This window comes from Glycine max, chromosome 18 (genome assembly GCF_000004515.6).
Source record: "Glycine max cultivar Williams 82 chromosome 18, Glycine_max_v4.0, whole genome shotgun sequence".
Classification (NCBI taxonomy): domain Eukaryota; kingdom Viridiplantae; phylum Streptophyta; class Magnoliopsida; order Fabales; family Fabaceae; genus Glycine; species Glycine max.
This window is the reverse complement of record NC_038254.2, coordinates 13,887,279-13,959,367: the sequence shown is the minus strand read 5'-3', so window position 1 is coordinate 13,959,367 and position 72,089 is coordinate 13,887,279. Positions and strand designations below refer to the sequence as shown.

The following is a 72,089-nucleotide window of genomic DNA, read 5'->3' as shown; positions in this document are numbered from 1 at the left end:
TCCGCTTCTCTTCGAATAGGGCCATGATGTCTTCATCCGGGAACTCAGGGTGCATCGGCCCATAATCTTGGAGGGGTTGTTGGGCCAAATAATCCGCCAAGGCGCTTCCCTTTATCGCCTTTTGGGTGACGTACACAATATCGAATTCAGATAGTAGTACCTACCACCTAGCGATTCGTCCCGTGAGGGCCAGTTTCTCAAAGATGTATTTCACGAGATCCATTTTGGAAATAAGCCAAGTGGTATGACTGAGCATGTATTGCCTAAGACGATGTGACGCCCATACCAAGGCGCAGCACGTCCTTTCCAACATTGAGTAATTCATCTCACAGGCGGTAAACTTCTTGCTTAAATAGTAAATGGCTTGTTCCTTCTTCCCAAAGTCATCGTGCTAACCTAACACACACCCCATAGACTCATCTAACACAGTCATGTACAGGAAAATAGGTCTTCCTGTTACAGGTGGCATGAGCACCGGGGGATTCGCGAGGCTCTGTTTGATTTTTTCAAAGCCTTTTGGCAGTCGCTATTCCATAGGACCGCCTAGTTTTTTCGCAATAGTTTGAAGATGGGCTCGCAGGTAGGGGTGAGTTGCGAGATAAATCTCGCGATGTAATTCAACCTGCCCAGGAAACCTCGAACCTGCTTCTCTGTGCGTGGCTCAGGCATTTCAAGAATGGCCTTCACTTTCTCGGGATCTATCTCTATCCCTTTTTGGTTCACGATAAAACTCAACAACTTTCCCGACTTTACCCCGAAGGTGCACTTGGCGGGGTTTAGTTTCAGTTGGTATTTCCGCAGCCTTCCAAACAGCTTACGCAGATTGATGAGGTGTTCGTCCTCGGTCCGAGATTTGGCAATCATGTCATCTACATAGACTTTTATCTCTTTATGCATCATGTCGTGGAATAAAGCTACCATGGCACGTTGATAGGTTGCCCCAACATTTTTTAGCCCGAAGGCCATCACTTTGTAGCATAATGTTCCCCATAGGGTGACGAAAGTGGTCTTCTTCACATCTTTGGGTGCCATTTTTATCTGGTTATACCCTGAGAAACCATCCATAAATGAGAAAATGGCGAACTTAGCTGTATTATCTACTAGTATATCAATGTGTGGTAAGGGAAAATTGTCTTTAGGACTGGCTCGGTTTAAATCCCGATAGTCTATGCACATTTGCACTTTGCCATCCTTTTTTGGGACAGGGACAATGTTGGCTACCCACTCTGGGTATCAAGCCACAGCCAAGAAACCTGCATCGAACTGCTTTCTCACTTCTTCTTTAATTTTCAAGGACATTTCGGGTCTCATCCTTCGTAATTTTTGCTTAACCGGGGAAGACCCAGGATTCAATGGCAACCTATGTTGCACAATGTCGAGGTCCAGACCTGGCATGTCTTGGTACGACCATGCAAAGATGTCTTGATATTCTTCAAGAAAGGTTACCAAACCTTGGCAGATTATGTTTATCAGTTCGGTTTCCTCTTGGTGAGGCTTTATTTTGCATTCTTCCTGAGCGATCAATCTCTCCAACTCTGGTGAAAGGACGTCCTCTTCCTCTTCTTCGTTTATTGTTTGACTTACTTCTCGATCAAAATCGATTATCAAACCCTCGTTGTTAGGATCCTCAAAGGATCGATCCTCACATCTATACCATTCAAGACAAAAAATAAAAACATGCAAAATGATATGAGAAAAGATGGAATCGCAAGAACAGATGAAACAAGATCTCTTTGTTATTTAATAAGGTAGGTTTTACAAAACAAAAGAGAAAGGAATCTATAGCCTCCAATTACATTGAATCAGCGGTATAGACTTCCGACTGGCTCGTCACGTGCCAGTTCACCAGTTGGAAATTGGGATGGCCCGGTCGCACGAAACCTGGCGGATCTTGTGGAGCCTCTTCTCCTATTGCTGCCACCTCTTCCTCGAACATCATCTCGACACTTGTGAAACACTGGCTAACATGACCGAGCCTCTTCTCTTATTCCCGTTTGCTCATGCTCTGAAGTTGGTTCCGATCGGGAGCCATATCTGTGTTGTATTGGTATTGCCTAATGAAAGCAGTTGCCAAGTCTTTCCACGACCGAACCTGAGAGGCTTCCAGATTTGTGTACCACACCACTGCTGCTCCGGCTAAGCTGTCTTGAAAGAAGTGCATTAACAACTTTTCATCCATGGAATATGCCATCATCCTTCGGCAATACATCCGAAGATGACTCTTTGGACACGTCGTCCCTTTATACTTGTCGAAGTCTGGTACCTTAAACTTGGGAGGAATGATGATGTCAAGTACCAGACACAGATCGGCTAAATCCGAGAAAGGATAGTTGTCAAGGCCTTCCACCGCTCTCAACCTCTCTTCAAGCAGATCGATCTTTCCCTTGTCTTTTGAAAAGGGAATGAGTTCCTTAACGGGTGCGGATTGAGACGGGGCATGGCGGATTATGTTTGGTTGGGGCAACTCATGGGGGGCTGGTTCCCTTGGGGGAAGTAGAGGGCCTAAATGGGCATCTTCTTCATCATCTTCCTACAGAGGATAGTCGACATGAGGAGGGAGTTGCCCCTCGAAGGTAGGGGCTTGACACAAATCATCTGGAGCGGTACGGGGAGTGAAGTCTGGAGGCAAACCATATGGGTAGGCTTGAGGACTATACCTCCGATTGAAACCCGTCGCGTTTTTGTCCCGGCCCAAGTTCATTGCGGGCTGTAGCACCGGTTCCGCTTCCCTAGTTGTATTGGAAGCGGCCGCCGTAGCATTGTCTTCTATTGATTTTTGAATTATTAGCATGGCTTCCGGGATAGAAGCCATCTGATCTTTTAAAGCCGACATGTCGGCCTTCATCTATTCTTGCACTCCCTCTTCGTTATCCATCTTGTTTTTTGGATCGGGTGTTATAGGGGTGTCTTTGCACTTTTTTAGTTATGGTGAGTTTCCTAAAGAAACAAACAGTGGTGAGCATGCCACCAAATCATGAATATGCTAATGAATGATCAGAGCACTTAGATCCACCTCAAGGCCTTTTTAGACAACGTGATGAGTTTTAGAACTTCTCTTTTTATAAAAAGGAACAAAAGCTTTCATCTAGCCAAGATTTTACAAAAGTGTTACAACAAAACCTAACGGTTGCTAATTATATGGGTCATTAAATCTATAATGTGTTGACAGTAATTGATTATCCCGTGAATTTCCTCTGGGGCTGAACACACTTCGGCCATGGCCCTTGCTTTGGCTAGTAGTTGCGGGAGGTCTTGACTTCCATTTAAGGTCAAGGCTAACTTATCCATCCACATGGTCGCTTCTTGATGCAATGCATCAATCACCCTCCCTCTTGCTTCCTTCTCGGCATATGCTTGTGCGAAGTCCTCTACTAGCTTTTGCTCATGGGTCAAAGACTGGTTTAACTCCTCTTTGTACTGCCCTATTATAGCTAGCATGCTTTGCTTCGTGGCTTCTAAGTGTTGGGCCAAACTCTTCTTGGATCTTGAGCAAGCAGCTAACTCCTCCTTTAAGACCATGCTATGTACTCGTGATTGGTCTCTCTCTTCCCTTCGAAGCTTGAGCTCATTGTTGCTACCCCACAAAGCTCCTCGGAATTTATCTCGGCCATACTCTTCCTTGCGAGCCCTCTTGGTTTCTGGTTCAAGGGTTCTTGCGGTAGCTATATTTATATCTCTTAGTTCGGCATTCTCCTTTCAGATTTTAAGAGCTGTTGATTTGAACCTTTCTTTGACTGTTTGGGCTTGCTCGAGTTCTGCCCTAAGGGCCTGCACCTCTTCATCTTCCTCCGGTGCCTCAACTTCCTTCCATTTAGCGGTCCTCAAACTCGGGAGCCAATCCAAACCTTGCACGTGGACTTTCAACCACCTTCGGTAGCCACCGATGGGCCCATTGTTACTGCCCCTGAGTTCTTTATCCTTCTTTTGCACCACCTCCCATGCCTTGCAGACCTTCTGAAGTGTCTCCATGTTGGTCTTATTGAAACCTCGTGATATGACAGGCGCGAGCTCTTCCTCTAGCGGTGCCCCTCTCATAGGGTAGCCAAGTTGCCTTATAGCAAGAACGGGATTGTAACTGATGCAACCCCTTGTCCCCATCAAGGGAACATTCGGAAATCCTCTGCACGAAATAAGAACCCCGGTTCTTCCTTCTTTCCATCGAGCGAACCACTTGACAGACGCTCCTTCTTTGTTTGCTAAGAGTAGGTCCCAATTTGCCCCTCTTTTCTCTGTGCATGAACGGTGGCTTTCTAGCGGGTAAGCATGCCTCACCTCTTGGCGAAAAAAATGTGAAACCAACCATACATAAAGAGCTGGAGTATAGCAAACAATCCTCGTACTGCTTTTCTCACATCTTCGGTCGAAGGTGTCATATAGGTCGGCTAGCATAGCGACAACCGGGCTTTCCTTGTGGTCATGATAGGCAAGAAAAGCGTCGATCGCTGCTAGATCCACCAACCCATCCACATTTGGAAAGAGGACTCCTCCGAAGATCAACAGGGCGAGAATGTCTATGAACGGGGCCCATTCGCCTCTACCTGCCAAGGTTCTTGCTTTTGCCTCCACACATTTTCTTGGTATTCCAACCACTCCATTTCTGACTTGTTTTCCATGGTCTACTTCCTGCGTCGAGATTTGGACTATCTTTGAAATTCTAGCTAATGAGGGATAGAACCCTGAGAAGAGGTATGGTCTCCTTCCCCCTAGAGGACATCCTAGGATCTCTTCAAATTCTTCCACCATGGGTGACAGCTGGAAGTCCCCAAAGGTAAAGCATCTCAACGGCTGATCATAATACTGGGCGAGGGAGGTAATGGCCTCTGTGGAGACTTCTACCATGGCTAGGTCCCAGATTTTACCGTAAGCTTTACGAAAAGCTTGCCGCTGGAGCTGACCCATCAACTGCCCTAACTCCTTAAGGCTGGTGACATCAAGGCCCTTAACCTTGACTTGATAGAATCTTTTTCCGATTTGATTTGTCCCCATCATTTACCTAAAAAGGGGTGAATCAAGGCTCTGATATGAATGATGCAATGCACATGCGTGAAACGAAAAGAAGAAAAACAAGTGGTAATTTACATATACGAGACCGAAAAAGATCCATCTTTTTAATACTACGCTCTAGGCATTGCGGCGCCCCAACGTATGCATTAAAAAGTGACGCGTTACTCTAAAGAGACAAGACATCACTAGATATACAACAAAACTATAATTTATGTGCTATTCGTAGAAGAATGCATGAGAACAAATGGTACAGAGCGTGCTTGCTCCATGCCCCTATTTGGGGACCTATAGGATAATATCTAGGGGTCTCTAATAACTACTCCCAACGATCCATATCTCACATGGCTGTTTTCTAGAGGTATCATCACTCAAGATAATAATATTGCGGCGGTATGGAATACCAGCGACAACACATTATAAAGAGAGAAAGCTCTAGACGAGGTTTCACTATTATCAAGCAAGTCGGAGACCTAGCATGACCATAGATCCACCTCCACTCCTTAGATTTCCATGAACCCGGGTATAGGGCCCCTTTTTACTCAAACCCGTGGGTGCTTAGAATGTGGTGTAAAAATGTGGAAAAGACAGCATTTATTATTTTTACACAATTCAAGAAAAAATGCACACACAAAGTTTCATAATTCCACACTTTCCTAAAATAGGCCTAACTCACAAAAACAATCCCCAGTGGAGTCGCCAACTGTCGCAACCTACCATTTTGGGGGGCAAGCAAGGCGAGGCTCACGGGTGCGTCTTCCATAGGAGGAAAACGTTAGAAAAACCAAAGGAAACCGGTCATGAAGAATATTCCAGATTCGGGAGTTATCTTTACGTTTGAGGAAGGTATTAGCACCTCTCACGTTTGTCCCAAAGAACAACAGCCTTAAATTAGAATTGTGTGAAATTATGTATCTAAACTTTTATTTCTTTTTTTTTTTATTTTTGAGGTCGACAAAAGCGGGGTTCTTGCTCCTATGTACCCTCCATCGAAGAAGAAATCAAACCTACGTAGTTCTTTCAAAAGGCATTGATGTGTTGATTTTACACTTTCGAACGGTCCATGTTAACCGATAAAAAAGCAAAGAGGACCGTTTAAGGCGTTGGACCTTAAAACGTTTTTTCAGTGATTTTTGTGACACCCTCTACCCCGACATATAAATAAATAAAATATATAAAAAAATATCGGTAACCAAATTCACACGGGTAAAAGGTTCGCATTCACTTCACTATTATCAATTAAAACTTATTAAAAATATATTCGGCTCGAAACAAGGCCGTCAAAATTTACAAAAATATTTTGTTAAATTAGTGAGATAAAATAAAATATACTAACATTATGCAATTAATATAAAACTTATGCCCCACTGTCACATCCTATCAGAGCATTGTGTCTCGATGTCCTTCAGCACAAGGTTCCTTTAAGCACTTCACCTAGCCATCTGCTCCCCCGAACACAAGGTTCAAGATCATCACAGGATCCAAACACAAATAGAAAACCAAGAGTGAGTTATCACATTCCTAACTACTAGAGAGAAACAAAACAACATATAGTAACCAAATACAATTTACTTAGCATATCTCACATTATTTCATCACTTTGTCATTCAAAATTCACTTTTCATCTATCAATCACACTTTTCAATCATCAATCACATTACACAAGAATCACACGTTCTGATCAAGACATAATAACACCTCAATTTCATAATAAACAATTAGCAAGCGCATGAGACAATTTATGTTAAGACTCAAGCCTATATGCAATGTGGTACCATGTCAGTGAAAAACCTCGTCGGGGGCCTAGGAGTACATGACAAGACAAACCACACAATAGTAAGTCAAGTCACTCTCACTAGGTAATATCATAGGGAGACCAGTCAGGGTCACAGTGTTTTGCGAGAATGCTCCAACCATATGGGATCAACATAGGCTTAAAGGAGCACTCAAACCGTGTGACCCCCAAGGCCTACACTCCGAAGAGTCCGTCAGGGCCTCTCCCTCCTTATTCAGGTCCAACCCAGAAAACATTTTAGCACACAAACTCTATCTATGAACTTTACAAAACACACGACTCCTCAATTGTTCTCAAAATAATTTTAACTCGTCGCCCTTTAAGGGTCTTATCATTAACTCGTTGCCCTTAAAGGGACTTAACATTAACTCGTCGCCCAAAAAGGGACTTAGCATTAACTCGTCGCCCTAAAAGGGACTTAACATCAACTCGTCGCCCTAAAAGGGACTTAGCATTAACTCGTCACCCTTGAAGGGACTTATGATCGTGTGATTGTACAATTCATAGTTCACAACTCAATGCACATATATATCTCAATCATATGCATACTCAATTTATCACATACACTTAATCCCAATCACAATGGTATAATCTTAATTTAACATGTTATCACACCTCATGAATCATATACACTTTACCTATGAACTATGCAATACACGCATCTACTCAATTGTTTTCAAAATCATTTTAACTCGTCGGGTTCCCACAGTGGATCCCATCACAATACTCGTCGCCCTTAAAGGATCTTACAAGTGTGTGATTGCATAGTTCATAGTTCACAACTCAATACACACATCTCATCTCAATACACATGTATTTCATCATCTGTCACATGTTCAATTTATCACATACTCACAGTTTGAATCATCATTTCATAACCTCAACATAACAATTTATACAAAAGATTTTATCACAACATGGAATGTAAAACCTCTGAAATAGTTCCTCACAATTGTATCAAAATCAATTAATCAAAATCATGGGTTAACACAAAAACATCAAGAGCACTCAAGTTTATCAATCAATTCTCATCAGGACATCAATTGGTACATAGAACACGATAATATTGTATTCATAATCATAAAGAAAAATTATAATTCAATAAACATCCTAAAATAAACCCAAATTTAGTTCTCTAAGGATCCCTACACATGTTCATTCTAACCCCCAATTGCGATAAACTCATCCCTTACCTCTGAGCGGACTCACGTGTCTTCAGCTAGCGATAGTAACATCTCTAGCGGTTCCTTGAGATTCCTTCAGTTATTCCTCCGACTGCTCCGATAGAATTCCCAAACGTCAGAGAGACGGAGAAGAGATTGAAACCTCCACTTGTACCGTCTTCATGCGATTCCTTTTTCTCCCTCCACGAATATTTTTTTAAAATTCCAAACGGTGGAAGTGTGCGAAATTGAATTTCAAACAACATATCCAAATTTCATGAAAATCCAACGGTGAACGAAAATGGGATCGTAGTTTTACCGAGACAATATTGGGTTTCTACGGGAAAATAAAAGGCTACAATGCGAAGGGTATTTCTCTTAGCTCAGAGATAATATCGAAATTCCAAACGGTGAGAATTCTCGGAATTGGATGGCGAACGTGGTGCTCAAATTTCACGAAGATCCAACAGTGAATGAGTCCGAGATCGTCATTTTTCTGAGACAAGTTAGGTGGCCTGCGGGAAAAAGAGAGGGTTTTGGCAGAAAAGAGAAAAAACGAAATTGTGAGGCAAAGGAAGCTAAGGAATCAGTATGAAAGCTGACCTATCATGTTGCTATTTATAGCTAGGGGCATTTTCGACCTATTACTTACTCTATTTATTTATTTATTATTTTATAAAAACAAACTTTATTTTATTCTCTATCAAATAAATAAATAAAATACCCTTTTTATTTTCTCTCAAATCATTATTTTAATTAATAATTATATCTCCTTATTTATTTATTTATAAAATCTCATCATTATTTTTAAAATTCTATTTATTTGTAAATAACAATTATTTTTAATCTAGTTTACAAAAATTGAGATGTTACAATTTTTGCGGACAAAGCTTGATTTTGTGAGTTGATTTTAGCCTTAGTTTCACTTTAGTTATTAGTCAATTAAATTAAAAAAGAAAAATTCCAAAGAGAAACGTTCGATTGATTTTTTTGTTTTATTTTATTAAAAGATATTTTTTTATTATTATATTATTATTTTACCTCTTTTTTGGTTTTCAACGTGGTTACGACATGACCGAACGATCGGATTTCATTTTAACAGAAATTAATGTTAGACCTTGTGGCCTCAATAATCTTAAGAGGGATAGGCTTAGAATACAGAAGAAGCAACAACAATCAATTTAACAATGTTCTTTAAACATGCAAGACACAATTGATTGCAACAAAATAAATAAGATAAGGGAAGAGAGAATGCAAACACAGTTTTATACTGGTTCGGCCACAACCCGTGCCTACGTCCAATACTCAAGCAACCCACTTGAGATTTCCACTATCTTTGTAAAATCCTTTACAAAGTCTGAACCACACAGGGACAACCCATCCCTTGTGTTCAGATGCTTTACAACAAGAGACTCACAGTCTCTTAACCAATCTCATTGAATAAGAAGAATGGAAGAAGAATTCTCTCTTCAAGAGAAGAATATTACAATGAAGATCATGTAAGAATCCTTATAGATTTTGTAAGTGTTTGGTCAAGGATTTCTTTTGAGAGAGCATTTGACAATGAAGTTCTTTTGGAATCTCTCTCATTGTCTTTTGAGAGGATAAGACATTTTGGACCAAAAATACTCTCTACATAAAATTCGTGCCCAAGTCACCTATTTATAGGCCTTTGATGGCCATTCACAAATCTAATGAAAAGATGTGACTGTTGGCGATATTCCTTGAAAATCCTCTCTGGTAATCGATTACAGAATTAGTGTAATTGATTACACAGTTGTTTTTCTTGAACAGTTGTGACCCTTCATTTAAAATTTGAATTCTCAACGTTCAGAGTCTCTGGTAATCGATTACATATGATGTGTAATCGATTACACACTTTCAAACCATTGGTAATCGATTACATGTATTGGTAATCGATTACATGTATTGGTAATCGATTACATGTGCCTTGAATGACTTGAAACCTTTCATTGTGAGGCAAGGCTTGATCTTGAAGAAATCTTGAATCAAGGCTTTGTTTGTATTAATCTTGAAATAAAATGAGCTTTGTTTGATTCTTCTTTGACATCATCAAAATCATGTATACATACATTCACAATTAACAGATGTTACAATTCAAATGATCGGTGGAAATTTATTTTATTTTTTTATTAGGCGAGAAAATGACTTAAATAAATGACTAAAGCATGTCAAAAGGGGGTACGGAAAGTAAATGAAATGAAAATAAAAGTACGCGAAACAAGTGGGGACCACCAAGGATACATAGAATGAATTGAAAAGTTCGATTTTGGGAACTTACCGGTTGAAGACCGAAGAACTACGAAGAACGAATGAAAGACGGCAGAAAATCTTCACGAAATCACCCACGGAAACGTTTCAGACGCGTTAGTAAAGCGCCTCGGCTTGGATTTTCTTCACGGAAAGGATTTTTTTCACTAATTTCAAGTGATCCTCAGATACCAAGAGGGTTGAACCTTTTTGTTCTTCCCTCCTCCTCCTATTTATAGGGAAAAGAGGGAGAAGCTTGCCACCCAGCTCGCCCAGGCGAGCTAGGTTGCTTCCTCCAAAAGGCACCTCCTAGAAGGCCCAAATGGGTCTGGTTTCTATTTGCACCCCCCTATGTACTAAATACACCCCCTGCCTTTTTTTGCTGATTCTTTTTCCGTAACGTTACAGAACTTTACGAATTCCGTAACAATACTTGTTTTCCTTTCGTAATGTCATGGAACCTTACGGATTACGTAATCATCCCTTTTTTGACTTTCGGAATGTTACAGAACCTCACGGATTGTGTAACAATGCTTCCTTTTGATTTCCAACATGTTACAGAACTTCACAGATCGTGCAACAATGCTCTTTTTTGACTTCTGGCACGTTATGGAACTTCACGTATTGTGCAACAATGGGTGCCAAGTACCTCGAAGCGGTCAAGCAAAGGTTGCATGCCATCAAACAATGGTCCCCGGACGAAATTAGGGTATGACAGACAACATAATGTATTTTTGCTTCATGCACAACCAAGGAGGAAGGTTGAAAATCATTAGAAAAACAGACCATGAATTGTAGCTAGTGCTCAAGTTACCAAATGGATTCATGTCGGCAGAAGCAAGACCAAGCCGTAGGTTTCTTGGTTCCTCTCCAAATTCTGGATACAAGTGATCAATTGTCTTCCATTGTGTAGAATCAGCGGGATGTTGGAGCAACCCATCATTTATTCTGCCATCTACATGCCATCAAAGGTTATTTGCATTGTCTGCACTATCAAACAATCGCTTAAACCTTGGTATAATTGGAAGATACCAACAAACCTTTGCTAGACGATTTTTGTTTGTTGCTACATCATCATTGCATTCGCCATCATTCACTTTGTAGCGTGATACCCCACATGTCGAGCACTTGCGCATTTCCACAAACTAATTTCTGTATAGAATACAATCATTAGGGCATGCATGAATGTTTTTGGTACTCCACACCTACAAGAGATAATATCTTTTTTGCCTCGTAGTGACTCTTGGGCAACATGTTATCGTTAGGAAGCATATTCTTCACTAACATAAGCAACTCAGTGAAACTTTTGTCACTCCTCCCAAATCTGGCATTCAAGTTCACCAAAGCTAGTACTGCGGATAACCGAGTGAAGGTTGTGCACCCCAAGTACAATGGCTGCTTGGAATCTATTTGTAATGTTTCATAATAAGGTGCATGAGCTTGCAAAAAAACCCTCTTGCCCAAGATCGCGTATCATGTCTTCCATACGATCTCCGGTTTGTACATGTACCACCTCAGTGTGAGCGACTGTTGACATGTGTGGCAATTCACCATGCCATATCCAATTTGTATAAGTCGGACTGAACTCATCACATATAAGATGTGATCTGATGTTATTCAATGACTGACGTCTTCCATTCACACAGTTAACACATGGACAAAAATAATTTCCACTTAACACCGGTGCATGTTGTTGCACAAATTGCAAGAAATCTTCAACCCCTTTCTGATAGTCATCACTTATGCGTGGTGCTTGAATCCAACTACGATTCATGTTTTCTGTTCTATGAAATCGGCTATGTTATCTTGTATGCATGAAAATCTCACTTTTTCCATATAAAGGTGAGGTCTTATCCCATTCAGGAACACCCTTTTTTACTTCATTCATAAGTACAAGTTAAGTATGTTAGCATAAATTTGATGAAATTTCGGCAGCATTTCGCATTGGTCTCCAAGTACACGAAATGAAAGTGGTCACATAAATTGACCACGATCAAGTATGCACCTGGAGAACAAAACAATATGCACTAAACTAAAATTTCATAAAATATAACACAACATACTTAACCTATAACCATGAATGAAGTAAAAAAAGAGTTCCCAAACTGTCCAAACGAACAATTCAAGATTTCATACCACGATTAATCCAAACTATCCGTATTAATCAGGGTATGGAATCTCAAACCGGAAACTAAGGTTCACTCAAAAATGCACATAATTTTAATAGTAAATAATAGTCATATATGAACAACAAACCAAATATCCAATTAAGTGTTAGTTTGAGTTACATACCTAGAAAGATGCTTGTAACAATAAGTACGAGTGTGGTAATGGCAGCTTCAAATTGTATGACTTTATCTTCGGTCAAGCAACAACAACATATAAGCAGCTTAACTTCCTATGCTAGTGAAATTGTAGTACCTACAACCAATAAGTATAGGTAATTGAAATTAAGTTGCACATTTTGAATAGAGTTTCAATGTAGATGTTCAACTTATAATGTGTATTGTAATCCTTCTTTGCATTATCCACCTTCTTTAATCAATTCATAGAATTTAATGCATATGTATTCTGCAATACAAATATACATAACAACTGATGCAAGGTATGAATCAAAAACCACACACAAAGTTATCTGAGTAGCCAATGTCCCTAACTCTTGTGTCAACTGCTAAAATATTGTTTCGGCCTATATTACATTGTTTCCAAACTGAGGAAGTTGAAAGTTGTATAAGTTGAATCAACCATACTATTAACCTTTTCATGGTTCGTTGAATTTTTAAAGCGTTGGTTGATCAAATCTGGTTTTACTGTTTCCATTTCATAATCTCTAGTTTTGAGAAAACCAAACACAATCTTAATCAATTCAATAATTGGTGTCGCATGCCGTCTACCCTGCTAAAGTGTAAAAACAACAGAATTGACAGTAACTAAATTTACCACATGGTGTACAACTATGATTATAATACTATCACTAACACTAACAAGTTGTGGTGGTCGTTGTGGTTGTTGTTGTCTGATCGCTAGTCATTATACTTAAAGGGTGTGGTTGACATTAGTTGTCTTGAATTCATTGGGCAAGGTTTTAAATTACAATTGTGGTTGCAATTTTGTCACAATTGTTGATATTGTGCAAAATTGCATACAACTACGGATAAAGGGTCACAAGTGTCATTGTGAAGACTATAAAAAGCTACGAATTTTGCATGAAATTATGGTTATGGAGTTTTATTTCAAACCTTGTTATTGGCTTTGTAATTTGGCTGATAAATAATTTTAGTAAACCTAGACTATGATGTTTGTTGGCTGATGTTCATTGGGCTTTAGATTGATGGCACTGTCCTTTAGTTACTCTTTTGGCTTATGAAAAGGTTTAGAGGTTTGGTTCTATGATTATGGATACCCTAGTAATAAAGTAGTTGTAATTTTGAGGTTAATGGTGAAGTTTAATTCTAGAGACAGGCATCCATCAGGTTGTAGAGTAACCATGGAATAAACTGTTTAGTACTTAGAGCCCTTTATTTTAAGAGAATCATTGTGCATAATGATATGGTAAAGTATAAAGATGGAATGAGAGAAGAGGATTAATGTCTACTTTATTCTTAGAATTTGACATATTTTATATACTATATATTATATATTTTCTTTGGACTACAATTCTGTTTGTCAGAGACAATCCATTTATCTGTAGGGTGATATGTACTTCACTTTTTTTATTGAATCAATGACCATTTTGCTTCATCTCTTTTAACTTTTTCCATATTCTTCTATTCTTGGTTGCTTAAAGTTAAGTTGTTGATGTTGGTGTGATTACTTTAATTTGACTGTACTACTTTGGCTTTTAACTTCTTATTTTTGAATTCCCCCTTTCCTTAATGGTAACTTAATTTCTATTATTATATATCTATTCCAATTTCTTGCAAGAGACTCATGTACACATAATAGATTGCAGGTGGCACTAGTGCTCTGGCTTATAGATAAAGACAATAATTTATCCATTCAGCATTGCTTCTTGTGATTCAAGTAGTATGGATTGAAGGAAGACCTAGTTCAAACCATAAGTTGAATATTGTGGAAAAGAAATTTGGTTGCTATCAGTTAGCTTTGAATGGTTTGCGAGATGGAGAGTGACTGTATTGAGGACATGGACATTGAAGTCCTTTCTTCAATGTGGCCTGAAGATGTTGGCACTGATGTTGGAAAACCATTCAATATAGAAAAGTCTGGAACAGACCATGATATTTTGGAGGAAGTCACAATGATAGAGGAGCCAACTAACACCAATTTGCAGCGTCTCATGGAGCTTACAAATTACACAGATAAAGGGTCTTCTCAGCTGACATACAAGCATGATATGCTTTCATGGTAAAGTTTAAATTCTGAGGATAATTAGTTCATGATATGGTATTACACACATTTCACACAAATGTAACAAAAATGACTAAGTTGTTTTTACCTACACAAGTTAGGGTGTGAATCAACTCAGATCGGATTCATTGAACATGAATGCTTTGTGCAGGTAGGATTTCTATGGAAACGCCATAAAACAAACACACTAATAAGCTTTAGGAGTAATTGATTCAAGAAATGGTATTAAAGACTTGTTCTATTCGAAGTATTGATAACGGTGGTCCAAACTCTGTAGGACTAATAGGCCTAGACTGAGAAATGAATTTGCCTTCAAGTGTGAGGGTTAGATACATAGCCTGAACTCCTTGAACCTAGTCTTCATGAGTGGAGGTTAGTGTATATGCAAAGGCACACTGCGATGCCAAGTTAGTCAAAAAGTTTACCCAAAGACTAATTATAATAAATGCGCGTAATGTGAGACACAGGTGACAATAGTACTATTTAACGGAGTAAGGATGGACTGCATTTCTACGCTAGAGGTTCATGATTCAAAGAGAGAAATTATTATACGTTGTTCGTATTAGTTTGCACTCTAAACATTTTAGAGGAGTGGGACTTGGATTCGGGTGGGTCCTAGGCTTCATCCATAACAAAACTCATTAAAGATGAACTACAAGCAAAATTATTGTATTTTATATATTTCCTTATTTGGAATTTATCCGGTTTATCATCTCAGTCGATGTGAATATTTTAAATTTTGAATTCCTTATTTTAGTGACTTTCTAAATTCTGATTGTATGGGATTTGACAGGTCAATCCTCGGTGTGGCCAGCACCTTTTTATGGTACTGTTCTTCCTCAATAATATGATATATCAGAGTCACCATTATACTGGAATACTTTACAAGTTAGAATGTTTCACGCAACTCATTTTGCTTCAAGCAGCAATTGATCCGTGGGTTGCCACTGTTGTTCATATTAATATCTAGGCTTCTCATGGGCCAAGCTTTGCTAATTCCCTGCTCTTTAGGACACTTGGCTGGAGCATCTCCATTGAAGTAAAAGCATTTTTTAAGATATAAAATGAGCATAACTCACAGGAGAGGCAGAACAAAAACATGTAAGAGGCACTTCTACTATCCATCATCATTCATCCCATTTTGACATTTAAGGCACACTTTTTAACTCCTTTAACTACACTCACCTAAATATAAAGCCTACTAGTTGAGAGTTTCAATTTTTAAAAAGATAATCATACAAATAACTTGATGAAAAAGCATATGTACAAATGAAGCATGGGTACTCTATTGTGGCGAATAGGCACGTAGATATCAATTCAAACTTCTTAACATGTTTCCAAGATACAACTCTTTATCTGGTTAGATACAGCTCTGTTAGCATACTTCCACCAAGACCCGGAAGCAACTTTTACTGGCACCAGTGAACGTTGATTAAATGCAGCAAAGTTGTCTGCTAATATGATGATATCCTCATATCCATCCTACAAAAACATGCAAAATTTTTCCCTAAAATTAACGACAAAGTCTGGAAAAAAAAACAAAAATAAACAAGCATGAAATGAAACCTTAGATATGATAATTGTAACATCATCCAAATTCACTATAGCCTTCTGTAAAGGTTGTTTGCTATCAGCAACTTCAATTGGCAGCAGCTTGGAGTACTTTGCCTTCCTAGTCACTAGAGTACTTTAGTGCCAAATTTAAATATCTGAATTTTTTAGAAGAAAATTACTAACAAAAACTAAAAGAAAAAGAGGTAAAGTAATAAAATCACGATGAAAACAAAAGAAAATTGCATGCCACCTCCAAAGGAGCTAAGTGAATAATTGTCAGAGAGGCAAAATATCTATAGTGGGAAAAGGCTACTGTTGTTGTAGTAATTTTATCAGACAAAGAAAGAAATGAATCACCATTCAATACCTCCCACCCCCCATTTTTTAAAGGATTGGGATAAAAAAGAACACTGTGACACCTAGCCAATAAGTACAATCCGCAAGCAAAAGCAAAGTTCCACCGAACAGCCTAGACAGGCCATGCACACAACCCCACCATTTCCCCTACCATTCAAGAGAACCAATTAGAAACAACCCCTCTCCTCCAGCACAACAAGACTAGCTATCATCTTTTTTTACCACAAACATAGTATCATGATAACCAAACTAACTAGGATACCCAAACATGGGTACTTTATTATGGAAAATTTGAGGAACATGCTCGCAGATATTAATTCTAACTTATTAACATTGTGATTTGCTTCCTAAACAAGCCCTGCATTTTTTGTCAAAGCCTAGGCATACCCATTGCCTCATCGAACTTCTACAAATTACCACAACATATGGACCCACCATTGTAACAAAGAGCAAAAATCAATTGCTCAAATAACAAATTAGTTGTCCAACACAATAGCATTGCACGATTTGGAGCATGGCTGCTTACCTGGTTGACGATGGCCACACGCAATGCCGGCACGATACACAGGACACAGGTACGACGACCAGTGAGTGGATGAATGGACTGAGGACACAAAGCGAGCGGCGAAGGCAAAATCGATGATGACTCTGGGTGAGGTTTAGCGAGGTGCGCGCTAAATAGCTATAGGGTTAATATTTAGAAGTTTTTGGTAGAAAATCGACGACGGTCCTTTAGATAAAACCGTTGTCGTCTACGTTCCACGTAATTACACAAATGCCACCATCCTACATTCTAAGTCGATTCAACAAACTCGTCTTAGAATGTAAGTGGTGAAAAGAAAAAAAATTCTCCCTAATTACAAAATGGCTAACACGTCACATTCTAAGACAATTTCGCATAATCGTTTTAGAATGTGCGTCGTAAAAAGACATATTTTTAGTAATGATTTATTTACATTTGGTGTAAGACTTACATCAAATCTCATTTGATAGTTTTATCATATCTAATAATTTAGATTATTTTACTCCAAATTTTTTAAAAAAGATAACTAAGTATATCACTTGATCTCTCTTCTCAATCGATATGTTTTTCAAGTAAGATTAGTTGCAATTGAAAACCCTTCTCCCATGCACACTTTCATATCCTCGTTCAATAATGATAAAAAAATATTCTCGTTCAATTTCCTGTTAACCTTTTTCAGTTTTTTGTTCTTTGTTATATTTTTCCTGTAAAACCTATTGCCCATCTGGAAAAACAATTCCAATTGAAAAAAAAAACCATGGCATTGCTATTTGTTAAATAAAATCAATTCTAATTGTGCTATTCGTTGAACAAAAGAAAACTATGCGAGAAATCCAATTGAATAAAACCAATCAAGAGTAAAATTGATACAATTCAACAATAAGTAATGGAAGAAAAAAAATGTGGGATATCAAACTTACAAAATTTTAATTGGCTGAATCGAAAAATATTAATAAATCAATCTTGAATTGCACCGAGAATTTCAATTGGCTGGAAAGAAAAGTATGGAACAAAAACTCGTTCAATCAATGGGTGTGAACATCATCATGGAGAAAGGTTTCTATAACCGGCTAGAAGGACGTACTTAAACGCATAGGAAAAAAAAAAGATTGTTGGTGAGTCAGTGGTGTGTGCATGGTAGAAGGATTTTCAATTGCAATTGATCTTACGTGGAAAACAAAAATATTATTTTAGAGTAAACTAATATAAAAAATTTCATAAAGATAAAATTAATATTTTTTAAATTTTACATAAATCTTCAACATATTTGACCGATATTATGTTTTTCTTATCTTTCTTCCCATTTGTTAATCTTAATCCTTCGATTAATTAATTACATATAATGTCAAGTAAAGTCTGCCACATTTTAGGCTCATTTGAAATTGTTCTGGGCGTATCACATTGTTAATGAATCATCAAGTTATTTATCCATTCATGAGAGAGTAATATATAATTTATTAATTAATTCATTTTTTTTTCTAAAAGCAAGACATCGTAGTAAAAAATTATGAAAGTAACTCTCGAGACGCAGAGATCACGTGAGTTTTATCTCTCCTAATAAAATATTTTCCGTACTACAATCATAAAATTAAACTTTTGTTAGTATGCTTAAAAATTCAATTATCTAACCACTATATTAGACCTTATTGATATAATTTATTAATTTATGAACCATGGTAGTTAAAAATTGTTAATAAAAATATCCATAGAAAATCAACGTAAAGATTCGATGATAGTGATGAATTAGGTGATGATATTGTTTGACTTTATGCCATCCCCAGGAAACAAGTATGGCATCCTATGGCTTAATTCTCCCATGTAAGGTCTTTGACATATCATTTTTTATTATATTTGGGCAGCTAGTTGTATCCTTTGGGATTTTGACTTATATGCTATGAAAACATTAAATGATGAATTTGGAAGTGAGAAGAAAGAAAGAAATAAGCCCAGTGGATCCTAACCTAGTTCCGTCTCTGAATATAGACGATAATAGAGATTTCAGGATATTTGGTTTAAAATAAATAATAAGAAAAGAAAATAATATAAAAAATACAAGACAATTGGTTTTTTTTATAACAACACTATTTACCATACTTTTTCAACACACATTTTACTATTAATTAAAAAATATTCAAAACTATAAAATCATGTATTAGATTCATCAATAAAAAGTGAAAGTCACAAAAAAATTATAATATTCACAAAAATTCAACTGATAGTAAATAATATATTTAAAAAATATGTAAGAAATATATGTTATGAATAATCCTTGGATGTTCATGTCTTTTTATCTTTTATTATTTATTTTTATTTGTATTTATCCTTTTGTAATTACATATTTTCTTGAAATTAATACATACAATTATCACTCTCCTCAATCTCTCTAAACTCTCTTCTTCTCTAATTAATTTCTCTTTATTATTCTTCTTCGAGTCATATTATATTTAACATGTTGTCAGCATAATCATTTGTCCTCCATTGAACATATTTTCTATTGGCATGTCAACTCGCAAGAAAAACCTTCTAGAGAATTTTATCAAATAAAATCATACTTTTTGAATTCACATTTCTTCAATTTAATTTGGTATTGCTATATTCTTTATGTATATGTGAAAAATTATCCTGAAAACACTATCAAATAAATAAATTCTAAAAAAAATGTAAATGTCTCAAAGATTTTATTAAAGAAAGAAATTTGAAGAATTTATATATTTTACTAGAAGTAAAAAAATAATACAAAACGTAAAAATAAAATATTTTTTCTTTTTCTCACTAGAAGTGAAAAAATAATATAAAATTAAAAATAGAAGAATAATATTTTTCACGGGAAGTGAAAAAATAATACAAAAGTGAAAAAGAATTTTCTTCTTAAGTTTCTTGATTATTTGTTCTCCATGTTACACCTCCTTAAATTAAGGTGTACTGCATGACATTTGATAAAAATATTCTATCTATTTGTTATCATTGTTGATATTCGGTGTCTCTTTGGAAATTCGTATGCACAGTGCATTTTTAACCTTCGATCAAATAAAATTATAACTTATATAGTAAATGGTTGGTTGATTCCTTTTAGGCTTTTGGATGCATATATTATATATGATCATTATTATAATTTGATTTCACATATATATGTCCTTGACCTTGAGATTTACGTACGTTGAATTCTTTTACCACCAGAAGTAATAAGTAATATTGTCTTTCATATTATTTTAAGAAGCAAACTGATATTTGGATTTGAATATCGCGCTGATTCAATATATATAAATTTTACGTTGAATATTCATGAATGCTAGATTATAATTGTTGAATAGTTGAGTTACTCCGTTAAATATTATATTTGGTAGCAATATTTTTTGTTTGAAATTTCTTGAGTGGTGTTCGCAATCCCGTGCGCACGAAATAATTACACTGGAGGTGACCTAAATGGATTTCAGATTCCTTTGAAATTGGCAAACAGATTTACAATTGTAGCATGTATTGAAGTTTGGTATTTTAATCATGATGAGGTATAAATATAGGTAGATTGATACGTGGTTGATGTGCACGTTCAGGTATTCGAGTTTCCTAAATTGCATGGTTATACCTTACATAATTATATTATATATTTATTTTTATATTAACCATATGTGTGTGTATATAGAAGCTTATTTTCTAGTGTTAATTGATGTTCCAATGTTACGGTGTTGTTATGGTATGAAAAAATTATTATTGTGCCAGAGTTTTAGAATTAAAAGGAAGATAACTGGAATATTAATATTATTATTGTTGATGTTGTTAATCAGTCATTATTTTTTATATGTAATAATATATATTTTATTTTGAAAATACGATGAGAGATATTATCATTTCTGATGTAAAATCAAATTGCTGAAAGTATTTACATATAAAATAGGATATTAGATACCTTCATCTATGAAGGAAAAGGTAGTAAAACATGTAACAACCCGCCTTGTCGTTATTGCTATTTTAAGATGCATAATTTTAATTTTAAATGAAATCTTTATGAATTTGATTATGAAAATGGGGATAAATTTTTTGCGATATACACTCACCAAAAATGCAAAAATACATGTGTGTGTGTGTGTGTATATATATATATATATATATATATATATATATATTAAATCATTATACATCATTCACATGGTAGAACAAAATTTAGTTTTTAGATATGTCTAAACCTGGGATTTACATGCCCAATAAAAAAATAATCAAGGAACCAACTAAGGGAAAATTGATAAAAAAAAATACAACTCTCGCTCAAAATAAATTTCAACGTTATCATGTCGATTTGGCGGCTCCAACATTGCCTATTGTTGCTCATCTGCTCCCACAAACGAAGGTTTGTGGTCATCATAGGTACCAATCACACGATACAAAATTGCAAGGATGATCGAGTTTATTATAAAAGATTAACAAGCATCACATGACAATGATTAGCAAGAAAACAATAACAACAACCAAAGTCATTCTCAAAAATCCATCAGTTCAACATACCCTTGACAAACTAGTCACCAACTTTTTCCACAATTCAAATCAATTATGCTCAAAATGATACATGCACCTAACTCAACTCTCAAATGCAATGTGGTACCATTCGTCTGAAAATAGCCTAATCGTATCCACATGACACTCTCACTTAGGAAAGCTAGGCATCAGGTCACCCTTTCCTGCACAAGCCACTCCCCTCATGGTGATCAGCATGAGTCTCAAGGAAGTTTTAAACTGAGTGATATGCCCCCAAGTACTTGCATTTTTCCTCGTGAAAAACCACATGTACTTAGTGAAAAATTTACATTATTTCCATGCAATTATGTAATATGAAACATGGGCACTATCAATGCACTAACCTTGGATAGTTAAAAATTATAAGCAATCCCCTTCCCTCTTCAGGGATGCTTATAATTCTTAAACCCTCCTTCCCTCTCCAGAGATATCCAATATGGTCATTGCACCCCCCATGTATATACACAACATACATCCATCACAATGACATTATCAACATCAACATCATTTCATCTCAATATCATCATCAACATCAATATCATTTCATTTCAATGTCATCATTAACAACAATATCATCTCATCTCAATGTCATCATCAACATCGACAATCAATTGCATTCCACATATATGCATATAGATTCATTTTGATACTCACATTCCCCAAGTCTTTAGACAACACAAATCTCATACAGTAGTAATCCATAATACTACGAGACTAATATTTTAGGGAAAATTTTAAATTAAAGAGGAGAACTATGGTATACAAAACAAACTCTTATGTATGTTTAAAATTTAATAAAGTAAATAGAAGAACATATATAAAATTTTGGGCAGAGTCACCTCTATAATTAAGATTTTTCCCGAAAATTCCAGTCATTACAACAACAACATCATTCTCAATTTCATTCATCAAACACAAATATATTGTGTTCCATTAGTCAAAAACACAGTTTTTCTTGAAAACCAACATGCATAGGGACAAACATGCAACCCCATAATTGGGTTCCTTGATCCCAACTATGGTATCAAAACCATAAACAAACAATAAACTCCCCTCATCTATCTATATCAAGGTTATCAAACTCGAGAGTTTACGCAGACTCGTGAGAGTTCTATAAACTCGACTCGTAAACTCAACTCGTAGACTCGTAAGAGCCTACTTCATATAAAAATAATAACAAAATATCTATAAATAATATACTAATTAAATATTTCAACAATATAATAAAGCAAAACAATAAATCATAAAGTTCAAAATATTTAAATAACCAAGTCTAGTAATAATACATTACTACTAGACCATAACTTGTAGGGGTTATAGTAGTGGTAGATCATTTTCATCAAGGGTTTGATGTTACTAGAGAACAGGGGTTTGATATTATTAAAGGTGAGAACTTTGTATTTGAGAATAACACACTAAATGAAGGTATGTTGAATGCTAAATAGAAAACAATAAAAAATGACTTACATTTTGGTCTAATTTTTTTAACTTACTAACTCGTTGACTCGGTAGTAAACTCGAGAGTTTACCGAGTTTACTTAGAGTTTATAGAGTTTACCTAGAGTCTACTAAAAAAGAGTTTACTCAAGAGTTAACTCGCAGAGGACAACTGGACTCGTAAGAGTTAACGAGTTAACTAGAGAGTTTGATAACCATGATCTATATTCTCCCATTAACTCCTCGCGACATTGTTTTGAGATATCTTAGGTTCACGTCCGTTAGTCCGAACACAGAGCTCTATATACCAAATCGAAGAAAATTTAGTGTAGATTTCAAAGACAAGGTCAATATTAACATTCGAGGTCAAATACCCACTCAAATTTAAAAGGGAATAAAATGGTGTGTCTTTTGGAATCCACATAAAAAGACGTCATTTTGAAATTCCGATCACGCCAATGTGATCAGGGTTCAACAATGGTCACAAAAACAAAGTCTATTGTATAAAAAGGCAACTTTTACAATGTCTCATTTTAAAAGGGTTTTTCAAAGGAAGTGTAAAAAATCCAATAATAGTACCCAAATCACAAAAGATACTAAGAGAGGTTCAAACTAACTAGGAGAAGACATAGAAAACACGATTACCTCAAAGAAATAGCAAAGGGAGGGTCGAAGGATTCATTTTCTATCAAATCCTCGAGTTGAGTTTTGGAGATTTCACTTCAATTAAAGTGTTCCTCTCTGTGTGGTGGTTCGGTGGTAAGCAGCAGCGGCTTATGGCGGTTACCCCTGGTCGTGGGTGGTGGAGAAAGAGGTTCTAGGGTTTAGGTGAGAGTTTTAGAGAGAGAGAGAGAGTGAGTGAGTGAAAAATGCGTTCTTTCTCATTGTTGGTCGTATTTGTAACCTACAAGCCTCGCCAGAGTGAAATTTTGCTCACCTAGGTGAGCTAGCCCTACTCAAACACGCCTAGGCGAGTTCTGGGTGAATCCCTGCTCTAACATATTTCACCGCTTCTGTGCAAAGGTCATATCTAACTCTCTAGATGTTATTTCACAAATCCCAACGGTCAAAACGTGAAGATGTGGGCTGCAAGCTGACAAACAAAATTTGAAGGTGATCCAACGATTGAAAAATCCGAGATCACTATTTTACCAAAATAGGTTTTGGGTCAAACTTTAAGTCACACATTTCCAACATAAACTCCACATAACCTAACATCCACACCAAGCAGTTACACAAGGATAATTCACACAACACTTTAACTAATCCAAATTAATCAAGTAATTAAATAATAAAAGAAATGCATCAAACATTTATTTTCAGTTATTAAAATTTCATAGCGTTACAAAACAAATTGCATGAATTTGAATTATAGGTGAATATGAGATCCATAGTGGATTTGGGATCGATCTATACTATTTTTGGAAACCAAAGAGTCGAGTCAAGTGGTTAAGAAATTCATCGTTAATGACTAAAATCATAAGGCTTATCTAGTTGGTTCTACTCCATTCTTAGAAGTGAGTGCAATAATATCTAATTATTATGCTTATAGATAATCATGTGGTCATGATCATGGTTGTGGCCGTGATCATAAAATAATATTTAAGAATACTTTTTTCCATCCAAAGTGGAAAAGTAATGTGAAACATGGATCATCACATTAGTGAAAAGAATTTCAAGAAATAAATTATCTCATACTATCTTCTTGAATTTATAATTTGCAGAATGTTGTTACTTAATGTTTTGATGGTACTGGATCTTATGTAAGTTTTTCTAAGACAATAAATATTTTAATTGTAAGATTGGTACATTTCAAATATATTTTTCAAAAAACAATTCACATTGAATAATAAAATTTTGTCAAATATATTTATAGTCCATGTTACTTAGAAGAATAATAAAAAAATTCCTTTTTAGTAATGCGAGTAGTCAATGCTAGTATTGTTTTTGGTACTAGAAGTATAATTGAAGGTTCCAAGCAAGCTAATGTATTGTGCCTAGAGGAACAAAGTTGGACATCAAAAATACAAATGTGTATTTAAAAAATTATGAACTTTTTCTTATGGTTTGCACTATGTTGGACAAGTGGCCTTAATAACTTAAGAGGGGGGTGAATTAAGTCTTACAAAATTTTCCACTAACTAATTTTGACCCCCTTTTAAATGATATATGATAGGCTCAGAATGCAGAAAAAAAAAGAAGCAATCAATTTAACACTGTTGTACAAGACAAAGTAAATTGTAGTAAAATAATTGAGATAAGGGAAGAGAGAAAAGCAAACTCACTTTATACTGGTTCAGTTACTTCCCGTGCCTACGTCCAGTCATCAAGCAACCCACTTGAGATTTTCTACTATCTCTGTAAATCCTTTACAGACTTTGAACACACCTTGGGATCCCTCACCCTTGTGTTCAAGATTCTCACAATCCAAGAGACACACCGTCTCTTGATTACAACTGAGTTCAAGAGATGAACAGAAAGATTTCTCTCCTTTAGAGTAGATGATACAAATTGAAGATCCTAGAAGAATTCTCAATAGATTTGCAAGTGTTTGGCCAATAGTTATTGAGAGAGCATTTGACAATTAAGTTCTCTTAGAATATCTCTCTCTTACTTTTTGAAGTCAGACACACATATATATAGGCCCATCGTGTCTTTTCAAAAATGGTTTGAAGAGATGTGTCTTTTCAAGAAGTTTTTCTTAAGTTTTCTCACTGGTAATCGATTACACAGTTAATCTTGTTTGCTTGACCTTGAATTAATCTTGAAGAAATCTCTGTTTGCTTAACCTTGAATGGTTCTTGAAAAAATCTTGTTTGATTATACTTTTTGCATCATCAAAAACTTGTATTTATACATTTACATTCTCCCTTTTTTTTGATGATGACAATCATTATCAAGTGAATTCTTTTCGGCATCATCAAAACCTGCATGATTTACATTCTCCCCCTTTTTGATGATGACAACCATTATCAAGTAAATTCTTTTGGCATCATCAAAACCTGCATGATTCACACACTACACATATATTAGTACAATGGAAATGCATATTGTCATAAACCAGAAGTTTACGAATCAAAATAAATATGTTGTTTGACATGATTGGTTAGGTCATCCTTAGTCTATTATGATGCGAAAAATATTTAAAAATTCTTGTGGATACACATTGAAGAGACAGAATATTCTTCAATCCAATGATTTTTCATGTACTATTGTACTATTTGTTCCCAAGGAAAGTTGATAGTTAGGCTATCACTAGAAAAAATTGGGAATTAGTCCATTTTATTTTTAAAATGAATACAGGGTGATATTTGCGGACAAATAAACTTACCTTGTGGATCATTTATATATTTCATGATTTTAAATTATGCATCAACTAAATGGTCACATGTTTATTGTTAGCTCAATTAATTTGACTAGGAACACATTTCCCAAATTACACATGCAAGTTTACTTCTTATGTTTATAACAAGTATTGATTTGCATCACAACAACAAATTATAATTAGCTCTCCCCTTTGAAATTGTTTTTTGGTGAGCTGTCTAATATTTCCCATTTGAGAATTTGTAGATGTGTTGTATCACACAAAGATGAGTCCTAAAAGAATGTTGGGAATGAATATCCATTTATAAAGATTTATACATGACTTAGTTTGTCAGTTGTTATTTTGAATCAGTTGTCCCAACATTATGGGGAGAGAATAAGCAATTGGAAAAGAGATATTAGTTGAAAAGAATTATCATCCTGATCCTCAGATGAAACAATGTGAACCAAAAATTCAAAAGATAATTCATCTAAAAGATTTACCAAAAAAATGGTTAAATCATATGTACCAACCGCTAAAGCTCCAATGAAATTTGATGTCCATGTTGGACACTATAATATTGCAAAACGAGTCTCTAACATGCCTAAAGCGTAGTAAACCCCTTGGTTCCAAAGATAAAAAAACCTCAATTAAGAAAATGAGCTAAAAAGTTAGATGGTCAAATTATGGTTACGAGAATGTTGAAAGATTCCTTTAACATAATTATAAATTTTAGTTCCAAAAGAACTCAAGTACCTGAAATTAGTGAAAATAAAGATATTTCAAATTTTTTCATGAATAGAATATGATGGAACCAAGGTTGGCCCTGGCTCTGTGCAGAGGTGCAACGACACAAGGCCCATGGCTAAAAAGGACTTAATTTTTTTTTAAAAAAATATAGTTTTGTAATAATTTATTTTATATTATTTAGGTTATTTTAATAACTAAATTAAAATTATTTTTATTTTCGTCAAATTAAGATGTGATGTGTGATTAAAAAGTATTATTATATCGGTTGTTAGTTTATTTTTTATGCATTACCTTCATAAGTCCATACTGAATGCATTTTTAGCTCACTATGATATATCAACATGTAATTGATCTATGATAATAGACTTAAAATATTTCTGTTTTTAACAAAATAAGAAACTAACGATAACTCAAATTATAAATGAAAAAACTAAGTATTAGTGTATTAATGAAAAACAAAAATATGAAACGATATTTTGTTGATGATAAACAATAACGATCAAACTGAAATGTTTTCTTTGAGCGACAAAATATAAAATTAAATTAATTATAAATATATATTTAAATTAAAGTTATAAAGAATGTGATGGGTTCCTCACAGTTTTACCCAAATTTGTAAAACTCAACCGGGATGAAGATGGATTTAAAAATTAAATCATCTTTTTAAATGTGAACCTATCCTCTCTATTACAAGGATTGGAGAGTCAAACTTATCACCGACTTATCCCATTGTCATGCTTATCTTATCTATAGATATTTATGTTATGTAATTATTTTATGAATAAATTGAATGATATAGATGATAACATAAGAATAATTTGAATAAAAAAATGTGATATATCATTTTGAGATTTATTAATGTTATGTTATTTTTTTAATGTAAGAAAGCATATAATTTTTAATGAAATAATGTGCCTACTTTTTTATATAATGTATATTTATATTTTCTAATACTTAAAAGTAAAAGGGCCCAAATTGTTTTTCACCATGAGCCAATTAAATCTCAAGATCGACCTGGGATGGAACCGAAAAAAAGCCAATGTTGACAATGTATTTGCATATAATGTAGCGCTTAATGAAATAAATGATAATGATAATGAGGTTCAAGAGTAAGTCTATAAAGGATGGGAGACAAAGAAATTATTGACAAGAATAAAAAGATTCAATTAAGTCAAAATAAGACACGCTTCCAAAACCGAATGATTTGTAGACTTTTAGTCTATACACTTGAAGATGTAACACATAGTTACATTTTTGGATATGTAGTTCATACACCTGAAAATGAAAATTTGGTTAGATTATTGGGCATGTAGCCCATATACTTGAAGACATAAAACTAGTTAGGTTTTTGAACCTACAGTCCATATACTTGAATATGTAAAATCAATTACGTTTTTGGACTCATAAGTTATACACTTGAAGATGTAAAACTAGTTAGATACAAATGGGTTTTTGAGCAAAAGAAAAAATGAAAATGGTGAAATTGTTAGATACAAAGTATGACTACTTGCTCATGGATTTCAAAAGGACCCAATATTGATTTTAAAGAGGCATACTTACCTATAGTGGATGCAAGTACTTTTTGATACTTAATTAGTCTAAATGTAGATGAAAGACTAAGTTTACATTTAATGGATGTTGTCACAACTTACTTATATGGGTCTCTTGATAATGACATTTATATGAAACTCCATGAAGGATTTAGTTTGCCCAATAAAGCATGTTCTAGAGAAGAATACTCTATCAAATTGAATAAGTCTCTCTATGGACTAAAGCAATTAGGACAAATGGGGTACAAACATCTTAGTGAGTATTTGCTAAAGGAAGGATATAAGAATGATCTCATTTGTCCATGTATTTTCAAGAAGAAGAAAAAATCTAAAAATGGATTTGCCATAATTGTTCTTTATGTAGATGACATAAATATCATTAGAACTGTAGAAGAACTTCCAAAAGCCATAAATTGCTTGAAGAAAGTGTTTGAGATGAAGAACCTAAGAAGGACAAAATTCTACTTGGGATTACAAATAGAATATTTAAAAGGCAGAATTTTTGTGCATCAAGAAGCTTATATAACGAAAGTGCTTAAAAGGTTCTATATGGACAAATCACATCCATTGTGTACTCCAATTGTTGTAAGGTCTTTAGATGTGAACAATATTCCTTTCAAACCTAAATAAAAAGATGAAGAACTATTTGGTCATGACGTACCATATCTTAGTGCTATAGGAGAATTAATATAGCCTGTATACATGACTTGATATATCAGTTGCAGTTAGTTTATTAGTAAGATATAGTTTTTGACCTACACGCACTACTACAAAAGTGCCTTTCCACATCGCGGTATCTACGCCAGTTATCAAAAAACCGATGTAGTATATGATGCGGTGACAATTTTGCAATTAATGCCAACTATATTACATTGTTAATGATGGTTTTTATAAAGCCGCCTTTGATGTTAACGTTACTAAACCAGTTTTATAAAAATCGTCTTTGATCCAAGTCATTTTTAATTATTTTATTCACTGAAAAATGATTTTTGGATGTGAAATCACACTTGTGTTGTTGTTCCCATCTTCTCATTTTGTAAACCCTAAACCCCGTTTTCAATGACATCGAGATCGATCGAACATGGATGAGGAGTACGATGTGATTGTGTTGGGCATGGGTCTCAAGGAGTGCATTCTTAGCAGTCTTCTCTCCGTCGATGGCCTCAAGGTACTCATCACTTTCCTATTTCTTTCATTTTCTTTTCAATAGATTCGATTCTCGCATGTTAATTCCTATTTCTTGTTCGATTCAGGTTCTGGACATGGACATGAATGACTATTACGGAGGAGAATCCACTTCGCTCAATCTTATTCAGGTCTTTTTTTCATAATTTCTTTCTTATCTTTCATTTCTGCAGAAGAAATAAAATAAAATAAATATTTGTTATTATTGAAGTTTGAACTGCGAAATGATGATTTCTTTGTCCTCTTTTTCAGCTTTGGAAGAGATTCAAGGGAGATGACAAGCCTCCTCCACATTTGGGTGCTAGCAGGGACTATAACATCGATATGAACCCTAAGGTCTTATAATTTATTTCACTATTTTTATTTTAGTATGCTAAATCGTGATGGATATTAGGTATATATACTTACTTGATGTAGCGTATGATATGATTCTTCTCAATTAGTGTGACATTATTTGTTCATTTGTTTTCTTCTAGTTTATTATGGCTAATGGCAATTTGGTGCAGGTTCTCATACATACCGATGTTACTAAGTATCTCTCTTTCAAAGTTATGGATGGGAGCTTTGTGTTTAATAAAGGAAAGGTATGTTTATGTGTTGGTGTTACTCATTTATCTTAACAAGAGGTTTCTTTTGGTTTAGATGTTAGATGTCTTAATTAATTGTTTTGCTTGTGGGTTGGTGCAGGTTCATAAGGTATATATAATATGCCCTAACCGCTCTGCAGAGATACTATTTGAACAAATACTATTTGAAGAAAATTTATAATATGCCCCAATTGCACAGTGTACACTTCTACTATGATCATAATAATGTATTATGGTATATTATGCCTTTGCAGAGATAAGTTCAAGTTTGAGAAAAACGAAGTCCCAGAGTTTTACAAACAACTCTGTAAGTTAGAAGTTAGTATGTTTGATGTACACAGCTGCAGATAACTTTAAATTGCACTTATATTACCTTTATGGTACTTTACTATTATATTCATTTAAATTTTGTTGCCAATCTTCATTATTAACTAAAATTTTCTATTTCCCACCTGATTGTTTGTGTTGTGTCATTATTTCAAGGCTTCTAAATTGAAATTAAGGGATGTTAAAGGAGCATTACTGGATACAGAATTTGCAATGTGTGAGGGAGATGACAATGCTAAAGCTTTGTTCCACCAAGGACAGGTTGGTATTGGAATTGAAGACCTTTATGTCAAATGTTTGGAGCTTTTGTTATCCTTTATTGTGTTTGTCTATATGTTATTATGGTATTTAATGCTTCCTGCTTTCAACTCTAGTAAGTAAGTTATTTCTAATTTACTAGGCATACATGGCACTCCATGACATTCATGTTGCAGTTGAAAGCTTTAAGAAGGCACTGACCATGGAGCCAAATGATGGTTAGTTACGAACATACAATTTTGGGTCAAGCCTTTGTCATGTACAATTTTCCTTTAACTTATAGCTTAAACCTATAATCTTTTTACACATGTGTCAAAATATAGAAGCCAAAACAGTTTATGAAACAATTTATCCTTTTTCAAAATTAACCTCTGAAAGTTTAAAGCGAATAACTTTTAGAACGTCAATAAAAAATTAAAGAGCTACCAACTTTGTACCATTTACCCAGACTTTTTATATTAGTCTAATTTTGAGAAGACTTTCACCCCAAATGTAATGCTTTTGTAGGTTTTCAAACTCTTGCATGTTTGATTCCTTGAAGGATGAAATATTTACTAGCATCATTTCCATCTTCTACTTGTTAGTATTTCAAATCCAAGTTTTGATGCTCCATGCATATATTGTCCAAAATTTCTATTCTATATCTAAATGTTGGTTAGCAGTTACCTGTTTTTTAGATGGATAGTTTTTTTTTCTTTTTTAAAACAAATTGGAAGACCACATTTAGTTTTTATGTTTGAGTTCAGTAATTATTATTTGCTTTGTTTTTTCAAGTGATTGATGCATTAGTGAGTCAGTTGCTTCCTTACGATTAGACAGAATTCAACCGCCATCACCTTGAGAACATACGAGGCTTTTCTAGCAACACCCTTCAGAACTTGATACATTCTCTTATGATTATGTAGGGTGTGTTTGGTAAAGATGATGAAAATAGAGAGGATTAAAATAAATGAAAAATATTTGAATCAAAGCAGAATGTAAGAAGTAAGCAAGGCTCACATTATTTTTCTCTATTTTTCTCATACCAAACATAACACAGTGTTTACAAAAATATCAAAGTGCACATATTTGAAATGATTTTGTTAATGGCAACTAGAGAATGCAATTCTCCTACTAGAGCCGAAGGCTCCTCTAAGATGTTATTATAGTCCTCAAAATTCCCATGACAGAAAATTTCATTATTGTACCTTTGTGGTGTGTGACTCAAAATCACATTTGGCACAAGTGAGAAGGCTTCAAAGTGGTGTTGTCATAACTGTTTTCAGTTATTATAACTAAATTGGTTTTGGCACCAATGTATAGCCCTTGTTCCTAGGACTAGCTTTTAGAAGTGTATATATACTCTTGATCATGTAATGTAGAGAGAGTTTTTTTGAGGCTGCAAAATAGAGGAGTTGCAAAAAATTCAGAGAGTTCAAAAAGGAGGTAGTGAGCTAGGTGACTGAGAGAGGTTTTGAAAAGAGAAACCAAGAGAGATCAAAGCTAGTTGTTGCTTGTATTGAACTTGTAATTTCATGATCAATGTGATGATGATGAGTTGCACTTTCCCGTGGATGTAGGCACATTGTTGAACCACATAAATCTTTGGATCTTGCTCTGTTGTGCTTGCTTTGATGTGTTTTCTTGTTTGTTTTTTTTATCTTGTGCATGTTTAAGAGTAGCAGAAACTATACATAGAACCAACAAGTGGCGCCGTCTGTGGGGAGTCAAGATCAAGAAAGATGGGAACATCAAAGTACGATATTGAGAAGTTTTCAGGAAAAAATGACTTCGGGTTATGAAGAATCAAGATGGAAGCAATCTTGATTCAACATGGTTGTGCAGAAGCTCTTAAAGGAGAAGAAAGGATGTCTGAATCTCTAAGCTCAAAGGAGAGATCAGAGATGATTGATAGAGCAAGAAGTGCAATCATTTTATGCCTTGAAGATAAAGCTTTAAGATAAGTTGCAAGAGAAAAGACAGCAGCCTCAATGTGGTTGAAACTGGAGTCATTGTACATGACAAAGTCCCTTGCAAATCGGTTATGCTTGAAGCAACAGCTGTACACTTTCAAGATGACAGAGTCAAGAACAACCACTGAATAATTGGCTGATTTCAACAAGATTCTTGATGATTTGGAAAATATTGAAGTAAAGCTTGAAGAGGAGGATAAAGCTCTCTTGCTTTTGAATTCCTTACCAAAATCCTTTGAACATTTCAAGGATGCAATTCTTTATGGCAAAGATCAAGACATTACCCTAGAAGAAGTCCAGACCTCAATAAGGACCAAGGAGATGCAAAAACAGCAAGACTCTAAATCTGAGGATAATGGTGAAAGCCTGAATATTTCAAGGGGAAGGAATGAAAAGAAAGGAACAAAAGGAAAGAAGTCCAGATCAAGGTCAAGGGATTCAAAGAATGGCTAGAAAGCAAAGTTCAAATGCTTTAATTGTCACAAAACTGGTCATTTCAAGAAAGACTGCCCAGACAAGAACAAGAAAGGATCTTTGGACTCTGTTGACATAGTTGAAGCCTCTGAAGGTTATGAGAGTGCAGGTGTTTTAGTAGCTTCTAATACCAAAACACAAACAAAATGGATTATGGATTCTAGATGCTCATATCACTGTAGCCCGAGAAAGGACTATTTTGAGACCCTGGAATTGAAACCAACCGGAGTTGTACTGCTAGGAGACAACTACCCCTGCAAGGTACAAGGCATTGGAACTGTGAGATTGAAGATGTTTGATAATAGAGAGTATCTACTGAAAAATGTAAGGTACATTCCTGAACTCAAAAGAAATCTTATCTCCATAAACATGTTTGATGATCTAGGATATGCAACTAGAATTTCAAATGGTGTTCTTAAGATTTCAAATGGATCTTTAATCATAGCTAAGGGTAACAAGAATAAAAGTAATGGCTTGTTTATTCTTGAAGGTTTCACTATTATTGGACATGCATTAGTAGCTAGTAATACATTGATTGATAAAACAAAACTTTGGCATTTGAGATTAAGTCATGTTAGTGAAAGAGGATTACATGAACTTGAGAAACAAAATCTGTTAGGTGGTGATAAACTAGATAAACTTGAATTTTGTGATCATTGTGTGCTTGGTAAATCACATAGAATAAGCTTTGGCACGGGTATTCATGTTTCATCTAGGCCTTTTGAGTATGTGCATTCAGATTTATGGGGACCATCTAGAGTGAAAACTCATGGTGGAAGCTCATACTTTCTCACCATCATAGATGATTTCTCAAGAAGAGTATGGTTGTATGTTTTGAAAAATAAGTCAAAAGCTTTTCAAAAATTCAGAGAATGGCATACTCTTGTTGGAAATCAACTTGGTACAAAATTAAAAGTTTTAAGAACTAATAATGGCCCGGAGTTTGTTTCAGAGCAGTTTAATGAGTTTTGCAGGGAAATAGGCATCAAAAGGCATAAAACAGTCCCTCACACTCCACAGCAGAATGGTTTGGCAGAAAGAATGAATAGGACCATTTTGGAAAGAGTAAGGTGCATGCTTCTAAGTGCAGGACTGCCAAAGACCTTTTGGGGAGAAGCTGCAAACACAACAACATATTTGATTAATAAATGTCCTTCATCAGCCTTAGATTTCAAGACACCAATGGAAGCTTGGAGTGGTGAACCACCTAATTACTCAGGATTAAAGGTGTTTGGATCACTGGCCTTTGCTCATGTTAAACAAGGAAAGCTGGATGTAAGGGCTGTAAAGTGTGTGTTCATTGGCTATCCTGAAGGAGTTAAAGGGTACAAGCTGTGGAAATTGGAACCGGGTGAGACAAGATGCATCATCAGCAAGGATGTAACCTTTGATGAGAGCAGAATGACAATGCTAAGTAAGGAGTAGAAGGATAACAACTCAAGTAGTGAGAATACCAATTTTGAGGTGGAGCATTCTGAGATTTTTGATCATGACAGTGGAAATGTTATTGATCACTCTGATCAAGCAGAAGCTGGAGAAAATGAAGAGTTGGTTACTCAGCATGACTTGTCCAATTATCAATTGACTAGAGATAGAGAAAAAATGGTGATAAAGCCTCCAAAGAGATATGGTCATGCTGATATTATCTGCTATGCCTTGAGTGTTGTTAAGGAGATTCAAAATTCAGAACCAAAGACCTGGAGGGAAGCAATTGAAAGTGAAGACAACTAGTTGTGGCTTCAGGCAATGAGTGAAGAAATGGAATCTTTGAGAAAGAACAAGACCTGGATACTTGTGGACCAACCCAAGAAGCAGAAGGTTGTTGGATGTAAGTGGATTTTCAAGAAGAAAGAAGGCATTCCAGGAGTAGAAAGGCCTAGATTCAAGGCAAGATTGGTAGCAAAAGGCTTTACACAGGTTGAAGGAATTGATTACAATGAGATTTTTTCACCAGTTGTGAAGCATTGCTTAATTAGAATCATACTTGGTCTGGTAAATCAGTATGATTTGGAACTTGAACAGCTGGATGTTAAAACAGCTTTTCTCCATGGAAATCTGAAGGAAACCATTTACATGAACCAGCCTGAAGGTTTTGAAGAAGGGGAGAACAAGGTGTGTTTGCAAGAAAAATATTTGTATGGACTGAAGTAAAGCCCTCGAATATGGTATCTGAAATTTGATGAGTTCTTGATCAGATATGGCTTCATTAGAAACAGATATGATAGCTGTGTATATATCCTGAAAAAGGGGAAAGTGTGTGTTCTTTACCTTCTCTTGTATGTGGATGACATCCTCATAGTGAGTGCTAATAAGGAAGAGATTAGGAAACTCAAAGAAAGCTTGAACACAGAATTTGAGATGAAAGATCTAGGGTCAGCTAGAAGGATACTCGGGATTGATATTCATAGGGACAAGGCAAAGGGTGAACTATTCTTGTCCCAAAGCAACTACCTCAAGAAAGTGGTGGAAAGGTTTAGGATGCATCAAAGCAAACCTGTTAGCACACCACTTGGCCATCATACAAAGCTATCTATCATTCAAGCACCAGAAACAACTGAAGAAAGGTCTAAAATGAATCAAACACCCTATGCCAGTGGTGTTGGAAGCATAATGTATGGAATGGTTTGCAGTAGACCTGACTTGGCTCATGTTGTAAGTATTATAAGCAGATTCATGGGAGATCCTGGCAGTGCACATTAGGAAGCTGTGAAGTGGACACTAAGGTATCTAAATGGATCTTTGAAAGCTAGATTAAGGTACAAGAAGACAACACATGAGACAACAATCACAGGCTATGTAGATGCAGATTTTGCAGGAAATGTAGACACAAGGAAGTCCTTAATAGGATATGTGTTTACTTTGTTTGGTACAGCAGTCAGTTGGAAAGCAAATCAACAATCAGTTGTTGCTCTTTCAACAACTAAAGCAGAATATATGGCCCTAGCTGAAGGAGTGAAGGAAGCAATCTGGCTTAAAGGTATGATTAATGAACCTGGAATAGCACAAGCTTGTGTCACGATTCACTGTGACAGTCAAAGTGCCATTCACTTAGCAAATCACCAAATGTACCATGAGAGGACAAAGCACATAGATGTAAAACTACACTTCATCAGAGATGTGATTGAATCTAAGAAGGTGAAGGTGGAAAAGGTTTCAACAGAAGAAAACCCAGCTGATATGTTCACAAAGTCCCTCTCTAGTGTCAAGTTCAAGCACTGTCTGAACTTGATCAATTTCGAAGATGCCTAAAGCTGATTGGTAGAAGTGCAGCCCTGAATCACAAGATAGACACTTGCTAATTTGGAGTCAAGGTGGAGATTTGTGGTGTGTGACTCAAAATCACAATTGGCACAAGTGAGAAGGCTTCAAAGTGGTGTTGTCGTAACTTTTTTCAGTTATTATAACTAAATTGGTTTTGACACCAATGTATAGCCCTTGTTCCTAGGACTAGCTTTTAGAAGTGTATGTATACTCTTGATCATGTAATGCAAAGAGAGTTTTTTTTGAGGCTGCAAAACAGAGGAGTTGCAGAAAATGCAGAGAGTTCAAAAAGGAGGTAGTGAGCTAGGTGATTGAGAGAAACCAAGAGAGATCAAAGCTAGCTGCTGCTTGTATTGAACTTGTAATTTCATGATCAATGTGATGATGATGAGATGCAATTTCCCATGGATGTAGGCACATTGCCGAACCACGTAAATCTTTGGGTCTTGCTCTGCTGTGTTTTCATGTTTGTTTTTATCTTGTGCAGGTTTAAGAGTAGCAGAAATTATACATAGAACCAACAACCTTCCTTCAAGAGTATACTTTTCGTATGGTCATTTTTTAGTTCAATAATAAATAATAAGTAAAATACATTAATATTTTAGATTCTTTAAGAATTTAATTTTATATATCTTGTATAAAAAAATCTTAGACCTTTATGTTGACGATTCATACACATAGTAAATAAAAATTAAAGCAATAAATATATTAATGATAAAATCATAAAAGAGGATAAAAGAACTAAAATTAATAAAAAAAAATTTTATTACTATTAAGAATAATTTTAGAAAAAAATATAAATTTAAAATAAATTTACTGTTACCAATTAAATTAATATTAATTTCTTAATTCTTAATTGGGTCTTGTAAAAAAAAAAAATCAGAGTTAATATTATTTTTAAAACTAAGCATCAATTGTTACTTAGATTTAGTTGCTGTTTTAATTTGTGGTAGTACTATTTTCAAAAATCGTAACGGCTGCATTAGCATTATACTTTAATTAATTTTGATTTGTGTTAGTATTATTTCCAAAAGTGGTAACGACTACGTTAATAATACTACTGGTACTTTAATTAGCTTTAATTTGTGTTATATTATTTCCAAGGTCAAAATTGTAACAGTCACATTAATATCATTAATTTTTTTATGGGAAAAAGCTCATATTATTTCCTTCAAAACTTGTTCATCAATCATCAGTACAACTAGTAGCAGCTCATATATACTTTATTTAGTAGTAGCTTTTATTGCTTTTATGTCATGTACTTTTCTGTGTTTTAATTGCCGATAAATATTTAAATTTCTCCATTATTTTAGTTAAGGGCTATTTGGCAAAGAACTGATAATAATGTGTTTGTATATGGGCATTTTCACTAAATTTTATAGTGCAGTTCTGCTACTTCTGTAATCAAAAGTTTCCTGCGGCTTAATTGATATCTCGCTATTTTCAGCTGGAATAAAAAAGGAACTTGCTGCAGCTAGGAAGATGGTGAGTAGGATCTAATTATTACAGTTTTTTTTTTTTAAGAATCACTTCTCATTGAAATGTAATATTTTTTGTTCAATTTTCATACGTTTGTTTCAAGTTTTCAAAATAATCAGAAGCCAAAAAGACTATGAAATCTAATAAAATCAGAAGTTGTTTTAAATAGCTTCTTGTAAAATCAGCTACATCTTTTGAAAAAGTGATTTTTATGATCATAAACAAACAAAAATTTATCCTTTTTTTAAAAAAAAATCTTAAAATTAGTCACTAAGTTGTTTTACATCAAAATCACTTTTTTTTTAATCTGTAACAAACTGCCATATATCTATGTAAATTGAACAAGCATTGAAGCATTATATACTTGTTGGGAATCTAAATATGTTTGTTGCAGATAGCTGATAGGCGTGATCAAGAGAAAAAAGCATATCAAGAGAAAAAAGCATATAGCAAGATGTTCCAATAACACTCTGGTGGGTGTGTCTCCATCTCTCAGCTAAACAGATAAAGTAATGAATGTATAGGCATATTAATCACCGTGAAAGTTGACTTGTAGTTTTGAAAGTCAACGTGCACCATTCATGTTCAGTTTATAGTACATAGTCAACTTCCTGAATACAAAAGCTGATCAACTAACACAACACAAAACTTCTAGTGTTTCAAAAACGCAAAAATGTACACGGTTCAGTTTTGTGCTTTGAAAGGTCCAATTGGGTTAAGTCAAGACATGACTCCTACACCTAAATGTATGTTGATACTTTGTTGAATGAGGTCTTTTGCACATTTAGTAAAGAATGAGCAGGTTCTATGACCCATACACATTATGGACTCCGAAACCAAAAGGTAGGCATATAGAGGAGTGCTACCAATACATTTTTCAATTCATTTTCTCCCTTTGTTAAATTTGTTTGTCTCTATAACAATAGACCATTTTTAAAAAAATATTTCATACTACAAGCTATATGGCAGAGAGGATTGTTGGGCATGGATCATTTGGGGTTGTCTTCCAGGTATGAAAACCCAGGAGTTGCAAATAATGCGCCTTCTTGACCACCCAAATGTTGTATGTTTGAAGCATTGTTTCTTTTCAACCACTGAAAAGGATGAACTATACCTTAATTTGATACTTGAGTATGTTCCTAAAACAGTTAATCGTGTGATCAAACATTACAAAAAGTTGAACCAACAGATGCCTCTGATATATGTAAAACTCTATATCAAGCCTCAAACTCTATTAGTACATATTCAATTTTACTTATCTGGTCAAAAATTGCTTAGTTCAAACTCTGGAGATTCATGACTATTAATCAGCAAATACTAATTGAAAGTTTTTCTATGTAGGTTAATCCACATACTCACCAGGTGCGACTTTGGAAGTGCAAAAGTCTTGGTATGTTTTATGTATGTACGTGTGTGTGTGTGTATGTGTGTGTGTTTCTGTCTTTTCTACCTTCACCCATTCCTCTTGATACTTCATTTGTCTGGGTGGTTTCACCTTGTTTGCTCTAACCTTTGACAGGTGAAAGGCGAACCAAATATATCATAGATATGTTCTAGATATTATAGAGCACCTGAGCTTATATTTGGAGCAACTGAATATACTACAGCTAGGTGTATTGGTTGAGCTTATGCTTGGACAGGTAGGTGATTGTTGAGGGGAGCTCCTTTGATTCTGTGGTTTAGTATATGTAAAAATAAATTTGTTTTTATTTTTATTTTTCCAACCCTTGTTCCCTGGTGAGAGTGGAGTTGATCAACTTGCTGAGATCATCAAGGTAATCTTTATGATTATTTTCTTTGTTGTTACTGTTATGTCTGCCATAGAAATATATCAAATCTGTCCAGCTCCAATGCCTAGTGTTATAGTTCTGTCAGTTTTTCTTTCTTGTTCAGTGGCATTTCAGTCGGTTCAGTTATTTTCTTGAAACAGAGACATTTGTCAATTTTCACAATTGTGAATTTTTTTTATTTCTTAAAAAAGGGATCATTTGAAACAAATTTCATGTTTTCCCATGCGTTAGCACAGATTAGTGTTCTAGTTTCCATTGAATCTATCTATGCTTCAAATTTTTTAATCTTTTAGGCTGAATTAGCTTACTTGGGTGATTCCTTGTTTGAATCACTGATTCTCTAATCAATTTGATGTCACATCTAGTTTTCAAATTATTTTTATAGGAACAAAAAATAGTGTTATGTGCCTTTCTTTTTCAGCCATTGATGGATAGAATTTGCAAATGTTAATTTATAGTTGTCCAATCTTTATCTGTTTTCAGAAAATTTGACAATTCTTTAATCTTCCCTTATGCTTTTTTTGTAGCAAATTCATTAATGATATTGTCATGATTGTATCATCTTCAATGGCTACGAGACAACGAAGTTCTGAAAGTGCTCATTTTGAGATGTTGAATGATCAACATAGGTAATATTGGTTAGTTACTGTATACTCAATTTAAAATAGAATGAAAAGTAGAAGAGTAAAGGCATGAATTGTGCTTGAATTTATTTTCTTAAGATTTATTCATGTATAGATTATCAAATTAAGTTTTAACTGTATAATTATATATAGATTGCTGAATTAGGTTTATTCACATTTGTAACTTGTAAATTTTCAAAAGGTGCAAAAAATTTGGTATAGCCAAGACGGTTTAAGTAAGAAATGTCTTAGAAAGTGTCATTTCTAAGACGTTTCTTAGCTAAAACCTTCTTAGAAAAGATACTTTCTAAGACGGTTGTAAAAAGAGAACCGTCTTAGAATGTTCATTTTCTAAGATAGGTCTTAGTTAAAAAACATCTTAGAAAGGATACTTTCTAAGACAGTTATTATCTATGACCGTCCTAAAAAATACTTTTTCTAAGGCGGTTGTTATCGAGGACCGTATTAAAAAGTCTTAGGAAATATACTTGCTAAGACGGTTGTTACCAAACAACCGTCTTAGAAAGTTAGAAATGGTACTTTCTAAGATGGTTGTTAACTAAGAACCGTCTTAGAAAGTATCATTTCTAAGACTTTCTAAGATGGTCTTAGATAATAACCGTCCTAGAAAATTTAATGATGGTTAAAAAACAACTGTTATAGAATAGTCAAATTTTCTAAGACGGTTGTTTGGTAGCAACCGTCTTAGAAAGTTTGACTATTCTATGACAGTTGTTTTTTAATCGTCGTTAAATGTCTTAACTTTCAACGATGTTGAATATAAAGGCAGGTTATAACCATCGTTGAATGCCTCTATTAATCGTCGTTAAAGGCCTTTTTTGCAGTAGTGATGGAGACACTGTAATGGAGTAACCACATACTTTGTTGTCTTATAGGCACTATTGACATGGGGTTGTTTTATTCAAATGTTTCAAAATCATATCTAATTGATTATGCAGATGCAAGTTATTTGTCAGATCATCATAATGGTAGATCATAGACAAGATATTTGTTTACATGTGATGACACAACCATTTCATGGTGATCTGTGAAGCAAACCATAACTGCAACATCATCTAATCATGCATATATTTTAGCATTACAAGAGGCAAGTCGCAAATGTGTTTGGTTGAGATTTGTAATTCAACATGTGTGAGAAACTTGTGGTTTATCTTCAGTAAAAATGACATTAACGATCATATGTGAAGACAATGATGCATGTATCACTCAATGTGATTAGAACAAAGCATATGCTACCAAAATTATTCTTCATTTATAATCTAAAAAATAATGATGACATAAATGTTCAACGACTTTGTTCGTGTAAAAATCTAGTAGATCTCTTTACAAAGTCATTGCCAAGGAAGATGTTTGAGCAACTAGATCACAAGTTGTTGGACTTCATCGTCTAAAAGATTATTTTCTGCATGAGAGGGAGAAATAAATACGTTTTGCACTCTTTTTTCATTTGTCATGGTTTTGTCCCATTAGGTTTTTCAGGCAAGGTTTTTAATGAGGCAAGTGATAATGTACTCTTTTTTCTTCACTAGACTTTTAACCCACTAGGTTATTCCAAGTAAGATTTTTACAAGGCAATCCTAGAATAATGGACATCCAAGGGGGGGTGTAATAAATAATCTTTGTGGATGTCCATATCTTCCTTTATCTGTTATTATCTATATTTATTTGTATTTATCTTTTATAACTCCTGAGTTACCTTTTGTATCTATAAATAGACTACTCCTTTTGGAATGATACACACACATATCATTCTCTCTAAACTTTTTTCTCCTATACTTTCTCTCTATTATTCTCCTTTGAATCATATTATATTTAACAGTTTGTACTTAGTATCATTTCTCCTAGACATTAATTACATCGTGCACACTTGAACACAACATGGTCCTATGCATACAGGAACACATATTTTAACCATAGTTCTAAAATTTGGACTGACTCGGTTCGTTCAACTGTGAATTAGAGGTTTGATCGGGTTGGGTTGCTCATCATATCAGGCATGCAACTAATCTAGTCTAGCCCAGTGTGACCTAGTCAGTTCTATGGTTAAATCGATGACATGTAAACATGGCAATAGGACCTGCACCTGTGGACACCTGCTTGAACCCACCTCGATTTTGACAGGAAAAAACCGAGTTGACCGAGTTTGGGTTTGGAATCGGGTTTTCCCCGATTCTTAAATTCGAGGGAGGGGGCATTTTTGGTATTGCAGATAACCGCCCCGCCCCCGCCTCTATATATATATATATATATATATATATATATATATATATATATATATATATATATATATATATATTATAAGAAACCCTAATTTATTTCTCTGATTTCCTCAGATCAGTCGCACTCACTCACGATTAGGAAAGCCTTCTTGCCACAACATCTTTCATCTCGCTTCCCGTTGCTACGCCACGCCGCCTCTTGTACCGTCTTCTTGCTCGCGTGCCACACATATACTCATCATGCTGCCCCTGCTTGTGCACTACATAGGTACAATTAGTGTTTTGTGAAATGGTTTTCTTATGGAAGCCACAAAATGGAAAAAGTAAGTCTAGTGTGTGATTTTTACTATTTAATCTTTGTTTTTTTTCTTGAAAAGGCCATTTTAATCTTTGTTAATAGCGTCAGTGTGTGGTTTAATTTAATGGTTCTGTAACTTAATTTAGGAAAAAGTAAGATCAGGTGCCTTTATCCTAACAAGAGTACGCTTCTAAAATCAGTTGAAAATGTGATTGGTCGACCTGTAAATTTTTTTAGTTTTTTAACATTTTATTTAGTGTAATATACTTTCATACGGTTTGAGTGTTTGATTTATTCAATGTAATATACTTTGATGAAAATTAGAAAACATGAACTCTATTTTTGAGGTATAAATGTTAATCCACTCGTAGCATCCTAGTTGCATTATTTCTGAAGTATTTATGCAAAGATGTTAACTACTAGTATTAGATTAGAAAACAATATGATTTGAAATGTATTGCTTTTGGATTTACCATTTGAACACTGACTGGGAAAACTAAATTACTGAATGTATAGTTATTCATAGTGAAATTGTTAGGATTTCAAATTAGAATTCAAATTATGAATAGTAATATTATTAACAAACTTTTAAAATATAGGATTGGTCCCTTGGAAGTTGAGAAATAGATGGATTAATTGCATAAAAATTACAAAGAAAATATAGTTTTTAGTTGAACATATTTTTTGAGAAGGCCACACTTGTACATATATGCTTGTTATGCCTTATATCTTAATGGGTTTGTTGGTGGTATTCAATCCCTTCTTTTGTTTCACTAGAATTTAACATAAATAGAATATGCATCTCAAACTATATAGGTTTAAATAATTGTAGTTCTCATGGGTTTGGTTTATGTCCCATGATTTTTTATATATCTCTTTTTTGGCATGCTGCAAATGATGCTTCGGGTGCCAACCTGACTGGGATCACTCTGCTATTGTGATGCCTCTTCATGTCATCCATTTTCTTAAAAAAACATTAACAAGTGGTAGAAAATCAAAGAAGTCGTGAATATAATGAATGATTTATCAGGGATGTCACCGAACTGAACTTGGTATATTTGAAGGTTCAAGCCTATGATGCTTGAAGATTTAAACGACTAAGTGATGGTTTAGTAGCACTCTTTAAGTTAGGGTGTATTTTTGCTTCTTGAATGTGTTGCCATTAGATCTTAACAAAGTAGCGTGTAATTGCTATAGTTGTGTTAAACTAGTTAATTAATTTAACTAGTTAATTAATCAGTTAGTAAATTCTTAGAAAGCCTATGATGCTTGATTTGTTTATAGATAATTCTTAGAAAGTATGTTTGAATTTAACTAGTTAATTAATCATTTAGTAAATTAATTAATTAATTAATTAATTTGTTTGTTGTAGTTGTGTTAAACTAGTTAATTAATTTGTTTATAGATAATTCTTAGAAAGTATGTTTGAATTTAACTAGTTAATTAATCAGTTAGTAAATTAATTAATTATTTAATATGTTTGTTGCAGTTGTGTTAATCTAGTTAATTAATTTGTCTTCTTTTTTTACTGCTTCTAAAGAAATGGCAGATCAAGCAAGTGGACATCAAGATTGGTCCTGACTATACTCCTTCACCTTTTCTTGGTCCTAGCTATACTTCTTTACCTTTTCCTGGTCCTAGTTATACTCCTTCACCTTTTGTTGGTCATGCCCCTTCAACAACACCAAATGAATCCATTCCATCACCCAAAGCAAAAAAAACAATTGATAATTTGGAGGGAACAACACAAACAGGAACAAGTAGGCTTAAAAGTGAGATTTGGAAGCATTTTCAAAAGGTCAAAGTAAATGGACAAGACAAGAACCAATGCAATTATTGCTCAAAACTATTGGGAGGAAAATCAAAGAATGGAATAACACACCTATGGGGGCATAAACAAATTTGTATTCAATACAAGGTTGCCATGAGAGGGAGTACAGGGCACGCATTTCTTGTGCCTAAGGTCGTCCATGGAAAGCAAGAGTTGGGTACAAGAACTTATGGTGCGGATAACACAAGGATAGAGCTTGCAAATGCAATTATTATGCATGAGTATCCACTTTCCATTGTGGATCATGTTGGTTTTAGGAGATACTCAACAGCTTTACAACCTATCTTTCAAGATTCTTGTAGAAACACTATCAAAAGAGAAATATTCAGAATTTATCAAGAAGAGAGATCAATAACTTTGAAGTTATTAGATAGTCTTCAAGGAAGAATTGACATCACATCAGACATGTGGACTACGAGCAATCTGAAAAGGGGTTATATGACTATCACTGCTCATTATTGTGGAAGCAATATCTTCCAAGATTATTTTGATGATGCCAAAGAATCAAGAGTCAAACAAGTTTCAAGAATCAAGATCAAGATTCAAGAATAATCAAGATCAAGATTCAAGATTCAAGAATAATCAAGATCAAGATTCAAGTAAAGAATCAAGACTCAAGATTCAAGAATCAAGAGAAGACTCAATCAAGATAAGTATTAAAAGAGTTTTTCAAAACATTGAATAGCACAAGAATTTTTCAAAAAGAAAAATATTTTACCAAAGAGTTTTACTCTCTGGTAATCGATTACCAGAAGGCAGTAATCGATTACCAGTAGCCAACATTGTTTTCAAAACTGATTTATAAAGTTGTAATTGATTACCATAACCATGTAATCGATTACCAATATTTTAAAACGTTGGATTTCAAATTTCAAGAGTCATAACTTGTGATAAAACTTTTTTAAATTATTTCAAACTTGTGTAATCAATTACACAATACTTGTAATCGATTACCAGTGTTTCTAAACGTTTTGATTTTCAAATTTAAACATGAAGAGTCACATCTATTGATGTGTAATCGATTACACTATGCTAGTAATCGATTACCAGTGACTGATTTCGAAAAATAAATTACCAAAAGTCACAATTCTTAAAGTGACTTGTTTCTGAAGAATTTTTCAAAAGTCACAACCTTTAAGTGACTAGTTTTCAAAAGAGTCACAACTTTTAAAGTGACTAGTTTTCAAAAGAGTCTTCTTCTTCCCTACACTCTTTAATTTCCGCTGTGTACTTTTATTTCCGCTTTACATTTGTCTAAGTTATTGTTTTTGTTCTTTACTTCCTCATAACTTAGTAGTAAAGCCTAATTGAATCTAGTAATATTAAGAAGGATAATTTTTTAATTAGTCAAGACACATTAATAATTAATTCAATCCCCCCCTTCTTAATTATTCCGAGGCCACTTGATCCAACAATTATATATAGATACCTTTTGGAACTTAAAAGTCAAATTTTGAGGTATATTAAAAATTTTGAATTATTTTTATATTATTGTTGAATTGTTGCATTATAAAATTGTTGTATTATTTATATATTATTTGCACTTTTTGTATGATTGAATTATTTATATATTATTTTAGGTTCATTTATGTTCCCGCTCCTCACTCAAGTAAAAAGCTTTGTACTGTGTTAGTTGGATTGGAACATTGATACAAAGTTGTCCACTATCACTCTGGATAATTATAGCACAAATGACAAAATAATTGACAAAATTAAAGATAAATTGCACTTAGGAAGTTTATTAAGGGATGAGACTTTACTTCATGTGTGTTGTTGTGCACACATATTGAACTTGATTGTAAAAGATAGGTTGGAAATTGTAAAAGATGGGATAGAGAAGATTAGGGATAGTGTAGCATTTTGGATAGCCACACCAAAAAGAAAGGAAAAATTTGAGGAGACAACAAAACAATTAAGGATCTCATGCACTAAGAGTTTGGTTTTAGATTGTCTAACTAGGTGGAACTCAACTTATAAAATGCTTCAAATTGCTATATAATATGAAGTTGTGTTCACTCGGTTGAAGCAGCGGGAGTCCCAATTGTTTACCAAGTTCTTCACAATGGCAATTTGCCAAGGATGTTTGTGGGAGGTTGCAAGTGTTTAATGTTGTAACGAAAATATTTTCTGCTACTAAACAACCAACAACTAACATGTACTTTTCAAAGATTTGTGAGATCAACTTGGCAATCAAACACTAGGTCATTTCTCCTAATTCATAAAATGGCAAAAAAGATGATGATCAAATTTGATAAATATTGGGTTGTGATTCATGATATAATGGGAGTTGCTACTGTTTTGGATCCAAGGTATAAAATGGAGTTGTTGCAATATTATTATGAAAAATTGTACGAACATGATTGTTTTGCTCAAGTTAGTAAGATTAGACAGTTGTGTTATGACTTGGTTTCTGATTATCAATTCAAGATGAATGGTGACTCCTTCCATAGATCTCCAATACCTGAAGATGGTAATGTTGAAGGTGATGAGTTGTGTGAATTTGATAAGTAAATTTCGAGGGAAATAAGGGCCAAAACTTCTCATGCTAAGATAGATTTTGATCATTATTTATAAGAGGATGTTTTACCAAGATCCACTGGTTTTAATATTTTGTGGTGATGGAGGTCAAATGGTCTCAAGTATCCAACACTTCAAGCTATTGCAAAGGATGTCTTAGTTATTCCTGTATCAACAGTAGCTTATGAATATGCTTTTAGTATCGGTGGCTAGATTTTAAGTCCTCATTGTAGTCGACTTCATTGGACTACTTTAGAGGCATTGATATGCACTAGAAGTTGGTTATTGAGTATTGAAATTGATTGTAAAATGTCTTGAATACTTAGTTTAATTAACCTATTAAATAACTATTTATTTCTAATTTAATAACTAATTATTTACATTATGTTATATTTGATACAAGTATTTTGAAATCTAAAATTCTTGCACAAAGTGATACTTTGGTTAATGAGATAGCTTCAAATGATGAAGGTATATGCCATATAAGAATGTAAATTTTTAAATGATTAATTTCTTCTTTATATTAAAATTTTGGTTTATGGTTTATACAGGTGATAATGCAAGTGATATGATGGGAAGTGTCCTTACTATCTAGTTGGAGGAATGAATACATGTACTTCCATTGATTGAAGAATTAGAAGTGTAGCTAGTTTTATTTTAGAGGAATGAACACTACATCTAATGTTGGAATTTTATTCTAGTTACATACATTTGAGACTTGTTTGAATCTTGTGTGGAATATTTGAAACTTATTTTGAATGTTTAAAACTTATGTTAATTTTTTGTTATTGATAATTATATCTTTTATGTTGTGATTGGTATCCACAATTATCACTTTGATTTATGTCATTGTTGTCCAAAATTGTATTTATGCTATGATTGTTGTTTATATATAAATTTTTAACAGAATATTTTAATTGTATTTCGAGAGTGGGACGAGACGAGGAAAAATCGACCCCCAATGGGTGCGAGGGGTAAATTTTTAACCCCGTCGATTTTAGAAGGCGGGGGTGGTTATGAGATTTGAGGACAAGGACGGGATAAACAAAAACCTCCACTGAGTGTCCTTGTTGCCATGTTTAGTGACCCGATTTGTTGAACCAGTAAAGCGGTTTGGTTAAACTAGTTAAACCAAAATTAGTTATTTTTTAAAAAATGTAAAATTTAATGAAAATTAAAAAAATGTGATACATTCAAAAATTGAGTCAAAGATCTAAAATTTATTTAGGATCAATTTACTACCAAACTATCATGATTAATTATTAGACTTATAACACAATTAATATTTATATTTTATGTTTTTTTATATAGGTTAATGCAATTCAACTATTAAACTAGTGATTCCACTAGTGATCAATTCAACTAGTGACCCATCTCAGTATCAATGGTTAGTTGAATTTTTAAACTATGATTTTAACGGCTCTACAGGATTTAACATTTACATAATTTTTTACATAAAAGAAAAAATGTCCTTTGGACGAAAAAGAGAATACACAGCATGGAGCCACGTGGAGCCAATGAGAACCCCAACTCCCTTATCCCACATCACAAATCCAATCTAATTCTACCACCAATCATTCACCTCCAAATGCAATATCCACAGCCATCCACATTTTCATTGCCACATCACCCACCCCACATCTAAAGCCACTTCCAAGTCCACCACACACAACACTTTGCCTACTTACCTGCTACTTACTACTATAGTGTCTGATTCACAGGCCAGAGGGCAAAGATTTTGAGCACAATGGCCTCGACACAATGCTTTTTGCACCACCACGCCCTCACCACTCCAGCTAGAGCTTCAACACAGCGCCTAGTTGTGAGCACCAAACCAAACCACATTGTTTGCAAGGCAGCACAGAAGCAGGTTACTGTCCAAGAGGGTGAGGACACTACTACTGGCCTTGTCTCTCGCAGGTTGGCCCTCACTGTGCTCATTGGTGCTGCTGCTGTTGGCTCTAAGGTGGCACCTGCTGATGCAGCCTATGGAGAAGCTGGTATTTTACCCTTTTGCCCCTTCTTTAGATGACCAACTGATGATTGTCATGCATGACTCATATTCATTCAGAACCTCAATCGTGCAGAAAATTGAGGTCAAATATGGCTAATATGGCTGCAACTTTTGTTTTGGAATGCAAAATTTGAAAAACCTTGGTATTAACATTTAGAATTGAGATGAAATTTACAGATTTGTTGTAGAGAGAATGTCTTTTAACTGATCTGAATGGTGTTGAATGGTTCTTGTGGGATAAGGCTTTGTTGTTGTTGTTCGTTTAAAGAGAGAATGCACAACTTGATTCTGCAGATAAAATCAGAAAAAAATACTTGTTAAAACTTATGTGAATTCTATAAGTTTACGAATTGAAGCCACCTAATTGGAAATGCATATATTTAGTGGGACCCACATAAATTTCATCTGATGATGTTAGAAAGGGTGTTGCAAGTATTTCTCTTGAACTAAGTAGTCAGTGAAGCTAGTGTTTAGAATTCTTAAGGAAATCAGACTTTCTTGGGTGTCATGAAAGTTCTCGGAGAGCCCAAATAACTGCAATACATTGGTTTCTAATTGAAATGCTTCTAGTAGTGTCTGACTCTCTGCACAGTTTACTGCTAGTTTTGTGCATATTCTATTCTTGCATGTTAGAGTTGAAAGATGAAAAAAGTAGAGTGATCATTGTGCCAAACCGAGAAATTTGCATAGGTTTAGATAGCGTTTCAATAGTGGCTTTTATTGCCCTTAAGCTTTGAAGCACAAGGCCACTCAAACATATTGCAGAAATTATAATTGAAAGAATGAGGTTGGCGAGAATTAGATTTTTTTTTTTATAACTTGATTATATAGAATCTCTGATACTATATCAATGAACCAACTTTCTCAAAAATTTATACAGTCAAGTGAAGGCGAAAGAATGGTTTTTTATCTCAAAACTTTTGGGTACTTCGAAAATTAGAACTTTTTTATTATTGTTTTTTTTTTTTTTGCAGCCAATGTGTTTGGAAAACCAAAGACAAACACAGACTTCCTTTCATACAATGGGAATGGATTCAAACTCTCAATTCCCTCAAAGTGGAACCCAAGCAAAGAGGTTGAGTACCCAGGTCAGGTTCTTAGATATGAGGACAATTTTGATTCAACCAGCAATGTTGCTGTCATGGTCACTGCAACTGACAAGAAGTCCATCACTGACTATGGTTCACCTGAGGAGTTCCTATCTCAGGTAAAGTTATTATAAATTTTATCTTGTTTTCTGATTGATAAGGAAGGTTCGTAATATAAACCAGCGTGTGTACAATACTTTCAAGAATATGGCTATGAAGTTTAAAGATAATGACAGCAGTTGCTGGCTGAAATTCAAGATTTGGTTTTTTTCCTTTTGTAGGTGGATTACTTGCTTGGAAAACAAGCCTTCTTTGGCCAAACTGATGCTGAGGTAATTAATTCAGAATTTATGAGTAGCATTATGAGATACATTTTCAAACTTACAATTGTCTGCTTTCTTTTTTCATTTTTGGCAAATGCAGTTAAGAGTAAAATGTATTTAAGGTTCCTCAAGATTTGGTCAAAATTAGTTTTTGTTACTACATTTTAAAAACTGAGGTTTTAGTCATTGAATTTCTGAAATGTGGTGGATTTTGTCCTTGACCCTATACTTCATTTTGACTTGACGAGGGACTAAATGTTGCTAAATGTCATGTGTAGTAGCGATTTTATCCCAAAAATTACGTTTTTCTGACAAATTCTATAACTTTTGAGTTTGACCGTCGAGAATGCACCAAATATTCCTGCATATCCTAACAGCTTCGGAACTTTAATTTCTCAGGGTGGTTTTGATTCCAATGCTGTGGCAACTGCAAATATCTTGGAGAGTTCAACGCCTGTCGTTGATGGGAAACAGTACTACAGTTTGACTGTGTTGACAAGGACAGCTGATGGAGATGAAGGTGGCAAGCACCAGCTGATTACAGCAACAGTGAAAGATGGCAAACTATACATTTGCAAGGCTCAAGCTGGAGACAAGAGGTGGTTTAAGGGAGCAAGAAGATTTGTGGAGAGCACAGCAAGTTCTTTCAGTGTTGCCTAAGAACTTAATTAGTGGAGTGCTATTCTGCATGTAAATCATCTTGAAGGGGTGTGTATGTCTTGAATTATGTGGCCCCTTTTTGTCCACAAGTTTCATTATTTGAGGCTGTTGGTTGGAGTAAGCACTTCGATTCTTAATTTTTCATGTCTTCTAAGGACTTACCCTCCTCTCTTGTCCCCCTTTTTCTCTCTTTGATTAAGCATTTTAAGTTCCTATAAGCCATTAAGAAGCATTATGTTTATAAAGGGCTCAAGGGTCCTTTTGCAAAGTGCTTGAATATTTTGTAATAAATTTTTTATTTTTAAAAATTTTATTTTATTAAGGGGCAAATGCTATCCTAAGGGATATAGCTATCTTCCATGAAAATTGAGCAGCAGTAATTAGGTTGCATAATCACATGGCAGCTAATAAGTACAAAGTAGGTGTTAACACGTCTCACATGGAATAAAATGGGTTAAAATACAATCTTAGTCCTATATGTTTTTATATTATATTCAATTTGGTTATTTATGTTTTAAAATGTTAAATCTAGTTTTTAATGTTTTCAAACTGAGTCAAAATAATTATTTTGAAATAATGATTATCTTTTATTTAAAATGTTTTCGAAGTTCAAAAATTCATTGTTAGAATTTGTGCAAGAGTATCAAATAATTTAACTAACACAATGATAAATAAGTTATCGTTCCCCATAGGAACTTGTGTAATAAATGGGTAATTTCTAGTAAATTAAATAGGCTAAGAGAATTGAGAAATTTAGTAACCAAAATAAAAGATAATTGCATAAAAATTAATGAGTTTAAGGAAAGAAACTTGGTTTCGGAATTTAATCAAATACTTGGTGTGTGTAGTGAATTGGAGTATGATCAATGAGAGAAATCACTATTGTTTAACTTTATTGGACTTCATAACATGAAACCATTACGAATTCCTATTCAATTTAAATTAAACTTATATTATCATCAACACTCAATTTTATCTTAACTTTAATTCCTTAAGTGAAAAGACCTAAATCTCTTAATTATGTTAACATAACCAAACAATCTGCATTAAGAAAAAAAGTTTATTGATGCCCAAATTTTTTTACCTTATCTCTAGGCATAAAATTATTGGGTGTTCTCTCCGGTTTGCAATTCAAAAGAATTTTCCAATTGCAATTGAATAAATATAATCATGCAAAAAAGTAAGACAAAAGCAAACATTAGGTATACAAGAACAATAATAATGTTTTTTTTATATAGAAACAAGGTAACAATTACATGAAAGTATGACCAATTATATTAAACTCCAACGAAAGAGAAGAATTTAGTTGCTCATAGCCATGGGGGATAAGCTTTTGATGGAGGAATAATGGACAATGAATCCAAGCACATCCAAAGACATCACATCTATCTCAGAACTCTTGTCTCTCTTTCACGCACAAAATTTGTGACCCTAAGCTAGAGCCTAAAATCTCTATTTAAAGCTTTGGGCCAATAAGGGTTCAAGCCCTAAAGAACACAAAATGAGAAATTTGGACTTAATTCTTGCAAGAATCTGATGCATAGTGTTGCAACCTATCCTTCGGCGGGAGTGTGGGCAAAAAGCCAAAGGGCATTCGTCTCCAAGGGAGAAAAATGAGTGGAGTCACCACCAATGTTTATTCGAGGAAAGTGTTAGAAAAACCAAAAAAGAAGAAGGTCTGCAAATTTTGAAAATAAGGGTTCGGGAGTTGTTTACACATGGGGAAGGTATTAGCATCCCACGCGCCCGTCACAAGGAACGACAGCCTTTAATCGAGTGTGCAAAACATGACTTCAAAATTGTGTATTTCCCCTTTTTATATTTTTTTTTATTTTTTTTGGGGTCGACAAGGGTGTTGCCCTTACTCCTACGTATCCTCAGGTGCGATGAGGAATTTAGACCTACGTAGTTCTTTAAGTCTGAAAGTTTGTGTGTTAAATTGATTTTATGTTTTTGAAAGATTGACTTTAGTTGTGAAGAAAAAAAGAGGCGTTGAACCTTGAAACGATCTCAAGTGATATTTTGAACAAAAATTCAGTTATATGTTGATTTCATCTTAATTTTATTCATTAATTTTCAATCTCTTTAAAAAGATGATTTACGACATTAATGATCGATTGAAACTTACTTTACAAGAAGAAAAGTGATTACTGATGGTAGAAGAATGAGATGCAGATGCGCAAAGCAACAAAGAGGACCCCTAAGGGTGCATAAACCATATCCAAATCCTTAAAACAAATACTAACCGGATGACAAACGAAGAACATCGAACGAAAAATGATGTAGAAGTCAATTACGGTCGCAATTCAGTAGCGCCTCGACCTTGTTTTTCTATTCTTTCTTCTTCTTTTTCTCTCTAATTTCTCTCCAATTTCTCTTAACACTGAAGGTCCAACCCCTTTCCTCAGCCTCCCTCACGCCTATTTATAGGAAATGAGGAGGCTTGGTGGTCTTGCAGCTTGCCCAGGCGAGCTAGAGCTCTTCACCCCTAAGCTATTTGGGGGCCCAGGTGAGCCAAAGGCTAGCCTGGGCCTAGAAAAATGTCTGAAAGGACCTTTTTGCCCCTCCCCTTGGGTATTTTTCACATCCTTAACCAAAACATCGAATGATCTTTCGTTTTGCGTGGTAACTGGTGTCGAACAACTCAATTCGACTAGTGAGAATCAAGATATCCATGAATGATAGTCCCCAGACGAAATTAAGGTATGACACATAAGGTGTAGATTTTTGCACAAGGTGCAAATTTTCGTAGTTCAAATTTTTTAGTAAAGTTGAACTTGCATAGGGTGTGTGAAGTTCCCAAGACTTCCAACAAGCTTTTTTACCTCTGTAAGATCTCCCAAGTTACGAACTTTAACTCAAATTATGCTTAACACATCAAATCACTCTCAGAACATCTTCATTGCTCGCTCCAAGCTTCAATAGAGTTCCTACAATCACGAGAAAATAACCCAAAGATCAAGCGTAAAAGAGTATAAACTAAAAACCTTAATTAAAGACCAACAATAGTTAGCACAAGTAGTAGAGACTTGTGTCCCTTAATTAAGTGGTTCAGGGTTCAAATCATGGTTGACTCTTAGATATGGAATAAATCATGTTAGTAGGAGGATACCCACCTTAGGTGTGCTAACAATCTCCAATGAAGATTAGTCATGGCTTCTGGTGATGGCTACTTCATACCAATACCATGATCAACAAAAAAAAATCATAACTCAACAAAGCTTTTATTAAAAACTCAACTAAAATGAACATAGACAAAGCTCAAAAGCATGAAAGATATCACATAATTGCCACTAAACTACTGCAAAATGTAGGGATATAAGATAATTATCATTCATCTTTTAGAACTTTCTTTGTTGAGCAAGGTATCTCATATAACTTCTCATGTCCTAGGACTCCACAACAGAATGGTATAATAGAAAGAAAAAATAGAACCTTACAAGAAATGGGTAGAACACTTTTGAATGACTTTGGCATTGAAAAATATTTTTGGGCAAAAGCTACAAACATTTCTTGATACATTTTGTACAAAGTATCAATCAAAAGTATTTTGAACAAGACTCTATATGATTTGTGAAAGGGGAGAAAACCAAACATTTGTTATTTTCTTGTCTTTGGATGGGAATGCTTTACTTTGAATAATAAAGAAAATCTTGGAAAATTTGATTCAAAATCAGATAAAGCATTTTTTGTTGGTTAATTGCTTACTTCTAAAGGTTACAAAGTTTATAATCTTGGAACTCAAGTTATGGAGGAAAGCATGCATGTTGTGTTTAATGATAAACATTCTCTCAAGTTCAAACAAGTTGTAGATATAGATGATGAACGGGAGAAAATGGATGTTAATAATAAGTGAATTAGAGAAGGAAGACTACAAAGAGAAGTCGTATAATCAACTCAAAATTGGTAAATACAAGATCAAGAAGAATGCAAACAACACCTTCATATGCCTTTTTTGTGAAAGAAAGAAAAAGTAGGCATTTCAATTCATAGTCCTTCTTAAACATGCCTCTAGAATTGCCACATGCTCATCCAAAAGAAGGATTAAGGTAAAGGCAAAGCACCTTGCATTGGCAAAGTATTTGAAAAGGGACCTCGTCAATGAATTGGATAATAGTAACTCACAAGCCAAGCCTAATGAATTAGAGAAAGCCATTGCAAGCTATGATGAAATGTTTGTTTGGCCTTGGATTGTGATTATAGAAAACATATTCGAGAAGCTAAAGCATGAACCTGAAGACTGTGATAGCAAGCATTGGTTGAGAAATTTTGAACTATAAAATCCCAAAAAGGCTCATATTTTGCATAGTGTAAAGGATCCTATAGGGTACGTTGTTCTGGAATTGGTTACATTATGTGGCAAATTTCAACCAAGCATACCTTCTACTATTCTCTCCACTATGCAAAATAGGAACATCTTTAGGTTTATATAGTTCAAACTTTCTCAACCAATGCTTTCTATCATAATCTTTTGGTTCATTCTTTTTATTCCCAAATATGTTTGCTACAATCATAGTCCAAGGCCAAACAAACCTTTCATATGGGTTGGGATTGTTCAATGGCTATTTCAACCTCATGAAACTTGGCTAGTGATGAGTTACTAATATCCAATTTGTTGCTAAGGTCCTTTGTTATATACCTTGCCAATGCAAGGTGTTTTGCTTTTACTTTAATCCTTCTTTTCGATGAACCTATACCTATTCCAGAGGCATGTTCAAGAAGGACTTTGAACTGAAATGCCTACTTTTTCTTGTCTTCACTAAAAAAAGGCATTTGAAGGTATTGTTTGTGTTCTTTATGATCTTGTATTTCCCAACTTTTAGTTGATTATATAACTTCTTTGTGTAGTCTCCCTTCTCTGATTCGCTCATGTCTAATTCTTCATTTGAATTGCTACCCATTAAAGCTAAGTGCACATAAATGTTGAAAAAATATCAATATATGAAAGCAAGTCTATAATTGTTTGATTGCTGAACACTATATATATATATATATATATATATATATATATATATATATATATATATATATATATATATATATATATATATATATATATATATATGCAGCGGTAAAGTTGTGCCTTGGTGACTTGTTGGTCATGGGTTCGAATCCGGAAACAGCCTCTTTGCATATGCAAGGGTAAGGCTGCGTACAACATCCCTCCCCCATACCTTCGCATAGCGAAGAGCCTCCGAGCAATGTGGTACGAAGTTTTTATATATATATATATATAATTGTTGTTGTTGTAAGAAATATATGTTGAGATTGAAAAGGAAACGCTTTACGATGCGAGTGAGATACAATAGATTCAAAAGGGTTAGTGCATGTATGTACTATTTTCGAGCACAACAACATTTGTGTATGAATAATATTTTGTGACAATTTATATATGAATATTCAATTTGTGTTGATTGATGGAAATATATAAAATGCATCTAACAAGAATGTTATAAAGGAAAAACAAAAATGCAATAGTTGAATTAAGTAGGAAGGAAGCTAGGTACATACCAAACCACAAAGCCCAAATAATTGGAAAAAAAGAACCACAAAGACAATAGCAAACAAAGGGTAATGTAATGCGGCGAGGTGAGAGGAAGAGCAGAAGAAGCAAATAGATTAGATTAGAGAATTAGAAAGAAAGAAAAAAGAGAAAATAGAAAAATAGAGAAATTCAGTGGAATAAGCGATGAAAAATTTCTCTATATAAAGAGATATCCACATACAACACAATCTCTTTCTTCGTCTGTGCTTCGGTAACTGCAGAGAGAAAGAAAGAACAAACGAAGAAAAGGGAAGAAGGAGAAGAAGCGGTGAAGCGTAGAACGAAGAAACACGCGGAAGGAGGAATCGGCGGTGCTCCACCGGCGATCGCTCATCGTCGCCGGCGAACTTCAGATCGCTGCTCTTGCTTCTCCGGTAAGTCGGTGGATCATCATCGCCGCGTTCTTCCGTTGCTTCAGTTCGTGGATCTGCGGTTTTTGTTGTCGATTGTTGCGTTTCTCTATGTTCGGTTCATTTTCTGATTCTTGTTTGTAAAAGTAGATTTTCGTGTTCCTGATTTCTTAGTTCATTAGCGTTTACGGGGTGAGCGTTCGCGGTTTAGCGTCGGTTTTGTGTTTGGGGATTAGAATCTGGTGTAACTGTTGTGTTGTTTAGGGAAATATAGGTATGTTATTGTTTTTGTTGCGGATTATGGTTAATTGTTGATTCAGTTCGAGGAATTTGGTTTTGCTGTTTTGATTTGTGGTTCTTGTGACGAGTTTTATGGTGTTTCGTTATTTATTGGTGCTTTTCTGTGCGCAGAAGTTTGTGCCTTGCGGTTTTTTTCAGAGGCATTTGTTGTTGGAATCTTGTAGTACGGGTTTTTTTGGCTCACTGGTGGAAAATTGTTATAGATGGGCTGAGGTGTGCTTTTCATGGGAGGTGTGGAGGATGAAGCACCAGCTCTGAAACGCATGAAATTATCCTCTAAAGGATTAGTTGGTCTCTCGAACGGTTCGTCCGGGGAGCCTGTTGGAGGCTCTTCTAGTGACTTGATGGCTCGGCCCCTGTCATCTGAAGGGGACGGCGAAGTTATTGGTTCCAAAGGGGTTATAAAACGGGAGGAATTTGTTAGGATAATCACGAAGGCATTGTATTCGCTTGGTTACAAGAAGAGTGGGGTACGCCTAGAGGAGGAGTCTGGCATACCTTTGCACTCGTCCGTGGTGAATCTGTTTATGCAGCAAATACTTGATGGGCATTGGGATGAGAGCATAGTCACATTGAATAAAATTGGTCTAGCAGATGAAAATGTTGTCCAGGCAGCTTCGTTTTTGATATTGGAGCAGAAGTTTTTTGAGCTTCTGGATGGGGAAAAGGTCATGGATGCATTGAAGACGTTGAGGACTGAGATTACACCACTTTGTTCTGATAGTAGTAGAATTCGTGAACTTTCTTCCCGGATGCTTTCTCCATGTGGCCAGGTTGGTTCTTCTAAGCGAGATATTGTACTGGTGAGGTCTCGGTCAAAACTACTTGAGGAATTGCAAAAACTGCTTCCCCCAACAGTATTGATACCTGAAAAGAGATTGGAACATCTAGTTGAACAGGCCCTTGTCTTGCAACGTGAGGCTTGCCTGTTTCACAACTCATTGGATAAAGAGATGTCATTATATTCAGATCATCACTGTGGAAAAACTCAGATACCTTCTAGGACATCACAGGTTAGAAAACGTTATGTCTCTTTGGTGTGAGGTTTATATGGTAACCTTTATATTTGACCTTTATACTTTTAAACTGACCGTAATTTTCTTCATAATCTCTATTGGTTTCTTGTTACTCGTTAGTCAGTAGTGGCAACATCATCCTTTTTGCTAGGTGGAACACTATGGTGGTTTACTTATTCTTGTTCCTTCACTTTTTTTTTCATTCTTTTTCTTTTGGGGATGTGAAGCCACTATATGGATATTTAACAGTTTGTTTTTTCTTGTTGTACTCAATAGTTGTACTTAATCATGGAGTGATGTTTTGAAGTACTAAATTCTGTGAATATTAGTTTTGCATCTGGCAAATGGCTATGATTATTGTATATACTCAATGTGGATTATTTTTTTCTTTTGCCCCTGCATAGATGATGAAGCATATTGATGAGAAAATTTTTGTAGAGGGACCACCAAATAACATTTGTTGATAGTAGTTTCATGCTAATTGTCAAAGATGCTGATCTTTTATCATAAAAGATATAAAGCCATTTTGTACTAGAAATGCAGCATGAGCTTTACTTGGAAATGTGAAGCTTCTCTATCGTTTGGCTTTTGGGTGCCGTGCTAGAGCTTACTTTAGTTCTAGAATTTCTGTTTCTCTCATTGATATTGAATTACTTGAACAACATTCATATTGGGTTCTGGTTACCCTGGTTTGCTTATAGATTCAACTATATTTCCAGAATATTCTATTGTATTGTATTATGTCCAATATTTTCTCATTCTTATTACTCTTATATCCTTCTAATTTAAAGACTCTTCTAGTCACGTGTGCATCTGTTGTTTAAGCTCTCAGCCTTAACCTCAACTTTTCTGTACCTTGTTTTCATTTTGTGTATGTTGACTTATATATCTGTAAATGTAGGTAATTGTTCCCTAATTGAAATAATTCCTATATTGCTACGAACAATCACACATTCTTACCATAAATTAAGGCCTGCTTGCATAAACGACTTAATTAAGGACTTATTGAATAAATACTTATTTTGTATGTACTTATGTATAAATTGTTTTTATAATCAAAGAGGAAATAGGATTAAGCTGTTTTCATAGAAGCTGTAAGCTGTTTTCATGAGTTGTCCGGTAAAGTTTATTGAAAGAAGCTGGAAACAGTTTATGGCTTTATGAACATATCATAAACTCTCCAAAGACTAGCACCAGTGCTCATGTCATAAGATAAATCCAAATAAGTCATAAATAAGGATGAGATAGATTTTCCGATAACTATAGGACTGCACCAGGGTTTAACCTTGGCCCCTATCTTTTTACCTTGATTTTGTTTAAGTAAAAGTTGGAGTATATGGAATATAAATTTAGCGAAGAGTGAACTAATCCTAACTTAGAATTGATTGGAGGCTATTACATATAAGGTAGTAAGTCACAATTTAAGTATCTTGGGTCCATCATAGAAAATAATGGAGAAAGAGGGAGATGTAATTTTGTAAATCATAGGATTCAAGCAGGGTGGGAAAATGGAAGTGTTTCGGATGTTATCTATGATAAAAAAGGTACTACTCAAACTTGAGGAAAATTTTACTTTATAGCAATAATACTTGCAATGTTGTATGGAATTGAATGTTGGGTGATAAAAAGCTAACAAAAGAATAAACTTAATGTAGCCAATATGACAATGAAGAATGAATATCATTAGAAGTGAAGCCCGGGGTAGCACTTATGGTAGAAAAGAAGGAAGAAGATCATCATTGGTGGTTTGGGCATGTGTGAAGACTGGTAGAAGCCCCAATTATCAAAGAGTAGCCTAATTGCTAGAGTACAAAGGAAACTCAGAAGAACTATAGGTCATTAAGAAGGATTTAGAAGTCAATCGTTTGTTAATAGAAATGATTTGATAAACATTATGGTGTTGTTTGATCCACATAGCCAACCGCACCAAGTGGGAAAGGGCTTGGTTGTTGTTTCTGTTGTAGCTACATGATGGTATGCAATGTTGTTAAATAGCAGTCATGGCGTCGATGGATTTTTTCCAACCGCCATAGGCAATTTGTGAAGGGAGGCCCGCTATGGTGACGTTATATGGTGGAATTTTGGCCTTCTGCCATTGTTCCACCATCTTCCATTAATAACACTGATGGTATGTAAGGTCTTGAAGTTTTATGCTTGTTTAAATAAATAACTTTGTGGAGTGTATTTCCAAAATGAAGCTGGTATGATTTTCAAAGTGCATCAAGCATCCAGCAGTCCATAAGTTCTTATTAAATAGTATTGGTTACAATTATTGAATATAAGGCATCAAGCATCCAGCACTCCATAAGTTCTTATTAAATAGAAGCTAAAGAGTGTACACGTGTTGTTGATCTATGAGATGTTGGACAGATGATGGGCATTATTCTGTTATCTTATGTACGTTCATGACTTTGTTGATTGATTGACTGATTGGTGATATGGGGGACTCCTTGAGAATTTTTTAGTGAAGAGTCACGTCACTAATGAGGTTTACTGAGAGTTTGCTTTTTGATCTTCATCAACAATGGTTGGAGACAAATTTATGTCCTTAGGCTTGAGGAGTATGGAGCTTTGGACGTACTTCTCTGGGGATATATACCATTTGATGTACTGCTCTGTGTCCATTTGCTTAAGATGGGAATGGACACCAACATCTTTTTATGCACTTCCAAAGACCAATTGTTGAAAGGAAAATGACTCTTCCTTCTATCTAACAAGTGTTTTCTAAAATAAATTGGCTACTCTATAGTAAGTGTTTTCCCAAGGGTAGTCAGCAGATAGGATTTGTGTGCTTTAGAAATTTAGGACTGTTGATGGAGTAAAGGGAAAGAGAAGGATCCCTCCTCCCCCTGGTTGCCACATGCATGAAAGATTTGCAATGTTTTCATTAATATTGTGTTGTTGTGTGATAAGAAATTCAGAACTGTAAAAAAATATATTTTTTAATATATCCTATTAAAAAGGATGTGATTTATATGAACATTGATACCATGCTTTTGGAACTTTTTGAGAGTATCACTGGAGTAAGCAGAGCACTTATTACAAATGTTATGTGATAGAATTTTGTTTATGGCTTCATAGTGGTTTAAACACTGGAGGAATATCTGTTACTGATTTGTAGAGATTGAAAAGCTTTGTTTTCCTGTTGGCTTCCTTTACTCTCTGATTAGGAGGGTATCTTATCCTCTCTCTTTCTTTGCTTTTACTATAATATGATTTCTTCGTGAAGAAAAAAAGTCTGACCATAGCTGTTGTGGCAGCATACGACAATAGGTAATTTCCATTAAGCGGTGCCTAGATACTCTCATTCCTGCATTAAATATTGGAGAGGACATATTGTATTAGGGTGGAAAGATTGTGCATTAACATCATACTTTTTGGGGTGGAACAAATTGAGAGGGGAATGAGAATGGAAGCAATGAAAGTAGGAAAATAGAATGGATCGAATTCTCCACCTATGGTTCAGATATGTATAAATTGGGTGGGATGAAAAAGAGAAGAATCTGAATTTTTTTTATTGTCTAGGGACAAAACCAATTGGAAGTTGGAAACATATCAATAGTAAAATAACACTGATGACAAGTCTAGGACATGAGCTTTTGCATTGTCAAAGCCTGCTGCACTAATGAATTACTTTTCGAAGTTAATCCTCACACTTTCTGAGTCAGAAGTCAGAACTAGTGTTGTTAAATAGTGACCATGGCACTGCCATGGTGGAATGGCGTGGCGGATTTTTTGTCAACCGCCATAGGCAATTTGTGAAGAGGTTTGCCTTGGTGGCACCATAAGGTGCAATCTACAATGCATGTTATATGGCGGAATTTCGGCCTTCTGCCATGTTCCGCCATCTGCCATTGATAACATTGGTCACAATTCACAAACAAGCTACCACTGGATTCCTCAAACTTTTGTCCACAGAATTTTTTGTTTATACAATGAACATCCTGCATTTACTTTCTATGGCATACAAGACATCTATGTTCTGATTTTATTTTCTTTTCCTATAAATATTCTGACAGATATTAGAAGCACACGATGATGAAGTTTGGTATGTACAATTTTCGCATAATGGGAAATATTTAGCTTCAGCATCAAATGATCGATCTGCAATCATTTGGGAGGTAATATCTGATGGTGAAACATATGCTACTGTTCTATTTTTATCATCAGATCCTCAATGCACAGATCATTTGTGATATTTTATTCATGTCACACACAAATAGAATATGATGATGTGGACTGTTCCTTTTATAACTGGGAAAGATATCTGCATCCATCAGCATTATCCCAAGTTCAACAATGTTCAATTCTATCATACCTTGTTCTTTACTTTTGCAACATGTAGGTCATGTTTCATTGAAAAATAGTGAAAGAGCATAACCCTAACACTGTATGATGTGTTCAAAGACAGTAAATCATGTCAAAGATACAACTTCTGGTGGTTAAGATTGAGTGTAGTCTACAGGTATAGTGAAAACCAGAGCACAGAGAAGGTAGACCAAATTAATTTCTATCTAAAAGGGAAAAAAGACAAATGGAAAAACATTGGATTTTTTAATGTATAGATGGTGATCACTGTGTGTCCTACTTTTTTCATCCAGTCAAAGGGAAATAAAATCTTGTGACAATGTACTGTTTATGGGGTTTTGTCATTTGTGGTTGGAAAGGAATGCCCGTGGGTCTTTGCCACCTCTGAATTTTTATTAAATGGAACCATTTTAGTAAGAGACTAACAATTTGAAATGGTAATGGTATATGTATTATTTACCCATATGAAATATGTACTACCCCCTTATAATATAATCCCAGAGACTAGCTCCTTTAGAGAATGCAAAGCACAACTGCCCAGTTTGCAGCCATAAGAAAATAACAGAATGCAAAACTGACTCTTCCTCCAATCTCTACAGGTTTACACTTGACAGTCCCCTTTCCCATAGCTAGCTGTGACAGCTCAGCCTACTAGAATTTCCCTTCCTACCCCTTTTAGTATATACTTGCAAAATCTCATGAATGAGTTTTACCACCTCATGTCCTGTTTTGCTTTGATTGGGTTTCTAAATTCCCTGCCCTAGCGTTTCCCTTTTGTTTAAAGCCTTGTTCTCAAGGCTGACATGGTAAAGGCCTCTTCCCATGTAGCTTCTTCAACAGGTTTGCTGCTCCATTGAATGAGCCATTCAATTTTCACTTTTCAAATCATTCTGTAGCCCTCCCTTAGCTCTAGACAATGCTTCCAACAGGTGTGACTTTATCTGTTGCAATTCCTACACCATTCACTGTTTCGATTCATGTCTCTGCCTGGTCTTCTCCCTCTACTCGTTTGCCGCAGCTTCCAAAGAAGTTACATGAACATCTATGGCGGTTACATTGACAACCTATGATGCATAGATATTATGTGTGTATTAGATACAATACATATTCAATATGAGAATACAAATATTCTTAAAATATCTAGGATACAATACAAGATACATTTCTACATATAAATAGGATTTGAAACATTTCTTCCCAGATGATTCCACAAAAAGTTACCTCCACTTTGTGTTCTGTTCTATCTTCCTGTAACCATCGTAGTTCACATTCTGCTAAATTTTACCTAATTTTTTATGCTCCTTTTCCTTTTAATATCACCATCATCTCTCATTCTTTGACTTCATTACTATGTTCTTATAGCTCCATGATGGTGATTGTCTGTGAAAACTGTGACTTAATAGTTTGCACGAATTTAGTTATTTTTGGTTGAGTATGTGTGGTATAAATAATTAGTTTATAAAATAATATTTAGAATAACGGCTATCCTGCTATAGCGTTTTCACAGTTGGCCACTACGCACAGCTACCTGACATTGATAAATTTGTTATTTCAAATTATTTGAGTAATATACCACTGTAAAGCACTCCTTTGTCCTTACTAAGGCCAAACCCTGTTGAAAGTTAAGTAATTGTTTTGACCAGTGTTGTTAAATGGCGGTCATGTCGGCGCCATGGCGGATTTTCATGGCGGTTTTTTGAAAAAACGCCACCGAATAGCGGTGGCGTGGCGGGTTTGGGATGGCGGCGCCATGGCGGCCGCCATAGCCATGGCGGTCGTGGCGGTTATGGCGGGGTGGTGGAAAATGGCGTTTTTTTTTATGCTTTTTGTCTGCGGTAGGAGTTGGGCTGACCCGACCCAACCCTACCCGGTTATTCATTCAGCTAAAAGACCCTCCAGCACAACTCTGTGATTCAGAACAACCTTCCATCTAAGAGAGAACCCAACCGCGAGCCTCCCCTGCACCAGCCGCGTCCCTCCCGCACTCCACACGCGCACGCAGCCGCGACACCCGGCAGTCGCACGCGCATGCAGCCGCGACGACCTCCGACAGCGACGCACCGGCACGAATGGCGGCGACGAGCTTCGGCTGCGACGCACCTGTCACGAACGGCGGCCTGCAGCGAGAAGTTCACGCGGAGAAGACGAAGCTACCAATCACTAGTTCCCAACCATGGGTTGAATGGAATCCTATACATAAATCAGTTAATAGAAGAATAGAAAAAGCTTTTATTGTGTCACTTAAATTATATATAAATTCTCGAACCAAAGAGTTAATAAGAACAAGTTCTTGATTACCAAGAATAGAATAACCGCTTAGAATAAAGAAACAAATTATATTTGTCGAGAAGTGCAAAATCGTATTTCTTAGTTTTATTTTTGCTGTTTGACACCCCCTGTTTTCTGACTGCAGTTTTTTTTTTCCTTTTGCTATTTGACACCCCTTTTTACTTTTACAGTCCCATTTTTTTTTTCGTATTTGACACCACAATTTTTTTTTCTGTTCAGTCCTCTTTTAAATGGCTGAGTTTATTTGAACTCTTTAATGAGTTTATTTGGTGTTGGTACTTGATTATTGTATGAACTCATGAAACTTTTTTAGTTTATTTGAATGCAATCCTTTGTTTTTTTCAATTTCAATGAGTTTATATATATGTTTTCTTTTTGTCCGCCATGACATCCGCCATTTTCCGCTACGCCATCCGCCATATTTTTATGATGGATTTTTTACTTTCCGCCATGAACCGCCATCCGCCATTAACAACATTGGTTTTGACACATTCTATTAATGATGATGCCATTACTTGACTATGTGATTTGTTGGTAGGAATTATCTATTTAGGTGCTTCATGTGTACATCATGCTTCTGTAAACATTGGTCAATGCCCCCCCACACATAAACAAACTAAATGTACTTAAAACTTGCACATTAGGTTTCACAATTTGTGCTTTTTGCCTTTTCTTTTAATAGGTTGACATGAATGGTGAACTGTCTATCAAGCATAAATTGTCTGGTCACCAGAAATCTGTTTCTTCTGTTTCATGGAGTCCTAATGACCAAGAGCTCCTCACATGTGGTGTGGAGGAGGCTGTTAGGCGTTGGGATGTCTCCACCGGTACGTGCCTGCAAGTTTATGAAAAAAATGGTCCTGGCCTCATCTCCTGTGCATGGTTTCCAAGTGGGAAATATATACTTTCTGGCCTTAGTGACAAGAGCATTTGCATGTGGGATTTAGATGGGAAAGAAGTGGAATCTTGGAAAGGACAAAGAACCCTAAAGATTTCTGATTTGGAAATAACAGGTGATGGGGAACACATGCTGAGTATTTGTAAAGACAATGCAATACTGTACTTCAACAAAGAAACGGGGGATGAGAGATATATTGATGAGGACCAGACAATAACTTCCTTCTCTTTGTCAAAGGATAGCAGACTCTTGTTGGTTAATCTTTTGAACCAAGAAATACATCTTTGGAATATAGAAGGTGATCCTAAACTTGTCGGAAAGTACAGAAGTCACAAACGCACCCGGTTCGTTATCAGATCTTGCCTTGGTGGTCTTAAGCAATCTTTTATTGCTAGTGGTAGTGAGGATTCTCAGGTATTAATTTTAAATCCCTATGTACAAATACATCATTTTTATCAATTTATTTTTCATTTTGATGTTATCTTGTAGGTGGTTGATTTTCGGATTAGTTTCTCTGCAGTTGTTTTTCTATGCAGTCAGAAATTCAGATTTAAAACATGAATTCTAGATCTGAGTCTTCTGATCTTCATCCAACACTTACGAATGTGCTGACTGCATCAAAAACCGATTGCACTGAATCCATTGTCATGTTTTTCCTTTTCTCGTACTGTGGACAAAAGTCGGACAAAAGCCAAATTTAGTTTTTTAATGGGTTTGTCTTTTTTTGTTAGGTTTACATATGGCACAGAAGCTCAGGGGATTTAGTAGAGGCATTGCCTGGTCATTCTGGAGCAGTTAACTGTGTGAGCTGGAATCCAGCTAACCCACACATGTTAGCTTCCGCCAGTGATGACCGGACAATTCGGATATGGGGCCTAAAGCGCCTGAATGTAAAGTACCCTAATGTACGCACCAATGGCGTCCATTACTGCAATGGGGGAGAACTTAGATGAACCTACGCAAACTGTTTCCAATTCCATTTCTTTTTTTTAACATTGCAATTGTACGTGTAAATACCTTCAATATCACAAGTAGACGACATTCATACCAAAACATGCATGTGACTTTTCATCAATTTCAAAATAAATTCTTGTTTCATTTTAAGCGTGTTTGACTTATCTTTCTTTTCCCTTAGTTTGATTAATTGATTCAAGTATGGGGTTTACTGTTTACATCCTGCAGATTCAATGACTAGGCTAGTAGCAGTTGTTTTATTTTTGCAAGATTGCTTTTGCGGGATCCGCATGCATGTGTTAATAGTTTCTTATAGATTTTTAGGTCAATTGCATTTTTACCCCCTTATGATTAATATTCAATTTTGCTCCTCCAATAATTTGAGAAATGATATTTGTACAATTTATACAATAGTTTGAATAACATATGTTATGTCTCGCACACTATACATTATGTAAAAAAAAAAAACACTATTATGTCATTATGATGGAGAGTGATGGACACAAAATGTTACTCGTTTCATTATAATTATCATATAAGAAAAAAAATTATTCTAAAGAAAATAATTGTTATTACAGCTTTTTAATGACATTAATCATTTATTTTTATTTATATCTTTTATAATATTAATGGTGAAAAAAAATCTATAAATAAAATAATGATGATTTAAGATTAATTTTGTAAAATTATTATTTTCTTTTGTCTATTCTTTTATGTGTAAAATAGTCTAGGGTAATTATTATTTTAAAACCAAGGGAGTATAAATTAATTGTTTTACAATTGTTGTATCATATCTTATTTTTATTTAAATTTAATCGTTGTTACAATCAAGTTTTTTAATTGATTTCTTTTGTTGAATTCTTTTATATATATATATATATATATACATGATTGTAATCAAAGATTGTAATTCTTCTTCTAATATTAATAACATCAATTAATTAACATGATATTCTGAACTCTTTGATCCTTTTTTATGGGTTTCGTAAACAATGGTGAGACTCTGTTCAACACCGATGAGACTCTGGCTAATGGTGGTTTAATGACAAATGGTGATTCGCCGATAAACGCTAGTCCAATTCTGGTTACTACTGTTTTGATGAATTAAGATATTCTTCTTCAATGCTTCCTATAACAAATTTTTCGCAACAAATCATGGAAAAACTCAATCATAAGAACTTTTTGTTGTGACGACAACAAACTGAGCCAGCGATCACTACACTTGACCTCGGTAGTTTTGTAGCTAGTCTTTAAAACCCTTTGCGATATCTCTTTGATGTCGATTGTGATCGCGCTAATCCTCAGCTCTCTCTCGTTGTCGTAGAAGTAAGACAAATTTCTTCTTGTTTAGCTTCAGGCCACTCTTTCAAGCTCGATGCTTGCTTGAGTTCTTGGATCATCGCATACGTATCAGGTTTAGGGTAAAATCCATGCTTACTTTCATCATTAGATTTGAATGAAGGCACAACAACTTCGATCGAAAGTCAAAACTTCGTCACACCTATCTCAATTTCTGGTTAAGATCAAAACGACTATTGATGATCTTGCTTTAGTTGCAACCTATTGCGAGCACATGGATTCAATCCTTGAAAGACTTCCTAAGGATTTTGATTCTATTATTGCTCTCATCGAGAGTCGTCTTACATATACTTGCATTGAAGAGGTTTAAGGTTTAATCCTTGGAAAAACCACAATTTCAAAAGTATATCAAACTCAGCTCGTTGAGCAATTCCTTTGCGGCAATAGTGAATCTCACTTATGAAAACTTTTCACAATTAATGTTAGAAGTTAATTCATCTTCTAATACCAATATGACATACACAGATTAGTATTCTTCTGATTCTTGGGCTTCTAGTGGTCGTAGCAATTGAGGTGGAGGAGGCTTCAGCCGTAGTAGTGGAGGCTCTAAGTAGTCTCAAAACCAGAATCATAATTTAGAACAATTTTTCTGGTTCCAATTGGAACTCATAATAGCAAAATCAAAATTGGAACAACTTCTCTAGTTCCAATTGGAACTCACAGTAGCAAAATGATGTGAACTCTAGCCAATCTTAAAACTCTAAATCTTGTCCTCCACGAGTTATGGTAGCTAATTCTAATGCTAATTCTTCATCCTCCTTGTTTTTGGATTCTGGAGCTTTGTTTCATGTGACCAACAATTCTCAGAATATTTAGCAGAATTCACCTTTTGAGGGTCCAAACCAAATCTTTATTGGTAAATGACAAGGTCTGAAAATTTTAGCTTCCAGACACTCTAATTTTATTTCTCTTTATAATCCTAATATCAATCTCGCTCTTAGAAATATGCCTCATGTTCCTCAAATAACTAAGGAGCTCATAAGTGTAAGAAAATTTGCTCGTGACAATCGTGTTTTCTTTGAGTTTCATACTAATCGTTGCTTTGTCAAATCTCAGGATTCCAATGATATCCTTCTTAATGGGTGATGTTGGATCTGATGGCTTGTATCAGTTTTGCAGTCTCAAATTCTACCCAACTGCTTTTTCTTCAGCTATTGTTGTTTCTCCTTGTATAAAGTAAGGTTGTAAGCGAATTGGACCCAATTCGCAAATCCGCCCAATCCAATTAGATTTGTGTAGGTTGGATTTGGTTGTTAGATTGGATTGGTAGAGTTTAATATACCTTATTAAAATTGGATTGCATGACGAGTTTGGAGTTTTGGACTCGACCAAGACCCAATGTTGTTTTATTGAATGATATTTGTGATTATATTTTTATGTATGTTTTTTTATCATATGAATAGTACAATGTTTTATGAATATTGATTTTTAAAATATCTTTACTATTTTTGAGTTTGAAGATTTTTTAAATTTTTTTCTTCCAAATGTGACATTTTTTTAATGACTTAACCCAATAACCAACCTAATTCAGTCCAATTAAAGTTGGATTAGGTTGAAAAAATAAAAAGATAAATCCAATACAACCCAATTAAGTTTAATTTGATTGGGTTGATAAATAGATAAAACTCAATCCAATCCAGGTCACTTACACCCCTAGTATAAACATTGTTTCTACATCTGAATGTAATAATATAGTGCTCAAATCTGTGTATACTTGGAACCTTAGACTAGAACACCCAAATTCTTAATCATTGTAATGAAATTTTTTGTTAAGGAAGATTTTCCCTTTTGTTCATCTTCATGCATAAGAATACTAGATTATCTAGTGTCAAAATTGAAAACCATCGATGGGATATGTAATTTGAGTAATGCCTTAGAAAAAATCAGAATTTATCAAAAAACTAAAATGGGCACGATACATTGTTTACCTTCTCAATCTTCTCAAATTGTGCATAAATCTCCTTATGAATTAATATACAATGATTTGTGGGTTCCATCTCTTATGCTTTCCAATTTTGGTTTCAATTATTACATGTCCTTTGTTGATGCTAATACACGTTTTACATGGTTTCATTTGCTTAGAAAAATAAATCTGACGCCTTAAATGTTTTTAAACAGTTCAAATTCATGGTTGAATTGCAATTTGATAATCACATTCAAGCACTTCAAACAGATTTGGGGGGGGGGGGGGGAGGAAGAGTTATGTACTTTTTCCTCTTACCTTAATGAAGTAGGCATTTTTCATAGGCTTTCTTGTCCTCATACCCATCACCAAAATGGTGTGGTTGAACGCAAACACAAACACTTAGTTGAACTTGGATTGTATTTTCTTAGTCACACTTCCTTTCCTTTAAGTTTTTGGGATCATTCCTTTGTTACTCTAGTTTATCTAATAAATCATTTACCTTCACCTCCTCTTAACTTTAACACACCTTACCATGTCTTGTTTCACACTTTTCTTGATTATACTTTTCTTAAGGTCTTTGGCAGTGCTCGTTTTCCTTTTTTGCATCTCGATAATTCTCACAAACTTGAATTTCATTTTACTGAGTGTGTTTTTCTAGGCTATTCAACTAGTCATAAAGGGTACAAGTGTATGTCTCCCTCTGGTTGTATTTTTATCTCTAAAGATGTTCTTTTTAATGAACATAGGTTTCCCTTCAATTGTAACCTTCCATTAGTTCTTCTCAGTCCTCACCTATCTCCACTTCTTTACATATTGTTTTTCCTATCCAAATCCTCCAAACACCAATTTTGTTTCCTCCACTGAGTCTATTCCATCTTCTGTTCCTACCGAGTCTGTTCATTCTACACTCACTGAGTCAGTTTCATCACCACTTAATGAGTTTCTCAATTTTGAATTTGAGTTTCATTAGAATCAGAATTCTACTTCTCCTTTGGCTCACACTACTTTACCTGAACAATCTCATTTGATTGATCAAAATTCTGATTTGGTTGACCAAAATTAATTGTCCTTGTTTGGGTCTAGTTAGACCTACCAAATGTTCATCCTATGGTCACTAGAGCAAAGGATCCTATGTTTAGACCTACCAAATTTTCAACCAAGAATTAATCCCACTTTGCTTCTAGCATATGTTGAACCCAAATTTGTTGAACAAGCTTTACAAGATCCGAAGTGGATTGTTGCTATGAAAGATGAATTTGATGCTCTTGAGAGGAACAATACCTGGTCTCTAGTTCCTTTACCTCAAAACAGATCTACAATTGGTTGCAAATGGGTATTCAGAATTAAAGAAAATTCTTATGGAAGAAGTATCAACAAATATAAGGCTAGGCTAGTGGCAAAGGGCATCAACTAGAAATTTAGGTTTCATTTCCATAAAGACTGCCAATTCATGTCTTCTCTTGAGATTCATTGGACTGTTGTAAAATGAATTATGAGGTATCTTAATCACGGATTGGTTCTTCATAATTCTCCTCTTTATCAAGCTTTCTCTATTAGAGCATTCTGTGATGATGATTGAGCTGTTAACCCTGATGACAGAAGGTCTACTTCTGGGGTTGCAATTTTGTGATTTTGATAGGAAGAACAAACCACAAGCACAACCCAGTCTAAGGGAAAG

General features: G+C 34.9%; 2 protein-coding genes, 1 long non-coding RNA gene, 1 other non-coding gene and 1 pseudogene across 7 annotated transcripts; 3 read left to right on the top strand and 2 right to left on the bottom strand.

Annotated features, from left to right (window-relative positions):
- Positions 1-15,541: 15,541 nt before the first annotated feature.
- On the bottom strand, positions 15,542-17,198 carry LOC106797052 (uncharacterized). 3 transcript variants are annotated; one of them, XR_001386080.2, is made up of 3 exons: positions 17,036-17,198; positions 16,165-16,307; positions 15,542-16,080 (listed from the first exon to the last, which is right to left on the bottom strand). It is a non-coding gene; the product is annotated as an uncharacterized lncRNA (long non-coding RNA). The 3 variants fall into 3 exon arrangements; XR_001386082.2 differs by having other exon boundaries at positions 15,544-16,080; positions 16,165-16,270; XR_001386081.2 differs by having other exon boundaries at positions 15,544-16,080; positions 16,165-16,266.
- Positions 17,199-17,282: 84 nt separating this feature from the next.
- MIR4342 (microRNA MIR4342) lies at positions 17,283-17,349 on the bottom strand. Its single transcript, NR_048662.1, has one exon. It is a non-coding gene; the product is annotated as a microRNA MIR4342 (primary transcript).
- A 21,426-nt stretch (positions 17,350-38,775) lies between these two features.
- On the top strand, positions 38,776-40,236 carry LOC113000169 (shaggy-related protein kinase NtK-1-like; annotated as a pseudogene).
- An 8,888-nt stretch (positions 40,237-49,124) lies between these two features.
- LOC100781848 (oxygen-evolving enhancer protein 2, chloroplastic-like) lies at positions 49,125-51,610 on the top strand. The gene is given in 4 exon segments (NM_001289207.1): positions 49,125-49,401; positions 50,390-50,622; positions 50,785-50,835; positions 51,226-51,610. Coding segments are annotated over 4 exon segments (798 nt in total). The 5' UTR covers positions 49,125-49,148; the 3' UTR covers positions 51,487-51,610.
- Positions 51,611-56,980: 5,370 nt separating this feature from the next.
- On the top strand, positions 56,981-67,296 carry LOC100781300 (WD repeat-containing protein 26 homolog). 2 transcript variants are annotated; one of them, XM_006602207.4, is made up of 5 exons: positions 56,981-57,405; positions 57,793-58,694; positions 62,717-62,818; positions 65,977-66,606; positions 66,924-67,296. In XM_006602207.4, the coding sequence occupies exons 2-5, from the start codon at positions 57,906-57,908 to the stop codon at positions 67,143-67,145; spliced, it is 1,743 nt and encodes a 580-aa protein (XP_006602270.1). In that variant the 5' UTR covers positions 56,981-57,405; positions 57,793-57,905; the 3' UTR covers positions 67,146-67,296. The 2 variants fall into 2 exon arrangements, with proteins under 2 accessions (XP_006602270.1, XP_006602271.1); XM_006602208.4 differs by lacking the exon at positions 62,717-62,818 and having other exon boundaries at positions 57,004-57,405.
- Positions 67,297-72,089: the final 4,793 nt, after the last annotated feature.

Excerpts from the sequence above, each read along its gene's own strand:
- LOC100781300 (XM_006602207.4), top strand. The coding sequence starts at position 57,906 with ATGGGAGGTGTGGAGGATGAAGCACCAGCTCTGAAACGCATGAAATTA. Across the intron at positions 58,695-62,716 it reads TACCTTCTAGGACATCACAG|ATATTAGAAGCACACGATGA; the intron begins GTTAGAAAACGT and ends ATATTCTGACAG. Across the intron at positions 62,819-65,976 it reads GATCTGCAATCATTTGGGAG|GTTGACATGAATGGTGAACT; the intron begins GTAATATCTGAT and ends TTCTTTTAATAG.